The sequence below is a fragment of the Anser brachyrhynchus genome (genome assembly GCF_964034855.1).
Source record: "Anser brachyrhynchus genome assembly, chromosome: 1".
NCBI lineage: Eukaryota > Metazoa > Chordata > Aves > Anseriformes > Anatidae > Anser > Anser brachyrhynchus.
The window spans coordinates 178,673,012-178,745,100 of NC_137694.1; the positions used below are offsets into that span (position 1 = coordinate 178,673,012).

The 72,089-nt window shown below is 39.2% G+C and overlaps 1 protein-coding gene and 1 long non-coding RNA gene across 2 annotated transcripts in view; one reads left to right on the forward strand and one right to left on the reverse strand.

Annotated features, from left to right (window-relative positions):
• Window positions 1-24,917: 24,917 nt before the first annotated feature.
• On the reverse strand, window positions 24,918-26,946 carry LOC308188596. Its single transcript, XR_013945626.1, has 3 exons — window positions 26,790-26,946; window positions 25,121-25,250; window positions 24,918-25,023 (listed from the first exon to the last, which is right to left on the reverse strand). It is a non-coding gene; the product is annotated as an uncharacterized lncRNA (long non-coding RNA).
• Window positions 26,947-55,621: 28,675 nt separating this feature from the next.
• LOC308184517 (uncharacterized protein) overlaps window positions 55,622-72,089 on the forward strand; it is a 276,936-nt gene continuing 260,468 nt past the window's right edge. Inside the window, exon 1 of the mRNA XM_080571648.1 lies at window positions 55,622-56,472. Within this exon, the coding sequence (XP_080427774.1) occupies window positions 55,757-56,472 (716 nt within the window). The 5' untranslated portion in view covers window positions 55,622-55,756. The remainder of the gene's footprint in view (window positions 56,473-72,089) is intronic.

The following is a 72,089-nucleotide window of genomic DNA, read 5'->3' on the forward strand; positions in this document are numbered from 1 at the left end:
AGTAAGCTGTGCCTTTTCTCTCTCTCTTTCTGGTCCCCAAACTCTGTGCCCCTCTATGCACAGTGGCATAGAACTGGGTAGAATAGGCAACAATGATGATGAAGACAATAACCTGATGCTTAAGACATTTGCATGGACTATGAGTATATAGCGCTTCAGAGTCCTATGGCTAAATGGAATGGCACAACGGTGACAATGTATTCCCTAATTTCGTATGTCAGAATATTAGCAATGGTCTCCTCAATATATGACATGCCTTTTAAAAAAGATCAAAAGCCATTTAAAACAGTTAAGAAACAAGTTTCTAAACCTGGTAACTTTCAAAATAATTAATTGTTTCTGTAACTGATCTTCTTAGAGATCTGTTCTTTATAAAAATGGATTAAAAAGCTAGCACATATTTGCCCCTATTTAAATCAGTGGGCATTCTCTGTGTTTAGATGACAAACCAAATTCATTTGTACTAAACAGACAGCACTTACATGGGAGCTAATGTGTTAACTGTGAAAGCATCTGCTCAAAAGCACATCTGTAATGATGACTGTAAGCTTCTAATAAGTGAAAGAACTGTAAAAGTAAATGATCCATACATGTTCTTGAAGGAACCCTGCTGTCATTAAGATCGGCCTCTGCATGGATACATCAATAGTATAGTTAAAAATTCTGTTGCAGATCACTTCATCTTCTAGGTTATGTGATAGAGAAAGACAGAACTTATCCTGGAGTGTATTATAAAATGACTTCACAGAGGAAGTCATCACCCATCTAGATTTCTAAGGGAGAAAAAAAGAAAAAACATCCCTGTAGTTTTGTAATCCACCATTATAATAGCCATAATTATGTACATACAGAGATTGTATTAATGAGCTATTTCTGTACACAATCATAAGATTCTAGCTTAGAACAGTACTAAACAGTAGTCACTATATACAAATGGTATATTTTTGTCACATGATCAGTTTTTGAGGGGAAAAATATTTTGACAACTCTAGAGGTTTTTCATCACTGAAAAGTTCTGTAGGAAAAATGAAGACAGCCAATTTTTCTATTAATTCTGGAAATCTTTTGTCTTAGGACTTTTCAAAAATTTTGGAATTTTGCAGTTTGGGATTTTTTTTATTTTACTTGGATTTTTTTTTTCCTAAGTGGATGTTATTATTTATTTTATTTTGTAGTAGATTGCTAAAGCAATATGTTACTGGCCCTACCAGATGCATTGCAATGGTTAAGACACTGATTTTATTTTTTAAAACATTAAGAATCATCCTCTTGCTGAATTTTTATACTTTTTTTTTTCTGTTTCTGTTTTAATAGAAGGGTTGGCATTTATGATATTTATGAAATTTTAAACAGATGCTGTTAAATGTGTCAATATCTTATTATGACCATAAACTGCTATAGGCAAGTAAAATTATGACAAACTGACAAGAAATGCAGATAGAGACATATTGTCAAAGCAAAGGTTTTGCAGGCTTCATATGGGGCATCTAATTGTAAGTACTCTCAAATATATTATAGAGTGCTGTATCATAAAACGAGGTCTCATTCTGCATCTGGTGGAAGAATTAGCAAGCAAGTGCTGATGTGAGCATTCTTGTTGAATTGGTCTACAGTATTCACTTTGGATGGGATTCAAGTCACTTATCTGCAACCATTTAAAAGTTAAACTACTAGTCTAAGCAAGTTATCTAAGCACCCACAAATAGCAGTAAAGGGATGAATACCAACATATGGGGATTCATCACAGCCTAAAATAATTGTCTACAATAGGTCAGCTGAATACTTGGGATGTTCTTCTGTCTCCATTCACTGTTGAGGGAGTCTGACAAATACCATTGTCTGCACAGTCCACACTCAAAACAGTCATTGGGTCTCAGGACTTCTACCTACTGTAAATAAAACTACATAAACAGACATATTCTGGGAGGGCTTGGAGTGTTACTTTTGATATTTCTTCTCAGTCTCCCTAGAGGTAGAAAATGTGTTGTACACAATCCCTTTTGACATTTACTAATATCTCCACTGATCTTGCTAATTTTACATCTTGAATCATTACTTCAATGAAACTAACAAAGGAAATAGAATAGTTACCTAAGTCAGATCCTAAATGCCATGTATCTTTCTCCGGTGGAGTGAGAGCCACAGGGATCTACAGTCTGATTCCTGCATATCTGCATCTTCAGGATGGATCATTCTTTGTGACTATGAAACATTAATATCACAGTTGTATTTTGTATTGTACATAGATATATGCTGGGAACCAACAGTTTGCCGTAAGATCTTTGACAAAGAGACAATAACTCCAAAATATACAAATAAGTGTGCATGTCACATTTTACAATGCAACACCCTACACAGAACTGGACTAGGAACTTTCCTAGGACTTTCCTTCTTAGGAAAATTACTGAGGTTTCAAAGATTTCTGCTTGATTTTGAAGAAAAAAAATGGACTCGATGATCTTGAGGTCTCTTCCAACCTAGAAAAATCTGTGAAATCTGTGAAAAGAGAGATCCTGTCCCATGGAAGCAAACTGCAAAAATGCAAATTGCTACAGTTACTGAAGAACACTTGCTGTAAACTGGTATCTTGAACATGTGTTGCCCCTTTGGTGAATTAATCATTCCTTAATCATTCCAATGTCTCCTTCTAACCATTCCAATGTCTCTTTCACTTTCACTTTTTTCTGATTTTACCCAGACTCCTGTTCCAAAGACAGTCCATGCATGTAGCACCCCCCTCAACTTTCTGCTTTCAGTGGCTTGTATGCTGCAACAGACTTGCTTTCAGTCAGAAAGAGACTCTGGAAAAGGTGTCTCAGCCTCCAGTCTACCATCACTGGTCATCACATTAAATGTGTGTGCAAGTGTTGAGAGATTTCCATTTATGAAGCTCCTAGCCTGTTTTCAAACATGTAGTTCTGAGAGATGTTTAATGCTGACAAAGTCTATGAAGTGCAGTGTGGCATGCAAGTGGAATTGCCTATTTATTTACTAAAATACCTTTCCTCCTATGTCACATACAAATAGAAAGGGACAAGCCTAGCAAAGCTGCCTTACAGATTTAAATAGCCAGTGACCAAGTAGTTGTTGCTTGTCTATTCACTACTGAAAGGAAGCATGCCTCTTGAGAGGCAAACACAATCTCAATTCCAGCTCTATTTTTTAGCTTGAAAATAGGCCCATTTACTACCCTCCAAGGACCATGAGGTAAGTACTAACCCAGGAGCAAAGTACTTTTAAAACATTTAATTTCTACCTCTGGATCAGAAGGCACTATAAATGTTTACATTTGGTCTAATGTGGAATAGTTGAGTACCACCAAAGTTTTACAATCTTCGCTAGCCTTTTTCACTTTACTGGAAGTCTACTTGTATCAAACTAATACTTATAAGGGAGAAATATTTGTTTTCCACTCTAACAGTATGTAGATATAACTGCAAATGACAAACATGCTATGAGACTGTACAATAGAAAACAACAAATATGTGTATTTGTTTGATAACTTTAAAATATTTTAAATACAATAAATTCCCTTTCTTTTATTTTGACATTTAAAATACATTTATTTTTCCTTTTCTAGAAAGAATTTCATTTGAGGTCACTTCATTTAAGGGTCTGTTGCCTTTTTCCAGCTTTTAAAAAACAATTTCCCTAAAGGTTGACATTTAAATCTCTAACACTTAAATCACAATTATTTTTTTTTTCATATCCACATTACATGTTATGTCAGAAGAGGTTCTGTTGTAATACAATGCAATATGCAAATATTAAGAGGCCATTATTATCATTTATGTTATGAAGAGATGGTGAACCCTCTGCTACAATCATTTATTTTTTTTTTGTACATCACTAAAAAGAATAGCCAAAAGCAATATTCCCTTAGTATTCAAAATGATGTGGAGTTTATTACAGAGATACTTCTAAAATGATTTGTGGGTAACATTTGTATTTCCTCCTTATCACTAGATGACAGCAACAAGAATTTCACATATCAGAAAATGTGCATAAGGGAATACCAAGACATTTTGCTCTGACCAGACGGAAACCCTCCTACATCCAGTCAAGAGGAAAAGAATAGAAAATGGGGCAGTTGCAGCCCACGTCATCACCCCCTAACAAAAGAAGTACAAAATTCAGTGCAAATGAACACTAAGGTGAGAACATCTCTTTTCTGTGAGCAGAAAGACCAATATCCCTACACGAAAGGAATATATGAATTCCCCTTTACTGATCCAGGGAAAGATGCAGGAGGTCCACAGGAAGGTAGAAGAGGAAGAATGTAGAAGAACAACATAGAAGAGTGAGAACATAAAAGGAATCATCTTGTTACAGTCTGGTCTTTTGACAGCCACTGAAAAATGTTTTTTGTTCATTTGCTTGTTGTCCCCTGCTTCTCCAGAAGCTTCCTTTTCTCAGATGGCTTCTGGGACAAGGTAAAACCTTGAAGAATCACCTCCCTTAATTGCAACTAGCTGAAAGCTCAGTTTTTAGTTTGAGCCAGTCACCTCAGCTTTCTTGATACATACCTCCTATGTCAGTTCATCTCCTCCTGAGATAACCAGCTAAAATAAATAAATTACTCTGCAGTGGTGCCTGTTAGCAGGAGCCTGACTGTCTAGACAAGACAGCTGGCTGTGAGAAGGAAACAGGAGAGGAAAGTGATCCCAACCATACTGTTAAAGAGGAGATTGGTGCGTCACAAATGGCCCTGGAAGTGGCCCTGGAAATGGTCTGTGATCTCAGACCAATACATGGACCAGCTGAATGTAACAATGAGACAAACTCCAGGCAAATGAAGGAACTTCACAAACATTTGCCCCTAGATCCTCTTTTGGGAAGCTGCACTGCAGGACAGAACTATCTGGTGAGCATCCACTACCTCAAAGCAGTTCATGAATCATGCAGAGAACATACTTAGGACTGAGTTTCAAATTCCCTGTAAGGTATTTTGGAGCAGGGCTCTTATACTCTAAACATTAAGAAGCAGAAAGCAGTTCAGAGAGATCTCTGTCAGCCTTGTTTTCCTGAGGGTCTAAGATGTGGAAACTGAGAATGAGATACAGTAGGGAAAAGAAGTTAATTCTGCCTAATACAAACAAACAAACAAAATTTCTCTGGCACATATATACATATGTTGACAAGTTGCCATGGACCTTATTGCTGAAAGAAGTATATTTTGCTTTAGAGGCTGCCCTCAGTTTTGGTGATATCCCTTCATTTGCCTTGCAGGCTACAGCAGAAAGTGATTTCGATGTAATAATATAGAGCTAAACACACACAAAAAAATGCAAGTAATTTCATTTTTGGATGCCTACATTTACTAAGCAAGTACAGGATGTTTAGCATCTTCCCCTTTGGCTTTATTTATAAGACATTCATTCTCTCTCCACAGGTGAATGAAAACCAAGAGGCTCACACAACCTGTTTACAAATATGTCCTGTTTTTTATCTATGATTGCTTCACAGCGCTGCTGTGCTTCTCTGATGTGCTGGACTTCAGTCACAGCCCTGATATAAGCAATGCGTTACTTTCCCAACCAAAGAAAATGGAATTTAAGCAAGCTTGTCAACAGTAGGGCCCAGCAGGCAGGCGAAGCAAGGAATCCAAGAGGGTCAGATTTCTTGGTATTTCTCTGCTAGCACAAAAGATTAGAAGATAACGTTTCTTGTTTGGCAGAAATGAATCAAATCTGGTAAGTGCAATGCATCCTCAAAAGCTTATAGTGAAAAGAACGAGGACGTCGCACGGATCGGCTGCAGCGAGGGCTCCCGGCAGGGAGACGAACGGAGCCAACCCGTAAACCCCCCCAACAACGCGCCACAGAGCCGCTTGGTCAGAGCCGGAACCCCGGCCCCCTGCCCCCGAGCGGGCAGGAGCTGCGCTTGTGCCGCCGCGGGCGTTGAGGTGCTGCGGGCGGAGCCAGGGGTGAATGCAGCCCGCCCACCCCCTGGCGCTATGAGGGCAGTCCCCAGGGAGCGCCGCGGTCCAGGAGCGCCGCAAACAGGACGCGGGAGCTGGGTGGGCTTGGCAGTTAGCGCAGGCAGTTCAGGCGGGGCAGGGAGGAGTGCGAGGAGGATCCTCTCCCCCCTTTCCCACCTTCTTTTCTCTTCCCCTCCTCTCCTCGGCGACGTCCACCTCGTTGCACCTACAATTCACCATGGTGGGCACCCGTCGCAGTGGCCGGTCCGAGGCGGCAACCCGAACAGAGGAGATGCTGTCTCGCTGGGCTCATGTGGGCACTCAGGTGGATCCCCTGAGGGGGGAAGTGGCAGTCCAGACAGGTGACTGCGGGGAGCTCTGGAGTCTGGAGACCCACCTGGGTCCTGAGGGAAGAGAGGGCTGTCATGGGAGCAGGTGTGCCATGCTTAAGGGACTCCTTGAGCAGGTGGCTGGGCTGCAGCAAGGAATCTGCAGCCTGAAGGGCTCCTGGGAGTCTCTGAGGGTGACAGATAGGAGGTGTCAACCTGCCCCTGCTGATGCCCAGCAGCACCCTCCTAAGTCCCTGCAAGGGGTAGTAGCTGACCCAGCTGATCACATGCAGGACAGAGGGCTTGACCGCCCACAAGAGAAAAGGGGCTGGACCCTGGTCTCCACTCAAAGCAGAAAGAGAGGTTTGCCCCCGACACCCACAGTGCTACCAACCCCCATGGTGTCCCTGGGTAATAGATTTGAGGCTCTCAGGCAGGAAAAGGAAGAGGTTGAGAGTCTAGACAGCAGTCCAAACCCGGAAAGCAACCCCGAGAAGCATGTCAAGATTGGAGGAAGTACTGAGCATAGGGATCGGGGCCGGATGGGGCACTGCATCACAACCAGTGCCACAAAAAAAAGAATGGAGAGTCTTAGTGGTCAGAGACTCCTTGCTGAGGGGCACTGAGGCTCCCATTTGTCGCCTAGATAACCTATCCGGAGAAGTGTGCTGTCTTCCTGGGGCATGTGTCAGAGATGTTAGGAAGGCTCTGCCACAGATCATTAAACCAGAGGACTACTATCCTCTTGTTGTCATTCAGGTTGGATCCAGGGAAGCTGCAACTAGAAAAATGAGGAATATTAAAAAGGACTTTGCATCCCTGGGAAGATTGTTGAAGGGATCAGGGGTGCAGGTAGTGTTGTCCGCTGTGCTCCCGCTGGGTGACCAGGACTCAGAAAGAAGGAGGAAAACAGGACAGGTAAATGACTGGCTGAGGGGGTGGTGTCTGGACCAAGGATTTGGGTATTTTGACCTTGGGCAGTCCTTTGAGAAGCCAGGTATATGGGCTGATGACGGACTCCAACTCAGCAAGTGGGGCACAAGTGTGTTGGGGAGCAAGCTCTCTGGGCTGGTTACCAGGGCTTTAAACTAGGTTTGACAGGGGAAGGGAGGGGAGCTACAAGTGACAGAGAAGGGCTGGGGGAAGTTGTCACTGTTGTCACTGTTGAAGATAGTAGGGAAAAACCTCTGAGTTGTCCCATAGGATTGTCTGAGGGCTCCTCAGAGAAGGTAATGATCCCAATACCCCATCCGGAATCTTCTTCTTGCATCCTTCCAGGGGTAACTGCACCTGCTGCTTCCCTAAAGTGCCTGTATACCAATGCGCTGAGCATGGGAAATAAACAGGATGAGCTCGAGTTCTGTGTTCGGTCGCAGGGCCACGATCTCATTGCGATCACAGAGACGTGGTGGGACAGCTCGCATGACTGGAATGCTGTCATGAAGGGCTATGTCCTTTTCAGGAAAGACAGGCTGGGGAAGGGAGGGGGTGGGGTTGCCCTTTATGTGAGGGAGCAATTAGAGTGTACCCAGCTCCACCTGGGGGAGGGTGAAGGACAAGTGGAGAGCTTGTGAGTGAGAATTAAGGGGTGGGCTGGTATGGCAGACGGTGTTGTGGGGGTGTACTACAGGTCACCAGATCAGGAGGAGGAGGTCGATGAGGCCGTCTACAAGCAGCTGGTAGTAGCCTCAAGATCACGGATGCTGGTTCTCATGGGAGACTTCAATTATCTAGACATCTGTTGGGTAAGCAACTCGGCCAGGCACACGCAGTCCAAATGGTTCCTACAATGCATTGAAGACAATTTTCTGATGCAGGTGGTGGAAGAGCTGACAAGGCAGGGGGTGCTTCTGGACCTTGTCCTTACCAACAAGGATGGGCTTGTTAGGGATGTGAAGGTTGGGGGCAGCTTGGGATGCAGCGACCATGAGATGGTGGAGTTCAAGATGGAACTTGGTGGAAGAAGTAAGGCTAAAAGCAGGATTGCTACCCTGGACTTTCGAAGAGCCAACTTCGACCTCTTCTGGGACCTGCTTGGGAGTATCTAGCTAGGTTGCTAGAAGGCAAGAGTGTTTGTGAGAGCTGGGCTACAATTAAACAGCACTTCTTCCAAGCTCAGGATCAGTGCATCCCTAAGAGTAGGAAATCGGGGAAGGGGGGGCAGGAAACCTGCATGGATGAGCAAGGATCTCATCAATAAGATCAAAAGGAAGAGGAAGGTCTCTGAAATGTGGAAAAAGGGCCTGTCCTCTTGGGAGGAGTATAGAGGTGTTGTCAGGGCCTGCAGGGACGCGACGAGGAAGGCTAAAGCCCGCCTAGAGATGAGGCTTGCAAAAGAGATAAAAGATAATAAGGGTTTTTTAAAGTATGTAAACAGTAAAAGGAAGACTAGGGATAATGTGGGTCCCTTACTGAACGAGGGGGGTGTCCTGGTAACGGAAGACACCGAGAAGGCGGAGATACTGAATACTTTCTTTGCTTCAGTCTTTGCTTCAAGGACTCCCCCCCGTGACTCCTTGACCCTGGTGGGAGGAGAAAGGGGCTGGGAAATGGAGGGCTCCCCCCTGTTTGACAAGAGAGTGGTTCGGGAGCATCTGAGTGGGCTCAATGCACACAAATCCATGGGTCCTGATGGGATGCACCCACGTGTGCTAAGGGAGTTGGCAGAGGTGATTGCCGAACGGCTCTCTATCATCTTTGAAAGGTCCTGGAGAACAGGAGAGGTGCCTGAAGACTGGAGGATAGCCAATGTCACTCCGGTCTTCAAGAAGGGCAAGAAGGAGGATCCAGGAAACTACACGCCAGTCAGTCTTACCTCTGTCCCTGGAAAGGTGTTGGAACAGCTTGTTCTGGATGCCATCTCCAAGCAATTGGAAGAGAAGAATGTTATGAGGAGTAGTCAGCATGGATTCACCAAGGGGAAGTCATGCTCGACCAAGCTTGTAGCATTCTATGATGGCATCACCAGCTGGGTAGATGGGGGGAGAGCAGTGGATGTCATCTACCTTGACTTTAGCAAGGCTTTCGATACTGTCTCCCATGACATCCTGATAGCAAAGCTAAGAAAGTGTGGGGTAGAGGAGTGGACAGTAAGGTGGGCTGAGAACTGACTGACTGGCCGAGCTCAGAGGGTGGTGATCAGCAGCACAGAGTCTGGCTGGAGACCTGTGACTAGCAGCGTTCCCCAGGGGTCGATGCTGGGTCTGGTCTTGTTCAACATCTTCATCAACGACCTTGATGAGGGAATAGTGTCTGCCCTCTGCAAGTACGCTGATGACACAAAGCTGGGAGGAGTGGCTGACACGCCAGAAGGCTGTGCTGCCATTCAGCGAGACCTGGACCGGCTGGAGAGATGGGCAGGAAGAAAACAAATGAGGTTTAATAAGTGCAAGTGTAGAGTCCTGCACCTGGGAAGGAGCAACCGGATGTATCAGTACAGGCTGGGGGACGACCTGCTGGAGAGGAGCTCTGCGGAGAAGGACCTGGGGGTCCTGGTGGACGACAGGTTGACCATGAGCCAGCAGTGTGCCCTCGTGGCCAAGAGGGCCAATGGGATCCTGGCATGCATTAAAAGGAGCAGCAGGTCAAGGGAGGCAATCCTCCCCCTCTACTCTGCCCTGGTCAGGCCTCACCTGGAGTACTGTGTCCAGTTCTGGGCTCCCCGGTACAAAAAAGACAGGGATCTCCTGGAAAGAGTCCAGCGGAGGGCCACAAAGATGATACGGGGCCTGGAGCATCTTCCCTATGAAGAAAGGCTGAGAGACCTGGGTCTGTTCGGCCTGGAGAAAAGAAGACTGAGAGGGGATCTCATCAATGTGTATAAATACCTGAGGTGTGAGAGACAGAAGGATTTGGCCAACCTCTTTTCAGTAGTTTGTGGGGACAGGACAAGGGGTAATGGCCACAAGATAGAGCACAGGAAGTTCCGCACCAACATGAGGAAGAACTTCTTCACGGTGAGGGTGACGGAGCACTGGGACAGGCTGCCCAGGGAGGTTGTGGAGTCTCCTTCTCTGGAGATATTCAAGGCCCGTCTGGATGCCTACCTGGGCAGCCTGCTCTAAGGAACCTGCTTTGGCAGGGGGGTTGGACCCAACGATCTTTCGAGGTCCCTTCCAACCCCTTCAATTCTGTGATTCTGTGTGATTCTGATTCTGTGATTCTGTGTGAAGAAGGTGTTTGCTCAACATAAAACTAGTGCCGCTAATAAAAGCTGTATGTAAGTGACATGCTTCACAGCACAGTATACATAGTGCTGTTCCATGACCTGGAAGCCTCAGGTCTTTTGTACAAAAGTGTTTTAAAATTCTTACAGCTCTGATTCAGCAAAGCCTGCTCTCTCACCCGCCTCTTTTCCCCATCTACTTGTTTCATTTTCTGGATTGGGTGATGATACTTGTTTTTCTGCTCTTTGCTGGGACCAAATTATCAATCTACCTGCCACCCACTTGGTAAAGAAGGCAATGAACACCAGGCAGAAGCCACTACATATTAATTCATCATTGCCTCCAGATATAGAAATAACCTAGCTTTTTTATTATTAGTGTTCCTCCCTTCCCCTCTCAGGAATAATTTGCCTTGTCAGCCTAAGAAACAGTAACAGCAGCTCCCTAAACTTTAACAGAAACAGTAACTTCATGTTCTAGAAATTTATGGTTAAGGGCTTCATCAGAAAACCTCCATGAGGTGGTTCAGTTGCTACTCAAGTACTGGGAATTGCTTATTGAATGCAAAGTTCATCTGAGGTCTGCTTTTGCTGTTACCCCGTGTGAGTGTCTGAAATCTTTAAATCAACATTCATCTCGTGCCTTAATGCTCTGTTACTGTAACAGGTGTAACAGGGTGCACGTAGTAGTCTCAGTTGAATCAGGAGAATTAATTTGTTTTGCATTCTGAGACAGTGAATGACCTTACAAGCAGGAAAAAATAAAAAAATAAAAATAAGGCTGTCTCGAACTGTTTACCTTCCCTTGCTTATAACTTCACTTAATTTTAAATGTTTGATTTGGATTATGTCATTCTGGGTTTCTGACGAAAACTAAATATTATTAAACTTTTTTTGTTTTGTTTTGTTTTCCTTTTATAAAGCTTTTTTTTAAGGATGCTACTGGAGCTGTCAGACCTGACAGACTCCTACATTCCCCCTTCCTGGCTGATGCAGCCCAGCTGGGTGCACTCTGGGGCACTGGGGGCCCTTAGCAGCACCCACGTACAAGATCATCAAAACCCACATAAAATGTAACTGCTAATAGCCCAGTCCTGCACTTCCACTCCAGCAAGCCAGAATTGAAAATCGTTTAGTGAAACACATATCTTCACTCTCTAGATTACCATGCACACCCACAATCACAGACTCCTCAAGTATTTGGATAGCCTCTAAGTCCATCTAATACCCATACTTAGGTCCAATTGCTAGCCACTGTCTCACACCCTGAATATTTGCAGATGCACATTTCCTCCTACCCACCAGCTAATCTTATTACTAGCAATTAGCCATCTCATGCATATGCATACACTTTTGCCTCTCCAGTTGTTGTAACATGGGTATATGAGTCCTACGGCCTGTGTCCCCCTTTCCAGCTGCTGGCGTGTAGACCTTGCAGCATTCACACATGCTGCAGGGACAGGGAGAGAGACTGACAAAAAAAAAGAAAAGAAAAAAAAAATTGTAGAAAGATTTAGTGAGAGGGTAGGCAGCTGGCCCCTTTTCCCCTCTCCCCTCTATTTTCCTGTGCTTGTTTTTTTTCCAGTCCACCCTGACACTACCCTTTCCCCACCCTTGACACTTTCCCTGAACATCCTACAAAAACGTTTACAAAATACCACAAGCCCATTTTAATATCCAATAATACTGGTGCTAGTCTTGTTTCTCCCTTTTCATCAATTACAAAGTTCAGGTTGACCTTCTTCAAAGCTATCTGTGAGTGGTGTCTTTAATGGCTCGTGAACTGGTGACTGAGGAGTGCTGGTCTTTGTTATTGTCTTTGTTGCTGCTTTTCTAGTTATGTGTCATTTCATTTATACTTACAAGTCCTTAAATAGGTAATTCAATGTGATGTTCTTTCACTCCAGAAACCCATGCAGCTTTTTTTATGTCCATGTTTTAGAGTAGGCCTTGGCCATCCAGAATAGGCAAAGACAATAGTACAGGATTGAGGAACATGCCATTAACTGTGGGCATATTTCCCCCTCATGCAGCCCACCTTTAAGCTTTGGATGACAGCCAGTTTGGCTGTGCACAGCAGAGGTCAGACTGGCAGCTTTCCACCTGATCCACGCAGGCTGGGCCCTGCTTCAGCTGCAGCACCCGACTGCGCTGCAGATGTTGGATCCCTCCAGCCCCGGAGCGTGATCCCTCCACACGCAGGGTTGCTCTCCCCCTGCAGCCCTCCCAGCCCACACAGCAGCTGCGAGCAAAAAAAACTGTCTCTGTGGTCTCACTGCTCCCTCTTTTGGAGTCTGGTGAGAAAGATATACTGTGGCAGGGGAGAAGAAATCGGGTGGAAGCAGAGGAAGGGGAGAGTGAGTATATGAGTTGAGCAGTGGTACATGGCAGCATCCAGGAAAAGAGCACACTGAAAGGATGGAGTTGGAAAGGGTGATAAAAATAAAATAGGGCTTGCAGGGGTTGACAACAGGGAGAGAAAAAGGAGAAGGTGTGTCTGGGGAGGGAAGCAGGCAGTGGCAAATGTAAAGGACAAAAGCAGAAGAAAAGGCTGAAGCCGGATTAAAAGCTGGGGAAGGAGAGAGTGATTTAAACTGATAGCAATGTAAAATGAGCAGAAAGGGGCTAGAAAGGAGACTGAGGGAATTTGATCTGGAGAGTGTGAAATCAATAGGACAAATTCCCCACTTCAGTGTGGAATTATATTCCTTATTTTTCAGTCTCAGCAGTACTATCTGGGAAGCAGCTGTATAATTCAATTCACTGGTGAAATCCTTTTCTCATTCTGTTCTCATGGTCAATCCACATGTAAAGTAACAGTTTTTCACTATTACTAGTCACCACTAGTCATATGCAAAACTTTCCTAATAATCTTTTAATTTAATACAGAGAAATATGCAAAGACTCCCACAGCCCATATCAGTAGTTGTGTGTGGTGTGTGTTGCAGTTCTAGCTTTAACCATCCAAGAGTTTTTTCTCTTTTTTCTCTGGCTAGAAATATTTTTCTTGGACATATTTCTTTTTGCTTGTTTTTAAGTAAGTGTCTGACAGTTCTGGGCTCACTTGCAGTAGCTATTTTTTGTTTTGTTTGTTTTGTTTTTCTCTCTTACAAATACTTCCCCTGATGCCATTCTGACCTTTTGAATTCTCTCCATGTCAGCAGCTTCATCTTAGGAAGGCAATCCTCCCAGACATCCTCCTGCTCCCCCTTTCCCCTTCAAACCAAGTATTGGGTAAATAGATCCATATTACCAACAGCAACGCACTGCAGTTCAGTCACTTTTACCATGAGCTACCTATTAAGTATTTTTTCTGAAGACTTTCCAAGGTGCCACAAGTAAATACTTGAAGTAAATGTCAAGCTGCCTTCCATCTTCCAAGAAAGGACCAGGGATGATTTCAAGGACATTAAAAGGACTATTACCTAATTATATTTCATATTGCATTCTACATAATGTCTGAGTTATGCAAGTGTGGGGGTATTTATCAAGAAGTATGAATTTAGGTATAACTTCACATAGGTTTTCTTCTCACTTTTTTTTTTTTTTTTTCCTTCCTGGGATTGTTCTGCAGCATAATTATATTTGTATGTGGCATGATTGTTATTATTTTTAAAACACATAATCAATGCTGAGAAAAAAAAAAAAGAGCCAATATAACTGTAACAGAAAGCATATGCATCAAGGTAACATAGTGTAGCCATCTACCTCTGTGGAATTTTAGCTCCATGCTACTGATTTAGAGGTAGGAGCACAAATATTTTATTGCTTCTTTACAAGTGAGATGGTAACCTCTTTTTGGATAAATACAGCCTTTGTTGCATCTCAGTGAAAGGTACAGTGCTGACGACACATCTTGAAGTTTCATTTCATTAATAAAGGGGGGGAAAAAAAAGACAAGTGCTATTAAAAGAAAAGCCTATTCTTTTCACATTGGTAAGTATATCAAATTTATAGGCTTTACTTGGCATTCATACCCAAACTTTGGCTTTTCCTGTATTAATCCTGGTAGATTCTTGTTTTGGAAAGTGAAGTGCCTCATTCTAATTCTTAAAATACAACTGTCTTTCACATAAACTAAGATTTATTCCACTTAACTGTCCCAAATGGAGTATAGGGATTCTCTTAGTAGTCAATCCAAAGATAAGCAACTCTAGCAAATTTAGATTAATCCCACAAGATAAGCAACTCTAATAATTTAGATTAATCCTACTTATCCTAGGAAGGGGTAAAGATGCCCCTCTCTTTCCATTAATAAGAGTGAAGACCTAAATAATTCACTCTGATGAGACAACTGACTTGTAGATGGTTAAAGTTAGATGAGATGAATCCTAACTTTAAACTTCCTGCATCTGTTGTTTCAACTAAATCTCTTGCCAAGGTACATACTAAGGACTAAGCTAGATTAGAAAACACTTAAAAAAGGAAAAGCTACCATTACATCACATTGTATAAGGTGATTTTTCAGCCAAATCCTCTCACAGAAAAACTTGTTTTGCATTAAATTCTTCTCTGTCATTATCTTTTTTGTATAACAAGGAGAAGGATACAATCTGACCTGAAACACTGTTACATTTACCTTTCTCTGTCATTTCACCTTAAGAGCATGATGAAAATCACAACAGAATTCTCTTATCTTCTACAAACCATTATACATTTAGACATTAAGATTGGGATTTGGACATTAGGATTTTGTAACAGCAAATACTGTTTATTGTAAATAAAATATTGCAACGTGTTAATAGAAACCAGTTTTGTCATTTCACTTAAATTTCATATCTCAATTACACATACAATTGGGTAAATAACACTAAACATTTTAAATCATAATAAGAATAGTATTGATATATTAAAAATAATAAATAAATAAAGCCACTACTCAGTAAATCCTTTGTTTCCACAGAAATTTCACCCTCTGTTTTTACTAGATATTTACATTTGAATGTGGTGCTTTGGCTTAATTTCTACAGTATTTCACATTAATGTATTTTTGTGAACAAATTTGTCTAGAATATGTGAAACTTCTGAAAACGACAATGCTCTTTCAATTATCAGTGTTTGGAGGGAAGGAAGGAGGTTGATATTTCATTATGTCGCCACTTCCACTAAAATATTTCATCAATGATTTAGTTGATAGATGACAGACCGAAGCTGTGAGGATCTGGAATATTGTTGAAGGGCAGGATTCAAGGATCTTGGCAAATGGGATAAATACTGGGGGGGAGGGGGCAGACGGGGGGGGGGCGGGGAATTAAATAGAGGCAAAGATAGATTGAAGGCTAATACAGAATGAACAACATAACACCTCTGGAAAAGGATTTGGGAGTTACATTTAATCATGAGCTGAAGATAGAATAAGGTCAGCACCCTGGTAGCAGACAAGGGGTTGGCATCTGTGTCCAGTGAAACGCTCAAGTCAGCTGAGCTTGACCCACACAGCAGCACCAGGACATCTCTGACCCGGCCTGTTCTTGGGGGAAGTTTGCTGCTTGCCAGGAGTTCAGATCCAGGACATTGTGGAGAGGCTCTTGAGGCTTGACTAGTCCAGGGACTACCACTCCTTGTGTTTCTTCCTTATGAGAACAAAGGATGCTGACAAGGGGGACCTGAATTACATCAAGAGTGATTTCATTGCTCTGGGCATGATGGTGAAGGACATGGAGGTCCTCCTTGATCCTGCCAATGAAGGGGAATGACTTGAGGGGGAGTGAGCAGATCTCGTGAGTCAGCAGCTGTTTGCACAGATGATATCAACAATAGGTATTTGTTTTTTACCACTGTGGTACCCTCTTTGAGGATCAAGGACTGTCAGGAAGAGGTGGAATCCACCTGAACAAGTAGGGTAAAAGCATCTTTGCAAAAATTCTGGCTAACCTGTTGAGGAAATCTCTAAACAAAGAATGATGCAGGGGGGACATGATGACCCACAATCAGGTGAGAAGGTGAGGGACTGTACTGGCAAGCAAATGGTACAGTGTGATATGGGACAGCAAGAACCTGGAAAATAGCAAAACATGACAGCAGTGGTCCATCCCCATGTCTGTATGCATAGATAACGAAGTGTTTACAGAACATCATTATGGGGGAAAATCTCATACATTTCTTTGGTATACATGTAGAGATGCCTCTCTAAAGTGCCTGTACACTAATGCACACAATATAAGGAACAACAGGACAAATTAGAGGTCCACATGCAGTCACTGGTCTGCTATCTTCTTGGGTCACAGAGATGTTGTAGAATAGTTCACATAACTGGGGTGCTGCTGTGGTTGGATACAGGCTCATTAGGAAGGACAGCAAGGAGTGAAAGTTTCCTGTTATGTGGGAAAGCAGTGGGAATGCAAAAGGCTCTGTCTGAGGTTGCATGAGCCTGCAAGGACCTTATGTGATAAGGTTAGAGGCAAGACCAATATGGGTGTTTTTGTGACAGGTGTCAGTACAGACGGCCTGAACAGGAAGGTCAGGCCTTCTTCCAGCTAATGAAAGAAGCCTCATGGTTACAGGCTGTGGTTGTTGTAGGGGACTTCAACCACCCCAGTATCTGCTGTAGGGGCAAATGAGCAATATACAAGCAACCCAGGAGGTTTCTGGAGTACATTTATGGTAATATCTTGACACAGGTGATTGAGGAGCTGGCAGAGACATGAGGATGGGATGTCCTGCTGTATCTCATACCTGCAAACAAAGAAGAACAAGGACATGAAGGCTATTACAGCCTTGGCTGAAGGAATCATGAGACGGATGGTGGAGTCCAGTATCCCAAGAAGAAGGGGCAAGACAAATAACAGTATCACAACCCTGGGCATCAAGACAGCAGACTTGGGCCTCTTTAGGGGCCAATGACTTTGAAGAATTCCACAGGAAACTATGACGGAGAGAATAGAGGTCCAGGAGAGCTGGATCACATCATTCAAGCTCAATTACCTCCTCCAAATGACTGAACCCAACAAAAAGGGAGCAAAGATGGCGGGAGATCCTCGGAGGTGAATAAGAAACTCCAGACAAATGTCAAATATAGAAAGTAAGTATACTAAAGGAAGAAGCAGGAACGGATGACCAAGAAGGAATATAGAGACACTGCTAAGATTACAGGAATTAGAATTGGATTAGGACAGCCAAAACCTACCTGGAGCTGAATCTGAGGTGAGCTGCGAATGGCAAAATCAGAGGCTTTTACAGGCACGTTACCAGCAAAAGAAAGACTAGGGAATATGTGGACCAGCTGTTGAAGGTGACAGAGGGCCTGGTGATAAATGATGTGGAAAACACTCAAAAAAAAAAAAAAAAGTTACCCCTCTCTTCAAGAATGGCAACAAAGAAGACTAGGGAAACTACCAGCTGGTCAGCTTCACCTTAATCCCTGGAAAGGTGATGAAGCATATCTTCCTAAAAAGCATTTCAAAATATGTGCAGGACAAGAAGGTACTTGGGAGTAGTCAACACAGATTAACAAATGGCAAATCATGCCTAGCCAACCTGGCAGCTCTCAGTGACAAAATTACTATCTGAGTGGATAACGTAAGAACTGATGATATTGTTTATCTTGACTTTAGCAAAGCTTTTGACAATGTCTTCCATATAAACCTTACAGTAACACTGATGAAGAATGGACTAGAGAAGTGGACAGTCAGGTGGACTGAAAGGAAGGTGAACCACCAGGCTCAAAAGGATGTGATCAGCAGCAAAAAATCCAATCTAATCATTAGTGATGTAACCTAGGGGTCAATACTGTTTCATTTCTTCATTAATGACCTGGATGATGGGACCAACTGCACCCTCAGCAAATTTGCAGACAATACAAAGCTAGAAGGATTGTTTAATGTATCTGATGGTTGTAATGCCATTCAGAAGGATCTTGATGAGCTGCAGAAATTAGCAGAAATGAATTTCATGAAGTTCAACATTGTGCATTGCAGGCAGGTCAAGGGAGATGATCTCTGCCCTCTACTCAGCCCTGGTGAGACACATCTGGTGTTCTGGGTTCAGTTCTGGGCTCCCCAGTACAAGAGAGACATAGATATGATGGAACTAGTGCAGCAAAGGGCAGCAGATATGATTAAGGGACTAAAGAATCTGACACGTAAGGAGAGGCTGAAAGAGTTAGGACTATTCAGCCTGAGGAAAAGGAGACTGAAGTGGGACCTTATCCACGTATACGGATACCTGCTGAGTGGGAGAAAAGAAGATGGTGGAAGACTCTTCTCAGTGGTGCTTACTGGCAAGATGAAAATGAATAAGTACAAACTAAAGAACAGGAAATTCTACTTGCACATATGAAAATATATATATATATATATTTTTTTTTTTTTACTGTGAGGGTGGCTAAGACCAGAACAGCTTGCACAGAGATGTTATGGAATCTCCATCCTTGAAGATATACAAAAACCAACTGGATATGTCCTTGCTTGAGCAGGGAGGTGAGAGGATGGGGTGAGGCAGGGGGGTGAGGGAGACACACACAACTCCAGAGATCCCTGCTAACTTCAATCATTTCAACCGTCTTGTGATTTGTGACTCTGAAAAAATTTAGATGCTACAGTACAATCTGTGTGGGTTATGTTACATTTTACACACCATTTTGACCTTCTCCTTATTGTTTAATTCTGTTTTGAAAATAATACTCACATGAATCACTCTTCTACTTCATTTGAAGTAGAATATTCCATATCTTTTCACAGACATGCAAGATATCTTCTTATTAATTTTTTATTATTTAGATAGCTGCTTTATTTTATCATTGTTACCTAATTTGAAGGAAAGCTTATATGTTGATTTATTCTCTTTTGGTTTTAGTTCTGGTACTTTTTTGCATTTTGAATTTCTAATTCCTTGAAGGACTTAGGAGGCCATGGAAAATGAATTGCCAAATTATAACACGGTCCTTTTCTTATCAATGCAATTTTTTCTCATTTAACATTTTTTTTTAATTTTAATTTGATCCTTAGTCCTTAATTATGTATGTCACAGATATGTTACGTTGCCTATGTACAAGTACTGAAGGGGTGTAATTACCAAAACATGTGGAATTAAGTCATCAGAAAGGACAAAAATGTGGAACTAGGGGCACTAAATTAAAGAAAATGTAGGGTATTAGAAAGAAACATTCTCAAATGTATGATTTTTTAAATTGTATTGACTCAAAGAATTAAGTGGAAGCTGAATAACTTGAGTGATTTCAAATTATGCTATGTAATACAACATATCAAAAAATAGGGTTTGAGAAGGTGTCTAGACTATGTTAGATAATTTTTGTCAAACTATAAAATGGACATTAATGGAAATTTTTGCTACCATTTATGAACTATAGAATCATTAATGTTGGAAAAGACCTCCAAGATCATCTGGTCCAACCGTCCCCCTACCACCATTACCCACTAAACCATGCCCCTAAGCACCAAATCCAACCTTTTCTTAAATACCCTAGGGATGGTGGCTCCACAACCTCCCTGGGCAACCTGTTCCAATGCCTAACGACTCTTTCTGAGAATAAATTTCTACTAATTTCTAATCGGACTCTGCCTATAATGCCACAATTTTAAAATATAGTTGAGTTCTGCACATTTTGTTTATCAAAAGGTAGAGCCAGTGTTAGGAAACAATTTCCATCTCAACAATTTATAACTTCTACAAGTCTATAGACATATAAATTACAGGTTCACAGGACACTTCTGTTGTTTCGGAGGGCATTATGCTATGTCAGGATCAAAAGGATCTGCAATTTTTAAAGGCTTTATTTAAACTGTGAAATATTACTTTCCTTCCTATGTATTTGTCTGTATTTAATAATAGAGCTATAAATACTGGTCCAATTGTTAAGTAGTTGCAGAGATTACAGATACCTGTTAAATAAATAATAACTGAAGGTTTCCTTCTAAATGGTACTACGTGTTAACGGTAGTGATAGTGTAGAGATTATATAACTTTTTTTTGAAGTATTTTATATAAGTGCTATCTCTATGAAAAAAATATCATAACTTTTGGAATACTTTGAGAGATCCAGAAAACATATACTTTGATTTTAAATATTCAGAGAAAAAGTGAGTTCTTAAATTCATGCTGTTTTACATCCTGCAGATTCAGCTGTCTACACTGAAATGGCTCTATGACTCTTATGCACAGGCGTCTTTTACATGCAGTCATTTGGTTCAGATGTTAGCTGCATTGTAATGTTTCATTTGCCTTGGCAGAACTGTGACACATAACTAGGAAATTGTATTGTTTGCAGATGTTGTTCAAAGGATTCAGTGCCATTTTTTGAGGGGCCACATCTTTCCATCCTGTATGGAAATATGTATATCTGTAATTAAATCTGAAACATGCTTTGGGGCAATAGTGCCCCATTGGTCCTCTTTTTCTTTGTTTTGAATTTTGAATGGCTGTGAAAACACTGTTATTGTTACCTCCTCTAGCTTTTACAGGACAAGATATTTTATTTATTTATTTATTTATTTTTAATGGAGGAGAAAAAAAGCAGTGACTTGATACCAAATTTCAATTTAACAGAACAAGCTGTTGGCTAGTACTGATAACATCAGAGAAGGTTAATCGTAAAACATAGCACAGTAATCCACCTATAAAAGATTTTAAAACAATACCAAGGGAACATTCTCAATATTCACCCAAGCCTTTTTGTGATTTTTCTTTAGGTCAAAAAAGCCTACAACAATATTGAAGCAGTTAGTAGCAGGAAGTACAACACAACAAAGACATCTATAGCAAGAAAGGGAATGCCACAGCATATGGCTCATACATCACAGGACACTTTGGCAGTATGTTTGTACACCCTCTCATCTAGCCTAAGAACACTGTTACATGCTAATGCCACTCCTGCATTTTGATTCCCTATGACACAGCTCTTGACTGTGTTTGATTATCAGAAGTCCCACAAAAGTGTGGCTATTCTTTTATATATTTTTTGTTTGTAACAGAACACTGTTGATCTCAGACAGGTCAGACACCCTGTCAGGGTCCAATCTTGACGCATCAATGACAACATGTATCAGAGCAGTCAAAAGTTTACAGCATATAATAAAAATTGAACTGAAGTCAAGCATGCTATCCTCTTGTGGCCTGAGTGGGACTGTAGGCAACCAGTGATTTGTAGGCACCATTACTTCCCAGATGTTCACTGTATCTAGCCCTTGGCAGGGTGTCAAGGACAAAGAATAATCAGTCTTTAGATATCACTTTTGAAATGTTATGCCCTACGCTTCCTTCAGGTGACTCATTCTTTCCATGTTGTCAAGAACCACTGATGAAAGCTGACTACTTTCAAAGGCCTCTGACAAGTGAAGCATCCCTGCTACATGGAGAAAATGATATTGTGTAGTCAGTACTCACAGAACATACTATGAGTGATGGATGAGTTACTGCTTTGGCAACATTATGATCAACTTCTCTTCCAAACTCAGGACAGAGCCACAGAACAGCTAAAGTGATCTTGGGCCCAGGAGGAAAATGATCACACTGGGAAGAGACTTGAGGAGTTTTTAAACTGATTTCAAAGTTCCCATAAATCTAGGTGCTGTCTTACGGATGGCAACAATATCCTATCCTTACAGCAAATCTGTGCATTTAAAATAAGGAAGACACACTGCAGGAGCATGAAAATGATGTGAAGATCGATTGCACTAATGCAGGGCAGTGCTCACAGGGTAATAGCTATTAAGAAGGCATTTCTGGTTTAATATGTTTTTTAATTCTTTATATAAATAATATATACAGTGTGATAAAATATTACTAACAAATAGGGATTTAAGATGTTTCTTTTTTTTTTTTTTAATAACAATGGCTACCTTACTCTTTGCAGAAATTGAGTCAAAAATCTAATTATATTGTTCAGAATACATAAACCCAAATGCAAATTCAGAAGAAGCTAAATTTTCTGAAGTTGGAAGGTTTAAATTTCACACTTCTTCATTCTTTCCTTTTTTTTTTTTTTTCTTTTTTCCCCTTAATAATGTGTATTTGTTCTTCAACATTTCTAAGCTGAGAATGGCCTTCTAGCATATGGTATGTTTTTGCTATCCAGTGTGAAACTTATTCCGCTATTTATTTATTTATTAATTTGTTTCCTGATGGAACATAGCTTGTAAATGTCTCTCTTGATAATTCTATGTTATGCTCTTCCTGGTGTTCGGAACTAAAATATGAACAGAGTTAAGTATGATCAGATGTGAACAAGGGATGGAGATGCTTAAGGTGGGCTTTAGGGATCCTAAAATCCTGCACATAAACCCTCTATGGGTACCTCAATTTTCAAATAAATATTCTTTAGGAGCTTAAAAAATACATGCCCAATAGTGCTTACTTAAAAAGAAAGGGTTTAGGAGCATGCTGCTTGTTTGTGAGCAGCCACCTTGGGAGTCAATCCTACAGGCATCCTCAAGGTTTTGTCTAACACATAGTAGTATCATTGAATTTATTCAAAAACATGTACAGAGAAAACAATAGTACTGCTTATGTTAGCCTAATGGTCAGATAATTCAGCCCAGAAATATAGGGTTTAAAATATCTTTTGCCTCCAAGGGTTTGAACCACTTCTTACCAAGTTCACTAAGCTGTAGGCTTTCCCTTTGGAAAAGAGGATACTGTTCTGGCAGGAATGCAAGTCATGAGGCCAGAGAAAAAGCAGGCGAAAGGCAGCACTGTTCTGCTGCTCAGAGGTGAATGCATTCACCTGGAATGAGACAGAATAGAATTGCATGTGCTTTCCTGCTCTTTTTGCTATGTTCATTTAAAAATGAATACAAATTTGTTTTCAATATACAATGTGAGACATTCAGGCCAGAACATATAAGGAGTGATGTGGATAAAGTCATACACAACATTTGCTAATCCAACTGGACAGAGGACCTCAGGTCAAACCTCCTTTGCAGACACGCCCTTTGGCAGCTTGGACTGCTACCCTGGCAATCCAGTGACTGTTCCTAGGCATCACTGTGCCAGGATGCATGACAAAACATACAGTTCTGGATACTGCATATTTCTGAAGAACTGTGTTTACTTACTCCCCATTTGCAAAATGTTCTTTCCCCCACCCCCCACTATGCCTATGCTGTCTGTTTAGATTAATACTCAACTACATACTTCATATATACCTCCTAGCAACAGTGGCCTGAGGAGGTGGTGGGGTTTGATTCTTCTGTCATGCAAATAAGCAAAGACCTTTTATTTCCCTTTTTCTCTATATGCATATAATTTATAGATAGGTTTTCTTCTTTTCCAAAAGTCACATTTTTTTTCCACGTGCAGGGAGAACAACAAGCTGTGGGAAGTCCTGGAGAAAACAAAGATATCTGTGAATGCATCTGAGCATCCCTTAAACTAGGTGAGGTAACATCCAAGAAACAAACTGTTTTCTCCTGAAACACCTGATCAGTAAATAAACATATGTGAGCTGTTGTTGTTTTAATGTAGTTGCACAGTATATGTTTGCAAATGCAGGTCTAAACTATATGTCAACATTTGCCTTAATGTACTCCTGGAGGCTACCTACGCAGGAATAAGTCAAATAACTTCAAAACATCTATAAATATATGCACCTCCCATTACATTACACACAGTTATATGCACCGTAGTTGCCTGTTGCACCGAGCTTAATTTACATATCTTGCCTTTTGTAAGCTAAACATAATTTGGTACACTGTTTAAAGTTTATTATTCCAATATTTTTTGATGTTCTAAATTACTTTGTGTACCACCATTTAATTTAATATTAATATTTTAAAGAGTTGAGTAAGGGTCATGGTAGCCTTGTTTCTGAAAGACTTCTGTAACGAACTTCAATGATAGCTCAGTTTAACAGGAAGTTGGAGTTGCAGTTCATTACAGAAGAGTGATCTGCAGCTATATTGAATTACTGCCAGGAAATATTTACAGGCTACAGTCATAGACTTTACCCTTCAATCAATGGTAGTCTAAGGGAACACTTCCTGAAGTTTGTTAATGCGTTCTGCCAGCCTGACAAGTGGGTGTAAGATAATTCTGCCAACTTCAGTATCTTCCTGAGTGCTGCTTTGAGGCCAACAAAACATCGAAGTATTTTTTGTGAATAAACGACTCATCAAAACATATGAGAACAGAAGGTTTCAAACATATTAAAGCAACTGGCATAGTAATGTTAGAGTTAATAAGAAGCACAATGATACTTTATTCAAACCTCCTAGACCAAGGGTCATCTGCATAATAATATAACATCTCTTACAGCCTCCTTATAACTCTACAGAAATATGTATTAATAACTCTCCTTTTCCTGTATCTTGAAACAAAATGGGAATATTTCAATAAATGCAAATAAAATGGAGGGGAAAAAAGGTGGTTAATAGAATATGCTTTTACATTCTGTTCTAACTGTCGCTGCTGCCCTCCACATTTTTTTTTATCCTAACCTCTTTTTATCATTTCGCATGTCACCATTATTGACTCTGCTGAAGAATCCTACTTACAAAATAGGGGACCAGAGTTCTAGTGAAGTAGTACTGTTGTAAAAAAAGAACAAAAGTGCATACTTAGCTATTTCTTATTTTATTTACACATCATGGCTTTTTCTTAGACGTAAAGTGTCTTGGACTTCAGTGATTAAGTGTTTCCTGCATTATTCTCTGTATCTTGCAAATAAAAAAGAAAAATAAAATTATTTAATTAATTAATTAAAAAAACGAACAAACGAACAAACAAACTTTATGTGACTGTTTGTTTCTTTACCTGTGCTGGCTAGTAGGTGGAGCTCCAACAGTACAGAGTGGCAGAGGAGGATGTACAAGTGGTCAAAAGCTGCTGCTCACATCTGCCAGTAGTAAATTACTATTCCGCCAATCTCCAGTCACTACACTGACTGGACAAAAGAAAAACAATGAGCCACAGTTCTTTCCTGGAGATGTCCATGGAGTTATAGATGCTATGCAAGCTTCTTTATGGGTTGTCTGTATGAGACAAACTCCAGCTCATATTACCACAGGAAGTTTTAGGCAAAGGCAGGTTATGGTGAAGGTACAATGTGCACCATAACACAGAATCCATTGGTTCCATGCATCATTACAGACACCTGAGAGTAAGATGGCTGGGAAAGTTGAGTAAAATTTAGTATAAATGTTGCAGCAATACTTGCTCAGAGCCTCACAGAATATGTCACTATTCTTACTCTTACTGCAGCAAACAATTTGTTAAGTGGGAAATGTAGCAATGTACACTTGGGAAGTTTCTTACTATCCAGAGTAAGGCACCCTGATATTATAAGGTAAACCATTGGATTACTTAATCAATAATAAATCATATAGAAGATTTTTGCCTTTTAAAAATGGCACATTAAATCCTGCTAGATAACTAAAATACACATCACAGACGGTTAAGTATAGAAAAAAAATATGGGCATATTTCAACTAGGATTTATCTAAACACAGTAATTTAGAGATCCTTGGCAATGAAGAAGAAAAAAAAAAAAAAAAAAACAGCTTTAATAGCAAAGGCCTAAGACTAAGACGTTAGGAGAAATCATACTAGTTTAGGCAGAAAAAAAAATCACAAATTACTTTTAATATTTGCATACAGAATTCATTTTAAAAAATTAATCATTTCTTCTTCTTAATCCAATATATTAAAAAGCACTTCTTTAGTGTAAAAAATAAAGTCTTTATTGTTTCCTTCTATTTGGCATAACAATTTTTTTACCATAAGCATTAAATGAGACAAGCAATTGGACTATTTCAAGTACACATAGCATCACTGATCAACATATTGCCCCAAGCCAATACCCTGGGGTTTGAGCTAGCTTGTGCTTTCTGCTCTGAAAGCCCTGCTATCATGTCTGTTGTTACCTAGGCAAGTAAAACTACAGTTTAAGAACATAGTGGTTTTTTTTTGGTTTTGTTTTTTAATACAGTTACTTTTGAAGACCAGGCAGAAGACTGCTCCAATGCATTTCAATGTCAAATAGTGTCATTGGCACCATATTGACAACTCCTGGTCCTGGGAAAGCAGGCTCTTCATAAGATGGCAATCTAGATTTTGAGTAAAGAGAGTGGAGAATTGTAATTGCTCCTAAGGACCTGAAAAAGGGAAATTCTCTTTACATATATTACATATTCACCTCTCCCCTGAAAACACAGGGAACTGGTAGGATGTATTCAGTACTAGTACATTTTTGACTCTCACCATCTAGTCCTTTACATTTACCATAATAGTTTAATGATAATGAAAGATGCACAGCAAAAAAAGACTTAACTGGTTTGAGTCTGTTTCTAGGGAACATTTTACATTTTCTCTAAAATTAAATAAATGAATGTTCCAGGGGCAAGATCCTGACTCCTAATTTTGCCTGTGGCTTCCCTGCCATACCAGTTACCACATCAGTAGACAAGAAACAGGCACTACCTACCTGTCAGATACATCATTGGATCTGAAAAGATTTGTAGTCCTAACCAAATTAAACTTCTCTAGATTCTGTGGTGGGCTTGGGTTGAATTTAAGTGATTCTCCACCTAAATCTAGTTTAAGTGATTCTCCACCTAATTTGGATGTTAATGAGCTGTAGATGGAAGTGGGTGACTCTCAATTTGTACTGACTGCTACAGTTGAGCACAAAAGGAGATGCAGGCTATATAGGGAGTTGTATCATGATAGAAATCTATAGAGATGTGCAAGGCTACAAGGAGGCAAATGTGCTCGTTCTCTCCATGACCTATAAGGATTTGTAAACCAAGTCTTTTTTATTATTATTTTGTTTGTTTGTTTGTTTGGGGCCCATGCTTGGGGGATGGTGGGGGGTTATTAAGCCATTTCTCACCCTACTTTATTGAATTTGTAAATTCATTTCATATGTTAACAACACAGTGGCAAAACACTAAGAAATGTCTCTGAGAAAACTGTCTTTGTTAGAAATGTTGAAACAAAATATTTTCTCTGTTAGACAAGTTTTCCTTTATATTGTACTTCATGGAAGGAATGTAATCATGTTTATGTAATCATGAATCAGAACTGGTTGGGAAAAGGAACAAAATTATTTCATCTACTCATGTAGTCCCTGGAGACTATAAAAATAAGATCATACATACATAGTCAAATGACAGCATAGTCTTTCTTTTTTTGGACTCTTGTAGACTCTGAGGACAGTAATTCCTAGTTGCTTTGCTGTGACAGTGGTGAATAGGCAGTGGGTGGAGTTCCTACTCCTTCCCGGGGTCCTCTGGGTACTAGAGGGTTTGAACCTCACGAAATCAATCCTCAGTTATTTCACAGCAGTAAGTAAACACATTTTTCCCTTTTCTCTTTTAAGTATTTTATGGTGTTAATTCCTCAGTACCTAACAGTAATAACACTGAGCAGTTTCTCAGCACCACTGAGGATTTCATATTGTATGAGGCTCTCAGGAAAAAAAAAAAAAAGGAAAGGGAGAAAGAGAAGAGGGAAGGGAAGAGGAAGGGAGGAGAGATCAAAGGAAAAAAAAATGTTTATTGGAAGTGTTGCTGATATTTTCATATTTCTTGTATTTAGCCAGGATTAAAACCAAACACAATTTTAATTTTTGTCTTACATACTTACCACAGTGAGTATGTCTTGTTTCATTACCATCCTATTGTAAACCACATACCTGCATATTTTATTTGTTCATTTCCATGGAATGAAGGAAGAAAATGTCACAGAAGAGTATGAAATAACAAATTCGTTCCCATGTTCAAGCATTTCTTAAAGTACCTAGTTGTCTAGGTCATGGGTAATTCAGAGTTCAAATTCTCCTGCCCTTTATTGCGATTCTAAGGACTGCTAAGTACAAAAGGGTCAGATTTATAAAGGTAATTAAGGACTTTAAATTTTGTGTAGATGCTTGGTAGGGGTTTCTGAAAGTGACTTGCTAGCCTACTCTCATTGAAATTAATGTCATCAAAACCAATAAAAGTTAAGTGCAGTGACATTTCTGAGAGGAAAAAGAAAAGAAGATACCCAGATACCTGCATATTTAAGCACTGAAATACTTCACCTTTCTTAGACACATCTGAAAATCTTATAAAGAAGCCAGGTCATCTACATATTTTTGAAAATGTTAATATAGGTCAGCCTACCAGTGAGCAAATGGTGATTTGAGTGTGTAGTGGCCTTACTGGTACCATTTTCATGATCTCAGAGAACATTACCAAAAGCGTTATTTATTGTTTCAATAATTCTGAAAGTTAATCATAAGAGATTACAGAATATTTGGTAAATAGGGGGTCTCCCCTGGCAGGTGTTAATATCACTTATTCCTCAGAGAAAGAGCACTTTTTGAAAATTTCAGAGGCTTAAATTTAAATCACTGTACATATCTACCCTTCCAGTCTTCTTCTTGCCCAGTATTATCTACTTTCTATGCACTACTGTTCTCTCAATACCGTTTTCTGCCTGCACGTTCCAATAACACCAATAAAATATTGTCATTGCTTTTCAGTCCAGGTGTCTTATGCAAACATTGAAGCCATGGAAGTAAGGCTGCACCATGCAACGTACAGAATCTTTGGACTATCAGGGACTATCATACATTTCTTAATGTATGGTGCAGTAGAATGGTAAAGTTACTGCACTGTGAAAGCATAGCTAAAATCATGTGAAAAAATTAGTTCCAGAGGAACCTGTAAAGGCCTTCAGGATCTTAACTTTCCCTCGGAACTGTTCATCTGTTCATCAAACCTTGTCTGTAACAATGGATATTCACCCACTGGTATACAGATGAGCAGAAGAAACTGGAATTGCTGGCCACCTCTCAGTACCAAACTCTTTCGTCACCAACAGAGCTTTTCATTCACCATTTTCTGTTAGTCAGCAGTCTTGTTTTTGTTCCCAAGAATACAGTGTGCAGTTAGAAAATCATATGATAGAATCATAAACCTCCAGGATGAAAAGGCAGTTCATCTTGTGTGATGAAGGATTGTTCTCTCTCCACACAAGGGAACAATCCCTCATTTCACAAGTGTGCAGGAGAGTTCTATGTAATCTTGTCTGAAGCGATTCAAACATACTTCTTTCTGTTTAGAGCTTGAATTGAAAGAAGATGGGGAGAAGTATTTAGTATTTTTATTTTGTTCTTTGTGCTTAATTGGAGATGATTTAATAGGAGAGACTTTCATATACACAGTGAAAAATAAGAATCTCTAATCCCACCACCACCACCCTGCTGACACCTATTTATTTACCTGTTTTTATTTGTTTCTTTCTTTCCTTTTTTTTAAGATTTTGGGACTTATTTTGGTTACTCCAGTGCACAGCAAATACATGATTCTAATGTTAACAGAATCAAATATGTTTACATTATATTTTTTCTTGTGTATACTGGTAAAATCTATTGACATCTTTGGTCATCAAACAAAAAAATCACAATTGTTGCCAGTTGTCTCTGACAACTGTATTATACATCACCAAAGTCATCTTGCTCCATCTACCTTTTTCTTGCATTCTTTTGGCAATTTTCTACACTCATTTTGTCCTTTGGTGTCAGTGTATCTGACTCTGAACGGAGCTGCAGAAGCGACACAGGACTCACTTTAATTATTTGTACCCTGAGTTTAGTTTGACTTTCTATGCAAAATATAGGCCTTGATGATCTTCTTTTTTTTACTAAAGTTATGGAGATAGAAAGTTTGGAAATTTTTTTCCCCATTGCTTTCATCTCTGAGTAATGTCGGGGATGTATCATACTGATTTATGCATCAATATGCTGCATCATATTTATGTCCTTGGGTAGCTGCATCAACAATGGACATGAACAGTCAAACAGGAGGAACTAAGTGACAAAGCTAGCAAAATTTACAGTCTGATAGCAGTGATTGTATAGGAGCTGGTGGTACCTTTCATTCCAGCAGCATATCATTTCTGGAATTCACATGTACAGTACAATTAACCAACAACATCAAAAATTAGGAAGTTGTTAAAGATAAACACTCTGCAAGGCAACAGGCCTTAGAGTGAATAAAATTATTAGCATAGGAAACAACACAAAATCTTCACCAGATAAAACAAATACAAAATTCTGAACAGGAAAATATCTTTTTTATTATTGTAAACTTAGAGATGATCTATAAATCATCTCTAGTCTTTTGAATATGGCAATTAGAGCTTTGACCCCAAATTATCAACCCATTTGCTTCAAAGTATGACTTTTTTTTTTTTTTTACTTTTGTTGGCTGACTCCCTAATGTACACCAGAGTAACTAAAGTGAAAATCTCCAAACAGCATTCCAGTGTTCCTTCCCCATTATGCTAATATAGCTTTATTGCTGAATCTGCTAGTTGGTTGCTGTTATTTTTACTGTGGTTGCATGTCCTGTTTACTGCTCATGAAATCAAATGGCTCTGTCACTTCTGACTAAACAGGAATATCACCTACAATCATTTCTTCATGCTGAACTGCTTAGGAAAACATCATTTTAAAATGGCAGAGTCATGCAGGTGTTAATTTATTTTTTTCTGCTATATTTCCCTGCTCAGTCAGATTTTTCTATCCTGTTTTTACCTTCAAAAATAAATGATCTTTTACAAAATTAGAGAAACATTTGTCCTTCCACAAGTCTATTTCAATTAATTGCTATTCTTTCCTGACCAGTTGGAGAAAAGTTCAGTAGTCAGAATTTGAGCTCTTTTGTATATCATCATTATTCATTTGTGGGAATATATCATCATGCTTAAAGTACACAGTGTGTGGGGCTTAATTTTCTGAGAATAATTGGATAGAGTAGAACCAAACACTTTATCATTAACATTCACTACCAGAGCTCTGGGAAGATACACAGCAAAGAAAACAAAAACATGAGGGTGATAGACAAAGACAGAGTTGTGAAGGGAGGAAAGATTGTTTATTTTCTTTGGTTATTATATATCAGATGCTTTTTTCAGTGCAGCCTAATTCAAGCAAGTGGTCTTACTTTATACCTGAAAAGACTGTCACATAACCATCTATATTTATATTTGAAAAGGTTTTGTCATTTTTCAGCATATGACAATAATGACCTTTCACATATGTGTATATATATGTTTTGAGGACTGGCATGAGAAAATAAAATTTCTAAAGACAAACCAGTCTCAGCAACTAAGACTAGCTCCTCAGCTCATTTATGATAGCAGAACTCCATTGTCTTCTGTCCCGTATGCATTGAGAAGGGGAATTGTAAATATGAATGAGGGATTAGCTGTAGTGCCAAGATAGCTTGAAGGATAAGATAAAAAAGAAAAACAAAATCAGAAAAGGGAGATTCATTTGTGAAAAAGGACAGAAATCTAGGGTAAGAGAGACTCATGTTGTTCCCTCATTTTTAATAGCTTTTTCTGCAGCAGGGAATAATATGGCCAACACATAGACATGTTAGAGAATAATAGAGAAATATAACATTAAAATATCTGGAACTTTATGTATATAAATAGGAACACACATCCTACAGTGAAGTATCCAACTTGATTAGACATATGAAAGCTACCCATTAAATATTTAAATCATAGTAATATGTCCTGTACAGAGCTGTCGCACTGGCTGTCAAGAATTGAACCCTTAACTTGGTCCAGTGAAGTTGGAGGCTCCCGTGGACCTTTGCAGTAAGCCTGGATGGAAAGTTCTTGTATGGAATGTTTTGCCTTCAGAATCAGAACGTTTTGCCTTCTCTCTCTAATCAACTTCAGTCTGCAGCTTTCAGGGCGCACTGAGGGCCAGTTGCTCCTCCAGGAAAGTGAAATGAGAACAGTGGAGATAAGAAGGCAGGCAGAAACAGTGACCTGACCATAAGGAGCCAAGATGTCAAGTGGCAAGTCACAGAATCACAGAGTGGTTGAGGTTAGAAGGGACCTCTAGAGGTCATCTGGTCCAACTCCCCTGCTCAGGCAGAACCACCTAGGGCAGGTTGCCTAGGTCCATTTCCAGACAGCTTTTGAACATCTCCAAGGATGGAGACTCCACTAACTCCATGGGTAAACTGGGCCAGTGCTTTTAAGGTAAGAATTGCTCCAGTCAAGGCAAGGATCAGGGCCAGAAACAGTGGTCAGTGTGATCAAACAGCATGGCCACCACAACACCGTAATTCTGAGCTCGCCACAGAAAGCCATGCTGGTGGGTCTATATCTGGGTCTGGATCAAGGAGTTACAAGCCTGAGTGCAGACCTAGATGCAACTCAGCTGCAGGGTAGCACAGGTGGGATGCTGGTGTTATGGCCAGGGCTTAAAAGCAGCTCCATGGGACAGGGGATGCAAGACCTTATTTTTAGCTTTTTTTTTTTTTTTGTGACAGCTCTTATCAGCAACAAAGCTCACATTGGACTCAGCCAACTAAACTCTTTGACTCAGTCAACTAATCTGATAAAAGGTGGATGCAGTCCAGGCCCTGACAATACCCATAAAGCACTGCTTATTACCACCCGCTACTAATCTACGTAGTCTGTGAAGAAATTTATTAATCTTCTCATGGAGTTTGTGAATCACAGCTGTGGGTGCCATGGGTTTTGTGTATCCTGCCCTGACCACACATGTCCACAACCCAACTTGGAAGAAAGACCAAGAACAACTATCAACAAAGCGTATTTTACAATTAAGCAATTGGCTACTGCGTGGCCACACGACATGGCAGCACCACGCTAAGCTACTCTAAATAGGTTATTTGCAAGTGGAAATCAGCAGTTCTAGATGTTAAATTTTACAGCTGTAGAGGAGAGATCCATCACACATGGTCACAAACAACTGGTGTGTTATCACCACTGTTTTCATCAAGAAATCAAAAGACAGCATTGTGTGAGTCTCCATGAAGAAAATTAGCTCTATCCTAGCCAAAAATGTGACAGTCATGCAGTCTGCCTGCACAATTCAGCAAAATGTCAATGCTGTATCATTTTATGACCTGGACATGCACCACCTTCCTTGCAGTGCCTTTTTTTTTTTTTTCCCACTAAATATGAACACTCCCACATGAGCATGTTACAACATATCCTAATACGTAAACCTGCATACATGCTTAGGAATCCAGCTTTCCATATGGAGATAAGACACACAAAGCATCTGAAAGTTGTATCCTGACTCTGGAAGAAATTACTCCCATCCTCAGTTTCAGTCACTGGTTGTCCTACAGAGCTCAGCTCTGCCACGTTTCACTTGAAATATTTATATTATAATTAATAAAAAAAAATATTATCTTTGCATAGCTTGTGATGAACTAGAAACTAGAGGTTTTCTTTGGCTTCACAAGAGTTACTCTTGCGCGTAGCCACTGCTGGCACAAGGGACCACAGTTCCTTCAACTTGAATCGACTTTTGTCTGCTGCAAGTGTATCTCTGGAGTGTTTATCAACTTACAGGACCTATGTTACTGTGTTTTATGAAGAATAAAACCCTTTACTCCCAATACAAAGAAATAAACTACTACCTGATATCTGTATAGTTTCTCATGGTGGTTGACAGATGGTAAAAGCTCATATACTTCAAAATCTTTCCATACCAGTAAATTCTTTGTGTTGTCAAATACTGACAATTAAAAACAAACAAAAAAGAAAGGCTTTGAAAAAGAAAAGAAAATAGTACTATTATTTTTGTAGATGTTTTCATCTTGGAATGACTGAAAAACAAAAGACACCTGAAAAATCAGATAACAAAGTTTCTATTGCGCATGAGAGAAGAAGTGTTAATAACAAGGCTCAGAGTCTTGGTCATTTGGTCAAATGTCCAGGAGAAAAGTGAAAGGGCAGAACACTGCCAAGATAAAAGACTATACCTGAGGTCAGAAAATACTGTGTGTTTGGGTTGGCTTTTTTTTGAGCTACATTACAAAAACATGCAATGTTCCAGAGAGTGTATGAGTGGGTTGAGGTCTCCATTCGTTTTGTTTGTTTATTTGTTTCTTGCCTCCAGGCAGGGACTTGCTGTGACTCCTGAGATGTGCGTGTGCATTTTGAACCCGCACATACCTGTAAAATATACATTCAACAATGTGAAACCTTGCTGAATAAGACAAGGATACTGAATGAGACAATTTTACACTCTGAGGTGATTTGCTCATTATGACACATCCCAAGATCATTTCAACATTTTTTTCTTGCTTGCATCAAAACTCTGTATTCAAACACTTCGAACTTCTGACTCAGAATGATGAACAGAAACTCTTACATGTAGTTCTCATTGACTTAGGGTAAAGAGAAAGAGCAGAAGAAAAGTTACGCTAATTTGAATTAGATTGAGAAAAGCAAAACGGAACCAGTTTTCAAAGCTTTTCTGAGATTAAAAAAAAAAAAAAAAAAAAAAACAAACATAAAATTACACAATAATGAAAGCTGAGAAAGAGGAAAAAACTACCTAGCTAAAATGCCTTTTGCATAGTATTTGAGGCTTTTGTCTTTTTTCCTAAAGAAGCAAGATTTATTTTCTGTTATTTTTATGTGGAGAATCATATCTTTCTCTCCATTTTCTAACTTATTAGCTAATATTCAGCAAAATTCAACATAGGGTTTTAAGTCTCAAGGGTGATCTTTAGTTTTCTACAGTTCATATGAAAATAGGCAGTTGGAAAGAGGAATAAAGTCCTCTCATTGAGGCACAGGTTGTTAGACAAGCACAGTACTAATCAGATGTGAATGGCTTCAAATAGATGAAAGACAGCAAGAAGGCCCCAGATATTGGTAAAGCTTCAGGTGGAGACCTGAAGGTAGGTGCTTTCAAAACAAGGAGAAACAAAGAAACTGATCCCTAACTTGTGTGTTGGGACCTGGTCATTGTGCCAACCTCCTGCTTCCATTCCGTCTCTGGGCACTCAGCAAATCCCAACACTAACAAAATCATAAATCAAGAAATAGAAACCTTTGGCAGCATTAAGAATTTCAAATTCAGTTAGATTAGAAAGCTGTGCAATATTTTCCACTGTTGTGGAAAATACTACTCTACTCTGCTGTAGAGGAAGACTCACTTTGTTATACCTGGACATCTCAGCTAAGAACCTAACAATAAGGTGTAAAAACTTCTTTATGACAGTTCATGACACTCTTGCTTTTAATAAAATCTTTATTTTGAAGGATAATATTTACATGGGCATTAGCAGTTTTGTTTTGTTTTGTTTTTGTCTGGATTTTTATAATTGAATTACTGCCACATTGTCAGCTTTTCCAATTTTAATACAGCTCTCATAATTTTTGTTGCAACATCTATTAAACACAAGCAATTGCACAACAAAATTAACTCAGTTGTAATTTAAAATAATAAAGTAAGTGCTTAACTCTTGCAGCTTGGATAAAAGCTTGAAAATGGTACTTGAGATAAAAAAATAAAATTAAAAAGTATATGTGGATACACAGACAGAAACAAGAATAATTAAAATTGCATGAAATTGCTCTACAGGTACACAGTTATACCAATTACAATACACAGATGTCATTTAAAATCACATTATATGAACACAGTATCGTTATATTCTGGGGGCTGCCTGATGATTTAGTATTGACAATATTTTTTATCAATACAAACAGCATTTCCTTTGCTAAAATGCTCATCCAAAACTGCAGCTAGTTTTGACCGACCTCCTTTTATTGATTTGTGTCTAACAAGGATCCAGCCCTATATTTTAAAATGTTTACTTCTAACTTAAGGCACTCACAGTAATATAAATTGATTACTCATAACTATACAACCAATTGACTCATTCAGTAGATTATATTAATCCACTATTTGTAGCCTGCCAATGAAGTTCTTAAAGATCCTTCTCATAGTCCATTAATATTGACTCTCAGATTTAATGAGTTCATTACAATAACCATTACTGTATTATTAAAATGCAGAAGGAAATGCGAGTCTGTTTCATGCAAATAAAGAATGGTATAATTAATCAAATGATACTTTTATTATTAACATTATCATCATCATCCAGTATTTAATAGTCCTAGTTTATGCTTCAGGATAGCTTTTTGCTAGGCACAGCACAAGGCCAAGGAGTATATAAGCAAGATCAAATGAGACAGAAGAGTTTAAGAATACCCTGAGAACTTAAAAGTTAGTGAGATAGGCATTTGGTTCAGCCCATCACAATGTAACTAATCACAGAATCACAGAATGGTTTGGGTTGGAAGGGAACTTAAAGACCACATAGTTCCAACCCCCTCCCAGCCATGGGCAGGGACACTTTCCACTATACCAGGTTGCTCAAAGCCCCATCCAACCTGGCCTTGAACACTTCCAGACATGGGGCATTCACAATTTCTCTATGCAACCTGTTCCAGTGCCTCACCACCCTCTGAGTAAAGAATTTCTTCCTTATATATAATCTAAATCTACCCTGTTTTAGTTTAAAACCCTTATCCATTGACCCATCAATACTCTTCCTGACAAAGAATCCTGCTCCAGAGTTCCTTTGAAGTACTGGAAGGCTTCTCCCCAGAGCCTTCTCTTCTGCAGGCTGAACAACCCCAACTCTCTCAGCCTGTTTTCAAAGTAGACATGCTCCAGCCCTTTGATCATCCTTGTGGCGCTCCTCCAGACTCACTCCAACAGGTCCATGTCCTTCTTGTGCTGGATGCCCCAGGGCTCTAGGTGGGGTCTCATGAGAATGGAGCAGAGAGGGAGAATCACCTCCCTCAACCTGCTGGCCATGCTTCTTTTCATGCAGCTCAGGATACAGTTGGTTTTCTGGGCTGCAAGTGCACATTGCCAGCTCGTATTCAGTTTTTCGTCAACCATAACCCCAAGTCCTTCTCCTCAGGGCTGCTCCAAATTCATTCTCTGTACAGCCTGTATTTGTGCTTGGGATTGCCCTAACCCAGGTGCAGGACCTTGCACTTGGCCTTGTTGAACCTTGTTGAACTTTGCTTGTGACGTTTAGTCACAAACCTTATAATTTTTCTTTTTGGTCCCATTAGTTCTGCAGTGGTTGTTTTAAAAGAAAACTGCACTTTTCTCAGTTCCTTGAAAGAACAAAAAATTAAAATGTTTAAGTAGAAAGTTTAGTTCTGTATGTTCTGAAGTTCAAGTGGTGATTTTAGGCTCTGGCACCAAAACAAATCAGTATCCATGACACTTAGGAGTCATAGAACATCAAAATTATAAAGGGGAGGGATTTCAGATCTCTGCCCCCTCAGCTTTCCACCTTGGATATCTCTGTGAAACTGAAGCTGTATACATGCCTGTTTGCAAGGCTGGTTTGTGTCCTGTTCTCTCCCAGTACCTGAACAACTCATCCAGGTTTCTGGAGTCTACTGCAGCTATGTCCATATTCCAGCATTAAATATGTGTGAGAGATCTTCTCTGACTCTGAGGCTAACTGGCAAGGGATAGCCTGCAACCATATCAAATCATCCAGATCATAGTGACCGTGGTGAGAATAGGGAATGGTCCTACCTCTATTTGAAGTCATGAAATATTTGTAGAAATGTTTTGGGAGAATGTTATATGGCACAGACAATGACCATGTCAGGGACAGATGGTGGATAGCATGGCGGATGATGAGCTTCTAACACTCAGGAAATTCCCAGGCAGCATTTACTTCCCCACTACAGTTACAGTCTGTAAGGCTCAGGCACTCAAACCACAGCTGTCAAGTCCCTTACCAGTAAGTACTTACATCTATGGCTGGATCAAACCCTCATGTTGTTGTAATTACTAAAAACTATCTTTCCTTATTCTTCATGTGTCGTTTAAAATAATAAATTTATTAATAAATAAATAAATTTCATTTTGGGCAGTCAAACTGTTCTTAATTACTAACCTAATGTATAAGCTATTTACATGGCTTATAAAGAAAGTGTCTGATCCTGTAGATCCAATTGTAAGGGGATATCCTGTACAAAAGTTCCTTTGCTGCCGGCTAAATTGAGTACAACTTGATGGAATTCAATCTCCCTGTGCCAAAACTATGTTTAGCAAATAGTCTGTGAAGAAAACTCTGTTCTCTGAACCAGAAGGCTCACCAGGGGCTGGGGTAAGCCTTTCTTGCCTGGAAATCACTAATTGCCTCCTTCCAGGAACAGTGTTTTAGAGAGGCACTCATAAATACACAAGACAATTTTTTTACTGTGAGAGCCCAAAACACAAAATGGGTACCACTGCCTAGTTTCTCTACTTGTACAGGTAAAAATAAGCAGCTAAGAACAGATTGAGGCTGAAAGCTGATTAACTTTGTGACTTGGAAATAATGACTACAGGCACCATTTTGACAAGACTTGGGGAAGGAATCTGTCATAGGACCCTCTGCAAGAGATGAACGGAAATTAAATGAATTGTCGTATTTCTGCTGATATCATAGGACAATGATGATTTCTCTGAAGATCTGCCTCATGGCATATTAAAGACATCGAAAGCTTTTTGCAGCATTTAAATATTTGCTCAGTAGCCAAATAATTTCTTGGATTGTAAACTTCAAAGGCAAACACATACGACAACAGTAACATGTATTTCTAATCTAATGCTGTTGGATCACAGTCCCAGTTGTGCTTGGCAGCTTAAAACTGAGGAAAAGGAATCAGCCCTAATCTATTTTCTTTTCTCTGCTTCAAGTGAAACCCAATGCTGTAAGATCTATGCAGTTTCCCACTGACAGCTACGTAGATGAACTCCTGTACCTCTGCATGAAGCAGAACCGCTACCTGCCAATTCACCTTCTGTGTCAGAATATTTCCTGCTATGTTCTTTTTTTGTTATTGTTGGTTGGTTGGTTGGTTTGATCTGTTTTGTTGTTGTTGTTGTTGTTGTTTTTTGTTCATTTTGGCATGTTTGTTTAGAAGCAATCCCCATACTGTGAAAACTGAAACTTTGTGCCTTCTGAGCCTGACCTGTAGTTACTACCCAAAATCATGCATTGGGGGTAAGATCCAAAATTATAGCAGCTTCTTTCCCCATTCCATGATTTCTTCAATAAAGCAACCTCAGCTTACATCACCTCTGGAGGTCCCAGTTTTACTTTGACTGCATAGTGGTATAGATGGCCCCTGGGTGCACTTCAGCACTCTTAATTACAATCATGGGAAGTCAATTGGCCAAACAGCTCCTGCTTTTCCAGCATTGTGTCAGCCACAAAGAAGGGTTTGGTGGGCCACCAAGATCTTTGTCATTCTTGTAACAAAGTAAATGGAGACATGACCCATTTTTTTCTACTTCAGCATGTAGCTGATCTAAACATCCTTTAGAATATGGACCTAGGAATGTCGTATGCTATGTCTGTTACATATCTCTCATACCATCATGTATATCCCTACCAAATTTAGACTCTACTCTTCCCTGTTAAAAAAAAAAAAAAAGTTATGCAATACTCTGCATTATTGAACCTGTCTGAGCAAGCTAATTAATTTGTTCTGAACACTGATGACACAAAGCACAAACTTTCTGCAACCGCCAGAAAACATACCATAGAAAAAGAATATTTCTGAGGTCACTCAAGATAAAAGTTATTGGCAAGGACAGAAACTGCTAACATTGGTCAAATGTCTTCCATATCTCATCTAGCTGTATGATACTTTATTCATTTATTTATTTATCTATCTATCTATTTATTTATCAAGCAGAATGTGGGAGAAAATTATGCCCTTGAGACTCATTCCTTTGTTCTGTAGAGCCTGTTGGTAACGAGGGATGAAATGTATAAATTTATTTGAGTATTTCATATGCACTTTGAGGCTGAGACCTCTTTCTATCAGAGACCAAAAAAGAGAGTGTCCAGTTTTAACACACCCAGCCAGTTCCAACCACTTGCCACGTGCTCTGGTCATTGCAAAGCATAAGATCACATATTACTCAGCCAGTGGAGTTTCTGACCCAGGAAGTCATATGCCTTCTCATTCCCTATATGTCAGCCAGAGATGGGAAAAAAAAAAAAAAAAGAAAAAAAAAACACACTTCAACAGTAGTTATAACGAGATAATTCAGTCTGGGTGTCAAAAATTCCATTATGCCTTTTGGTGATGCCTAATTACCACAAGCTAAACTACTAAACCAATTTGAAATGTTCTAGTTGATCTGCCTTTGTGAATTTTATCTGTCTCTTCACATAATGGTTGTAAAACTTGTAACTAATAAAATGTAAAACTGGATATTGTTAAAAGTTGTTCAGCAATACATGATGGATCTGACACAAGAACAAGGAAATTTTTCACAGAACATACCAAATCCTCTGACCCAAACCACCATTCTCACAGGGATAGCTACAACTTCTTCAAAGAGAATACGAAATCAAACTAGGGATGGACATATTGGAATTGAGCAGCAAATATAAAATATGTGGGTAATCTTGGCATTATTTACTGCCCAGCATATGAGTAAAGATAGGAACTTTTTCTCTGTCTCAGTATATTCTAAATGACTATTTAGAATTTTCTGCCTCTAAATTATGTCAGATTTAATATTACTAGGATTCAAGAAGGAAAAATAACTTTTAAAATACTACTCTCAATTCCATATTATATCAAAGTCACATATTCTTTTAATTACATTTCTTGGTGTATATCTGGAAAAAAAAAACAGATAGTACTGATGTTTGCACAGGATAATACTTTCACAGTAAAGTGGGGGAAAAAGCAAGAATTATTCTATATTATAATAAAATGATTGCAGGTTGTGATTAGATGGCTCCTTTCATCCAAGAAGCTCAAAATACACTACAAACATTCACTGATCTGGAACTGATGCATAACCTATTAAAGTCTATAAGAATACTTCAAATGAATCGGTGAGCTTTGAATCAGGATCTTAACAGAGAAGTCTGAATTAAGGTTGTTTATTTCAGAGTCAAAGCCATTTATAAACAAATTATTTTGGTTTAATGCATTTAGATAGGTGTACGTAAGCAGGTCTATTGCTTGCCTAAATAAGTTTCGTTTGTTTCTATAAGTGACAAAATTGTGTTAAACTATGGTAATAAAGTGTTAGACTACTACATCAACATGTTTAAATGTATTTCCAGAGGAGAATCTGCCTGACTTGAATAAATTGTTTGTAAATTGATATTGTTACTCATTGTAACTCTTCTTGTATGGACTAATCACACGGCAAAAAAATAAAATAAAATAAAATTACAAAGGTATAATAAATACTTTGCTATAACTATTATCACAAGTGCATTTCAGTATACATAATAATGTTAGATTGACATATTCATTATTATTATTTCCCATTTAAGCTGTTTTTACTGACAGAATATTCTTTTTAACTTAAGGGCTTTTATTTACTTCACACACACTTTAAGAAATTATTTACTAAGTGAGATGAGCTGCATTCATCTGTTAAAGAAAAATAATTTAATAATATATTTTCTGATTAAAGAATGCAATTCATGAGATTCAGCAGAATCAGGCTACCTTTTTTGATGATGTTGTCCAAAGGACCCATTTCCAGGTTTGATACTCAGTTTTGAGAAATTTCAAAGCCTTTTTTTTTTTTTTTTTTGTACTAACAATGAACTGTTACAGTGACATGTGCTGGCCTTTTGTGCTTTTCCACATTTTCACCAAATTGAAAGGCCTGAAAAATGGAATTGAATTCTTTATTTACAGATAAGAAGGTACTCACTGCTTGTGATCAATAGTATTATATCTAGAGATTCAAGCAGCTCAGTTAGAACCGTAACAGGCAGAGTTTATTACTAGTAAATCAATACGATGTCTCTTAGCCATGCATCTCTTTCAAGAATCTGTATAGTATAATGATTATCATTATATAATAAAGTCCAGTCTCTCTTTTGCTATCTTCTGGTTTTGATCTTGTAAAACTGGGAATTGATTTTCCTAAAAATCAATATTATGTTTCCACCATGTGGCAGATACACCACTTAGCAACAGCTCCAGGTGCCAGCCCTTGAGTGGGATTGGGAATGAATACATGCTGAGGGAGAAATTGCTCAAAAATTTTAAGATCAACATCTCCAGGCTAAAGAGCTATTTATTTTCTTTGCCATGGGTGCAACACTGCAGTCTTCCCTAAGCAAACCTGATGTGCATTTCCCATTGATTTTTCTGTTTTCTTCAGCAGAATTAACTATCAGCAAGAAATACCTCTCGTTCATATGCTGGATTTCCACAGATGTGAATAAACCCAGCTTATCTCTCATGAGAGAAAGTCAAGGAAAGCAGAAAGCCAGCTGCTGCCCTAAAGAAAAGTGGAAGGTTCATCTACTTTGATGACAATCATACAAAATATCAGACATTTATGCTTTCAGCAATCCTTGTCACAACTTGATTCATTTAGACAGACTTGATACAAGAAGAGATGTAAAGAATCGCTAACTTTCATAAAGGTATTAAAGGGCTATAAGCCTTCGTTAGATAGATGAAGACTGATAGCAAGTCTGATTGTCTTTAGGCTATGCTGTGCCTCTGAGATCTCATCAGTATCTAAATCTGCCATAAAGCATGTCTAACAAAAAGAAGTATTGTCTATTTGGACAAGTTGCTTTCTTCATTAAGATACTGTTATTGACTTCTTGTAGTGATAGGAGATTTTATCATTGTTATCTTAATTTTTCCTCTTTAGAGCCAAGATACCAGCTCCTTCATGACACCACCTTTATGAAGATAATTTTAAACAAACCACGCACCAACTGTTTATGTCTCCTAGAGAGAGCCCTTCCAACTGTTCATGTCTTCAGGCAAATCCCAACAGGGAAGCATAATTGTATTCCCAGTAGTTATTCTCTGAGCATGATCGGTGAAATTTATTTTCAGAGTCTAAGGAAAAGATCAAGACTATTCCCATTATCTGAATTACTCAGGGATTCCTCAGCACATCTGGAAAATGTATTTATTTTTCCATTCTTTCCCTCTTTTTTTTTCTTTTTTTTTTTTGGTAATTTTTTGCTGTTCAAGAAAAGCCTGACATTTCTGAAGAAACAGCAGTATAAAATAATAAATGTTATTTTTTATAGGATTTAAGTATCAAGGTATTGTCATATAGAAAATGAAATCAAAACACTGCAGTGTCTTCCTTGCTTTGCCACTAACAGTTTGCTGTGGTAATGGATTTTCCTGTGGTCCCCAGCTGGCTTCCAAATAGCCAGCATGCATTGCTTCAACTGCATACTTATTTAGCAGATATAAAAAGCTGTCCTGTCACACTGAAACATTTGAATTGTTTCAACATCAGTCTTCAAGCAGCATTACCTTGTATATCACTTTATGATACTACAAGTTTGGGTTGCTATGGAAAGGATGAACTATCCCAATAAATCTCTCTTTATGGGCAGTAAATTCAAACATGATCAATTTTCTGACGATGCAAAAGCTTCGTTGGTAAAGATCTCATTCTCCATGCTTTTGGCCATTATATCATGCCCCATTACCATCTTCACTGCACAGCTTTATAGTTAGCAGTAAGCTTAATTCAGGATTGCAGTAGTTTGCTAAGACTTGGTGTCAGGATGCAATATTTAAACCTAGGTGTCTGTCTTAGGTTACTGTACTCCATGTTTTAAAATTTCCGTTAGATAGGGTATTTTCTTCTAGTGTCCTGTGAATTTAAGACTTTTGAAATATTATTACCATCCGTGTTTTTCAGTATCTTCTTTTACAGAAGTTATTATTTGAAATGTTTTTATATAATGTAATAAATCATATATAAAGGTGATTTGTCGTATACTCAGATATTTTTCATATCTATTGCTCAGTATAAGTGCTCTTGCCCAGCTTCTAAAACATGTATTTTAAATTAATGTTCCCAATTTAACATATCATAGAATAAATCTATCTGGGACTCACAACTTCATCATTGCCATAAACAGCACAAAAATTATTCCAGATACATGCATGCTGTTTGTTTTTCAAACAGAAAAAAAAAAAAAAAGGAAAAGAAAAAGAAAATCTTCTAATACCTCGCATCATCTTTATTTATAGGAAACTTGCATGTGACAATCACAACACAAGAGATTAACTGTTCTTCCCTACCCAAACATTTTTCATCAGAATTTTAAACCTCTGCATGAGGCTAGTAATATTCTCACTTGAGAGGATCAATATAAGGTTGCTGGGAAGACCACAGAGATCCTGCACCTAGAAAATATTTGATATTGTTTTTCTGTGTTTTTTATTTGTTTGCTTGTTTGCTTTTTTTTTCTCTTGTCTGTTTTATTAATCAGAGTTTGAATAGCACAATTCTTTGTGCATAAGGTTACATCATTCTAAGTCATTATGAAATGTTTATGTTTCATAAGTCTGTCTATATTTGTGCAAAGTATTTTTCTATAAATAAATAAATAAATAATCTATTCTTTTGTCCATTGAATACCAAGCATTTGAAGTAAAAATAATGCCCTTTGATATTTACCAAATTCAATCACATGACAGACCCAGGTAAATTTCTTTAAGGTAGAAGAAGATAGAATAGGATTTACATCTTCGTTTGCTTGTTTGTTTCATTTCTATTTACGAGGTGTTTTCTTTTCTTTCCCCTTCCTTTCCACTTACTAAATCATATTATCTCTCAGTTAAATGAAACATGCAGAACTTTATAGAATTCAGCACAGAATATTTTCTCTGTAGAATACTACAGGAAGGATCTAATAACCTAAGAAAATGTGTCATTATCAATTCAATTTGGTATTTCTTTATAAGTCATTTCTACCAAGACCTCTCAAATACATTTAGTATTCTATAATGACTTTACCCTTATCAGTTGCTGTGTAGGTCTTCTGATAAGAGAAGAGAAAATTTTATAATAATTTTCTTAACATAAATCCAGGTACATCATAAAATAGAAGAAAACATAGTCCAGGTACATCATAAAATGGAAGAAAACAAAGCAGTGGTACTGACTGTTTAACAAATAGGATAGTGCAAATGTCTACAAGATCCATCTACTGACCTGCACTTGTTTGGAATGAATGAACAGAGATATGTAAGAGTACATAGACAGAAAAGACTTGGGCATCACAGCACTGACTGCTGCAACATCTGCGATGATTCATAAAAGCCTGGTAGGATGCCAGCAAATGCAATGGACAGAAGTAAGGAATAAGAATGTGACTCATGACAGCTAACATACTGAAAGGGAAACTTTCTAAGTTAATTAATAAAAACTCTAAAAACAAAAACATAAATTCCAACCTCCTCCAGATTACAACTGTTTTTCATCTGTTACTGTAGAGAAATGCTTATTTTCTTGCATGATCTTGCAAGATCGTCCTCTTTGAGGTATGGCTCCTTAGTCCTTTTCTTATAGAGGAAATAAATAGGCCATGCTCCCCTTCAAAATGAAAATGAATTGAGGTGCTGCTTCCATTTTTCTGTGCATCATCTCAGTAACTAAAGCAATTCACTCATCCTGGGCATGGGAACTACAAATGTTCTCATGTCGCAAGAGGATTTGACTACATAGTTCTCATGTTCCAGAGGATGATGTTCTGCAGTCCTCTGGATGTGAAGTATTCAGGGATGGGCAGATGTAAGTTACATAATCCTCCTTTTTTTTTTTTTTTTTTTTTAAGGTCATTCTACCTAAGAGAGATGTCATTAAATATTACTTGACACAGAAATAAAAGAACTGATGCATGTGATTCTGTGAGCCCAGAAAGTTATGGCAAAGTTTTTTGGTATTGTTGACTGCCAGTTATATTTTAAAGAGAATCTTGTTGATGTTAGATAAAATGTCTGCTGAAATTAAATTTTGCAGTCTGAATTGAATGTAAAGCATCCTCTTCAAAGAAGTCTGAAACTGAGACCCTTTCCTTTCAGTGAATCTCATGTTGTTTGAACAAAGGCTTATTATTTCTCTTCATAAACAGAAGTACATGGCAATATACTACAGTTTATTGCAATTGCTGATCAGCTGAGGATTGTGCTACACATTTTACTTTTTTTTTTTCATCCTACTGTTCTCTTTTTTTCTTAGTTAAGAAACAAATTCTCAAGATGTATGTTCTATATTACGTCCATTTTCCTTGTTAGCATTCAATTTTGACATGAAAGTGTTAATAAGGGTTGTTTTTTTTTTTTTTTCTGTCATGTATATGTAGATATATACAGTGTGGTTTTATTGCCACAAGACATTCTTATGATTATTTAGTTTGAATGTATGCGTGTCCGTCTACTTAAGCCAGTGGATGTCACTCAACAAAAAGGTGTAAAAAAAAAAAAAAAGTAAACCTGAAATCAAGGCTGCATCCCATAACTTTTGACTCATTACAGTTAAGATTTCATATTCCTTTTGAAGAGAACCATGGAGTTCCCAATGCACAGATATATGACAATATTGTAATGACACTATTTAAAAGAAGAATGTAAGAAATTCTCAAGACTCACAGATGTAAATTATTCAAGAATAAGGTGAAACAAGAAAAGATGAGAAGAGTTCACTTCCTTTAAAATTCTAAGAGTTTCAGTACATAGGCCCTTAGCAATTTTTTCAAAGCTAAAAAAGGCAGGAGATTGGTTTTGCTAAAGAAGACACAATTAAGCATGATTCTGTCAGAGAGAGACTAGAAGGTGGTGTTCAAGTCATTGGTTGAAGATTTCTGAAACTAAACCATCAAATCACATCATTAAATGCATTAGTGGACCAAGGTCTATCCTAAACAAGCTAGAATTTCTTCCCTCACAATACCTACTGGAAAGACAGTAATGATAATTCCCAGATTACATGTAATTAAGATCTGTATATGTCCATTAGACACTGGGCAGGTGTAGTACCTGAAATTCAACTGTTCTTTCTCTCCTAGATGTATTTACAAACATTTCCATTTTCCTATTGATTTTCCATGTCTTTCCTAACCACGTGACAATCTTTACCATAGTTGTCACAGAATTCTTCTCCTAAACTCATGACCTTAAACTTCGTACTATTGTATGTTATCCTGTATGGCTGCTGACGTCCCAGAGTTTCCTGAATCTCCCCAAAAGGTATTTGCATTGACACCACCTTCCAACCGTGTGTTTTTAACCCATAACAATATTTAACTTTACTTCAAGACAGGTTTATTTAAAAATATTAAGATTTATCAGTCATGAAACATCATAAGGAATCCAGTAGCATGCTCCCTCCATCTAAATAGTTCAATTTTCATAATGTCTTTGTCATCCCCATTTAAGGTTACCTATCCACCTTACAATTTTTCTCCAAACCTTTATCATATTCAGCTTAAATATGTTCACACAAAACAATATAAAATATTTCACTAAATTAAGGAATTGCTGATCCAGACAATAAATTACCTTTAAAAAATAATTCAGATCAGTCCTGTGTGTTCTGTAATATATAAATTATTTTATTCTAATTTCTGTTTACCTCTGCATTTTCCTTAAAATTCTCTCTAAACCAATGTCAGTCTAGCAGTCATTAACTGTTCAGATAATTTTTTACAGATTATATATTAAAACAAACATAGTGATTTTTTATTTTTCTGTCATACATCTTCCCCCATTTATTTTGAGATTTTTTTAAATTAAATTTACAATTCCAATTATTCCATTAGGATGTTGGGATGACCTCCAGTTTGAACACAACAGTCTTTGAGCTTGGTTTCCACCTTATGCGTTACAGTTCTCATTTTCATATCTTCTAACATAAGATTCCTTTGCCCCATACTCAACTTCAGCAGCTTTACTGAAAAGCAAAATGAAACATTTGTTGAGGTTTTGAGTCATTAGCTTTAATCTTGATCTAATCCTTGTTCCACAGCAACTGCACTGTACTCTTTAATCAATTGTATGCCCTAAATATCTTTTTTTTACAAAATTTGCCAGCTCATGTTTTCAAAATCATTGAAAAGACTTGGGCACCTATTTTCTTTTTTTTTGTTTTTTAAAGGAGGTTATATACCACAATTCCCTTGATAATTTTGAGAATCTCATATACCCTGCTTGCTGAGTTGCCTATTACTTGCTAGGCATTTATTTAGAATGTCAAGGTTCTTTTAAATTGAAGATTTTGGTAAATAGACAATTTTTTTCTTTTTTTTTTTTTTTTATTTCTCTTTTTCCTTTTCTTTGTCTTTTTTTATTTTCTTTTTTCTTTTTAATCTTTTCCTTTTTCTCTCTGTTAATTAATTTTATTTATTAATGTTTTAAAATTTACAGGATACGTTTGTTTTTAATCTCAGCCTTTCTCCTAATCTGTTTATATGTTTTACATTTAATTTTAATTCTTTCTACCCATTTGAATCTTTAGACTTCTCATCCCATGTCTTTTACATCTCTGATTTTACCTGATAGATGTAAAAGATATTAACACTGAGAAATGAAAAAGACAAGTTCCTAAGTTCATCTTCTGACATCCAAATTTATTATTGAGTTTTTTATTTATTATTAAAAACGTATTACAGAATTGAACAAGCAGAGCACATAAGCAAAAGTTACCTGGGGGAAGGCATAAGTCATTCTGTGACAGGTTACATGTACTTAATGTAGCTATTCACTTTTTTATTCATGAAAAAATTGATAGATTCTACATTAATTGTTGAATACCTTGATGGCCTCAGCTATTTTTGCAATTCAAGGCATCTTCAGACATATTTACCAATATGTCATGTGGCTCTGTGCCCATTTTAGAAAGGATTAAAATGAATTGTGGATGTGAAACCTCATTACAAACTGTTGTCATATTTCATTTTAAAAAGGAACCTGAACGGTTCTTACTAATTTTATTTATTAATTGGGAAACATAGTCTTAGAGAATGGATGTTGGGAGAGGTTGGCCCTGCCCTCCACAACAAGAATGCTAACATAAAATAACAGCAAGTACATAGAATATTATTTTCAATTACATTTTATAACATTCTACCCCTTCACTAAAGCTGTTGTAAATTTATCAATATTATTAACTTACCTTTAGAAATGTAGTTTGCTGCTACCTGAAACTGTGTTAACCAGTAAGTTCAGCATTGAGGTTAAGGCTGAAACACACTTCTGTGCAGAAATTTGGAATTAAGTTATTTCTTTCAGAAAAACAAAAAGTCACAAATACACCCAGGCTAGCTTTTGTAACTGAATTGTCCCATCTGAACTACAAGTAGTGTTGCACAAGATTACCTAGCTGCTCAAAGGACAGCAAGGTAAGGACCTCTAGATGTAACTTGCATTTGAAGGAAGCTCTTTTGAGGTGGCTATTTCAATGCACTAGCTCTAGAATGTCCTTAAGGTAAATCTTCTCCATAGTCTAGAATTTGAGTTAACTACCTAAAGCTTGATAGGATTAATTCATTTAAGACATCTTCTCAGAACATTTATTATTAATTATTAATATTATCTTTTTATTAACATATGCATGTATTTATTCACTACCCTTGAATTTATTTCTATACTAAGAATCAAGATTTCTACTGATTAATATTCAATTACCAAAAAAGAAATTGAAAGAAGCATCCTGAAATTTTCTTTTTCTTGTGTCTACCTAGTATGCCTGTATACACTTTTCTCAAGGTACAAAAGTATAGATTTGTTTAAAGAATCACTCTCTGATTTGTGCATACTGTGGCTCTGCAACCATTTCAGTAACTTACTTGCACTATCTTTTTTTTTTTTTTTTTTCTTAATCAAATTGTCCCTTATGTTGCTGAGACTCTCTCTTTACCATATCTCTTTACCTCTCTATGAGAAGATGCAGTCTCAGTCTGAACTGAAGCAAGGTCTGTGCAACCATATCTTCATATCAGATGTTGCAAGAACAAATTTCATTGACTAATGCTAATGACTGCACCCATAACTTTTTGTGGCTAACTTCAGTTATCACAATAGCTGACAATCAGAACTTCCAATCTGTGGCAGTGGAAGTGTTTTTGTTGTTGTTATTGGTGGTGGTGGTGTTTGTTTGTTTGTTTGCTTGTTTGCTTGTTTATTTTTTTGTTTGTTTGTTTGTTTGTTTTTAATAAAAGAAAATATCCTTGAGCTTCCACTTCAGTCTTTTAGGAACTTCATGGCTGGAAAAAGTGTAACACAGGCAAAATACAGTATAATCCCATTTTGTAGGGTTTCATAAAGAACATAGGTCTACAACTTTCAAAAATTGCTTATACCTTACAGATCTTAATCTTCAAATTTTAAATAATATATTGATGTACATAACTACAAAATTAGCAATAACTCTCAAATGTTTGGTGGCAAATGTATTGTGACCCTTGCAGAAAATAGTGAGAAAACATAAACATTTTCATGTGCATGTTAGTGAGAATATCATTTTCTGTGAGCTTGTAAATGATTTCATCATCAAACACCATTAGAGCACAATTAATGACTCCTTTCTTCTTCCAATCTTCAGAAAGAGAGAAATGCATGAGCCCTCAATGTGCCCATATAAAAACATTTTGCTTAATTTTCTCCTGACCCTGCTGTACCTGATTAGCCAAAATAAAATCTACTTACTTCATTCTTTTCAAACTCATCTTTAATGAAGCCCCCTACAAGTCTCACTTTACCAGCCGTTTGATGTGTTTATCATTCTCCTGATCTTTGCAACACATATCGTGTTCCATGGTGTAACCTATTACAGCATTTTAGAAATATACAATTTATCATTTTGTTAATAGCTCTATAAAATTTCATGGTAAATATCTTTGTTTTCAGCTTTATTAGTGATACGTTTTTCATCTAACAGTGAACGGGAGACAGTGGAATCAACTATGTGCTATGCCAAAGAATCCTACTCACTGTTCAGTGCTCCTAAATTTAAAATTAGAAGTGTTTCACTGCACCTGAATTGCTTTGGCTCAGATAAGTAATTCCAATAGATCGACTTTAGTGATAATCTTCTAACTTTAAATTTAGACTCACTGAAACGTCTGGTTCCTTCAGAACATAATTTTCCAGGCTGAAGAAGTTGTTCTATGGAACTACAGCTAGCATTAAGGGGAGAGACAGATTAGCAGTATTATATAGTATATTCAGTTACTCAAACGTTAAGTCATCTTTCAAGATTTTGAAATGTTTATATACAAAATTTCATTTTAGGGAATGTGTCATATCACAGTTATTAATGGGAAGAGGGACTGAATGTTCAAAAAACTTTACACAAGCAAAGAGATAATGGAGGCAAGCAAATACAAAATTGCAAGTGAATATAGGTTAGTAAGGAACTCATGATCAAGGCACAATGTGAGCCACAAAGCAGAAAAACTCATATAAAATAATTTTTAAAAGATACTTGCAGATCCAGCTTTCTGGGATAAAAATTAGGAGTGTGATTTGAAATGCTGGAAAGGTATCACATTTTATGCTTTGTGGGCACATCATAAATTTTGGAGTTATAGATAAAAGATGCCTAGTTCTGCCAAAGATTGGATCCCATTTAACTTTTTAAAATGTGATTAATTCTAAGATTTTCAAAAAGAATTAAGGGACCGAAAGGCCTAAAGGTGGATTTGCTTCACCTAATTTTGACTTAAATCTCATTATAGGCAGACTTTAGGGTTGGTAATCACCTTAACTAAATTACCAATCTGAAAGCTGCAACCTGGTCTACAGGTCATTTAATTTTCTTCCATAGCCAACATGGAGAGGTTATTCCAGAACTGTTATCTTGGATGGTTCTTATTTTATGATAATGTGAAGCATACTCTTTCTTTGTGACTCATCCATGCCTTTCTAAATGGTCATAGTTTATACACTTTCTTCACAAGTACAAGTATTTACATAAGGTATGACGTAGAAGAAAAGAAATCCAAGGATCTATAAGGATCTAGCACAGTACATCCCCTTGTCAGTCTTGTCATCAGTAGAAAAAGTTTAGCTATTTGTGTTATATAAATTTCTGTCCTTGTTTGCAAAGCATTCTTTTGAACCCCAAGATTGCCTCCTATCTAGATAAAAGCAAAATTTCATACTGCAAGGCTCCTCCTGTTGTTGGAAACACCCCACTTCATAGAGATGGCAATTGAAATGTCAGTTTATTAGTTAAGGTGTCTAGTTGTATGTCACTTACATATCACTTCCACTCCATTTGGCTGTCAGTTTTGCATAAACTGAAGACCTAGTTAATGTAAAACCAGAATGTATTTTCACATTTTTCCTCAGGGGTCATGGAATGTCAAAAAGTATTAGCAGGCTTAGTTGATGTCTTAAGACACCCTAGGATACTACAGTACCCTTGGGTGGAAAATTAGAGTACTTCTTCTTATAAACAAATCCATAGAGATATGAAACAAGCAAAACAAAACAACAAAAAGAAAAAGAAAGAGAAAATTAAAAAGGTGGGGGAAGACAAGAAGAAAAATGATGGAAGGAGAAGCAAGACAGAAAAATGCAAGACAAATGCACTAAGTTCTGTAGAAGGAGCTGTACTTTGACCAATTCCAAAAATGTCAGTTTCATTCCTTTTCAGACAGTGAATATAGGCCATTGTGCTGTAACACTTAACAGGAGTGCTAGATGAGATATCTTCTAAGGTAAATGAAAGGTCTGTAATGATCTCAGTCTGATAACACATTCATATGCAAGACGGGTTTAAGTGAAACAAGTTACAGTTTACCAAACCGTTGGGTAAGTTCTCCTTACTGGGCATGCGATACTCAAGGCTGGAAGAAAGTGCTGAAGAGGCAACTAGAGCAGGGAAGTCAGTGTAACTCTTCTGGTAGGCAATTATAGAAGTGGGGCATGAACAGCTGAATGTGTTTGGGAGGGCGATTAGAGACAAACAGCACAATATTCAGTGAGACACACTAAAAGTAAGAATCCTTTAAGAAACAGTAGGTCAAGCTTCTAATGTCTAAATAAAACACAAATTAATAGATGATTGTAAAAATTATACCTTAGTTATCTTAGGTTTGTTTTTGTGGTTTCTTAATTTTTATTTATATATTTATTAGGCTTGACAATGACCTTAACCAAATTATCCATCTGAAAGATGCATGTAAGTTTTTTCATATAGTGAACTGAGACAAGCACAGTCTGCAAGAGCAGAAAAAGAAGAAGGAACCACATTAAAATATTCAGGTAATTATGTGTAAAAAACTTGAAAGAAGGTGTTCACAGGAGGAAAATCACAGTATATTACTCTGAGAGGAAATCTGTTTACTGCAAAATAATCCTGCTTCACAGCAAACATCTAGCTGAAGTACCTATGTTAGAACTATAGATGTTTGTGGCTCCATACGTAGTCAACAAGAGACAGGAATAGAAAAAAATATATATATCTAGAGCACAATGCAGCCAACCGCAGAGATATTGTGCCTTTTGGAGACCAGGTTTACCCCACCCTACTGTACATAAGATCAAGTGGGAAAATGATTTTTTTTTCTTATCAATGTCATACAAGCATCAAGTGAATCACCTTCAGGGAGCTGAATGTGACTGGTGTTGACTTCAGCAATTAACTTTTAAACACATGGATTGGCACTCCTAATGTAGAAACATTTCAGCAATGAGATTTAGATTGGATGAACCTCGGCTCTATAGTTCTGACCTTGTGTTGCTGAAATCAGTAGGAGTTGTTCCACTGATTTAGCTAAGTCTGTGAATGAGACAGATGTTCAGTCAGTGTTAATCTAATTGTATTTCAAAAAGAACATGATCTAAAAAAAGAGAGAGAGAGACTATCAAAAATATCAATTCAAACTTATTAACAACAATGTGATACGAAAGAAGAAACAATGCTGCCTTACCACTTTAGCATCTGGTCTACCAGATCAAAACCAAAATGTATGTTAATGAAACGCAGAAGGTAAAAATCAAGTAAAGTTACACAAAAATCTTACTACTGGTGTATCTTCTCAGATTCGATGTTTCAGGTGAATCTGAAAGGGTTCTGCAATATTTGTGGGTTTCTGTAGTCTTTAACAATCCAGCTCTAGGTCCCAGACAAAATCTAGAAGTGCAAAGGTGCATTTAAATGAAAATTAACATCCGTCTTTTAGGTGAAGAGGATGAAATCAAAGAAATGGAACCTAACTGGTTTAAGTTTGCTTTGAGGATTTAGTCTGCTACATATTTTCTTGAAAGCTATTGCATTTTACTGAAATTATTGCATATTTATTGAAATGGGAGAGTAGGACTAGATAACCTCCAGACGTCTTTTCAAGACACAACCACTGTATAACTCTATGATTCTGTGAAACTAATTTGATCATCACTAGACAATTTATGATCCTAGGATTTTTCAAGTTATTTTGATATAATACTTTACTCAACTGCAAATTACTTCTCTATTGTTCATGTGTTTACAGAATGAGAATTACTAAACCAGGTGTTATTAAATTATGATTGCTCATCACTCAAAATATGAAAATAAATGAGAAAATATTAATATTTTATATTTGTAGCTAAAAGGTAACGTAATTGCTTGAACTATAAAGTTTATTACTTAAGTCACAGATTAGAGTATTACCTTTAGAAGTGAATATTCTGCGTTTGCTGTGACCACTTGTGTTACCAGAAGTCAATGACTCTGCTTTAGGATGACTGTCAAAGAAACATTTTCCAGGAAAATAACTGATTATATGTCATACCTCTGTCACTGATTAAAACTTGTCTCCAACATATAGTTTACTTCTGTTACCTACACGTTAATGTCTATGGAACAAATGTTATAAAATGTTATAGAAGATATATAAAATACTAAAAGTTATATGTCTTATGGGACTGTTTCTAAGCTACTAATGAGAAATGAGAAACACAAACAATTAAGTTGCAGATCTTTTCTTCAGATATCTCTGAAGACTTCATGAAGCCTAGAGTGTACAGGCATAAACAAAGAACATTTCAGACAGTTTTCAGATAACCTTTTGGACGAATCTGGATTCCCCATTTCTATTGGCAATCGTATTCCTCTTTTAGTTCTACTTTCATGCCATTTTTAGTTTACCATGTGTACTATCAAAACAACACACCATACCTTAACAGATAAAAGCACTCTTTCTCTCCAAGCAGTTCTATAAAACTAAATGACCCTGCTGAGCTGTGTCTATTCATCTGTGTAATATTTACATGTAAATGGGAAACAGATTTGAATAACAATTTTGAATAACTCTGGAGCAACAGTTATAGAAGTTATGAAAATTTATAATAAATAACATTACCTGTTGATGACTTCATCCTGAAGATATTAGCTGGTAAATTACCAATAATAGTAACAGTTTTGTTAGAACACATACTTAATTATACTCATAAACCCCAGTTCAGTTCTCTTAAATTCAAATACAAGTTACTCTAACTAGGAATACATGATGTTCCAGACATGCCGGTGATGAGCTAAGGGATGGTGCACTAGAATCAGAGGGACTGTGTGCCAGTGAGGTCCTTCGGTCGGCTCCACAAGGTGCTGTGTGTAGGGAAGCGCATTTGAAGTGCTTCTACACAAACACACCCAGTATGAGGAATAAAATGGACGAGCTAGAAGTCTTGGCCCAGTCCCGCAGCTATGACATCATCAGCATAAGTGAAACCTGGTGGGATGAGTCCTGTGGCTGGTGTGCTGCAATAGATGGTTACAGGCTCTTCAGGAGGGACAGGCAGGGTAGGCGAGGTGGTGGGTTGGCGATGTATGTGAAGCATGGGCTGGACTGCGTGGAACTTCAAGTTGGGGATGGCAAAGTTGAGAGCCTCTGGGTAAGGATTAAGGGACGAACAAATAAAGGGGATGTTGTTGTAGGAGTCTATTACAGACCACCTGGCCAGGACGACAACGCCGATGAATTATTCTTTGCAGAACAAAGAGATGCCTCAAGATCAACTGCCCTTGTCCTTATGGGAGATTTCAACTTGCCAGACATCAACTGGGATCACCACACGGCTGAAACGAGCAAGTCCAGGAGGTTCATTAAGCACCTAGATGATAACTTCTTGGTGCAGGTGCTAAGAGAGCCAACTAGGAAAGGTGCCCTCCTTGATCGGTTGCTCGAAAACAGATTGGGTCTTGTGGGAGACGTGGCAATTGGCGGCTGTCTCAGTCATAGTGACCATGAAGTGGTTGAGTTTAGAATTTACGGTGACAGAAGGAAAACTGCCACTAAAACTTCAGCCCTGGATATGGGGAAAGCAGACTTAAGGCTGCTCAGGGAACTAGTCAGCAAGGTCCCCTGGGAAGCTGCTTTTGAAGGCACAGGTGTCCATCAGTGCTGGTCAGTCTTTAAGCACTGCCTCCTAAAAGCACAAGATCAGGCGATTCCAAAATATCGGAAGGCAGGCAGGCGGGGCAGAAGGCCAGCCTGGCTGACCAGGGATCTTCTACTGGAGCTTAGGCGGAAAAAGAAAGTGTGCGGCTGCTGGAAGGAGGGTCAGGCGACGAGGAAGGAATACAGGGATGCTGTTCGTGTTTGTAGGGAGAAAATTTGCGGGGCCAAAGCCCAACTAGAGTTGAAGCTGGCCATGTCTGTGAGAGATAATAAAAAAGGTTTTTTTAGATATGTGAACAGAAAAAGGAGAACCAAAGAAAACATACGTCCGTTACTTGACAGGGGAAGGTCTCCTCACAGACAATGACAATTGACAATTGACAAGGTCTCCTCACAGACAATGGCAAAGCAGAGACATTTAATGCCTTCTTCACTTGTCTTCAATGCTGATGATGGGCTTTGGGACCCTGGGTGCCCTGAGTGGGAGAACCATGACGGTGGGAATGACAAACTCCCAATCGACCCTGAACGTGTGCAGGATTTGCTGCTCCACTTGGATCCATACAAGGTCCGGATGGGATCCATCCCAGGGTGCTTAAAGAGCTGGCTGATGTCATCGTGGGACCTCTCTCAATTATTTTTCAACGATCTTGGGAATCTGGAGAGGTCCCATTGGACTGGAAGCTGGCAAATGTTGTGCCAATTTTCAAGAAGGGTAAGAAAGAAGACCCTAGCAATTACAGGCCTGTCAGTCTCACATCAGTGCCTGGTAAAATTGTGGAGAGGATGATCCTTGAAGTTATTGAAGCACACCTGGGGGACAGTGCAGTCATTGGTCCCAGCCAACATGGGTTTATGAGGGGTAGGTCCTGCCTAACAAATTTGATTTCCTTTTATGATAAGATCACCCATCTAGTTGACCAAGGGAAACCAGCTGATGTGATCTTTTTGGACTTCAACAAAGCTTTTGACACGGTTTCCCATAGGATCCTATTGGACAAAATGTCCAGCATACAGCTAAACAAAAACATCATACAATGGGTGAGCAATTGGCTGACGGGCAGGGCTCAAAGGGTTGTGGTTAATGGGGTCACATCTGGCTGGCAAATGGTCACTAGTGGGGTCCCTCAAGGCTCCATTTTAGTCCTCTTCAGTGTCTTTATAAATGATTTGGATGTAGGACTAGAAGGTGTTTTGAGCAAATTTGCCAACGACACCAAACTTGGAGGAGTTGTGGGCTCTGATGAGGGTGGAAAGGCCTTGCAAAGAGATCTGGACAGATTGGAGAGCTGGGCGATCACCAACCACATGAAGTTTAACAAAGACAAGTGCCGGGTCCTGCACCTGGGACAGGGCAACCCTGGCTATACGTACAGACTGGGCGATGAGATGCTGGGGAGCAGCCCCGCAGAGAGGGATCTGGGGGTTGTGGTTGACAGCCAGTTGAATATGTTGTGATAGCAAGTTGAATAAAACAAAACTGGCATTTCTTCATTAATCAAATAATGATTAATGGAAATATACCGAATGATCATTATTTCATCAAGAGCAAAGGCATGTCCTAATGTGAAATTCCTGCGGTGGTCAGTGACTGATTTTAATGTCATTGCAGTCTTATAATTAAAGCATCAAATTAAGAACTAAGACGTCTCCAAGCTCTTTATTAACTGGAATCGGTAATGATTTGAGGTTGTATCTATGCATAACTTCGGTATTATTCTTAATAGTGACAATTCCCTTTTTCTACCTGTATCAGGCAACACAGTCTATTTTGAAAGCACTGCTTGTCTATTTTTCTGTTGTCTTTTTCTCTTTTTTTTTTTTTTTTTTTTTTACTTTCACACTACATTCAAATTCTTTGTGTGGCCTTGATGAATTTCCATCCTTACTGAAAAATCACCAGACAAAGGTGTAACTTCTCTTAATGAGCAAACAGATTTTAGAGGTCTACACTAAGGAAGATCAGCTAGGTGAGATCTTGATCACATGATTGGGCAGATGTCTCCTTGTTCTTATGCAGTCTCCATGACCTGTGGCACCATGCCATTGCTTTCTTCCTGAATGCATAATGTTTCATCAGAAAGAGGTAAGAACTACTACTCTCAAAATTTCCCATACAGAAAATGTGGATTCCATGACCCTCGGTCTGAATCAGATCTAGAACAATGGTCTCTCATTTATGGGGAAAAAGCACTAGCCTCTAAGCTATTCTGGAAAATGTAGGACCTGGAATACTATCTTCTTGTTTTTTAAAAAAAAAAAAATTGACCCTGTTCTGTTTGACACTATGACAGATTAGAACCCAGGTGGGTATATACTCCCATCATTGCTCATTGTTCTTTAAGTAACCTAAATTTGATGGACCTGACTGATCTGAAGGTCTTCAGAAATCTTAACAGGAAACAAGCATTTGCTTTGGGAGGATTCCATGGGAGGAGATGTCTAATAAATATATAGATACATTGTTAAATTAGTGCCTTAGACACTGCATTTCGAACAGTTTCCCTTAGATTTCACAATACAGATGCGGAAAAGGAACACATTGTTACTCATTGTTACTGAGCTTACTATGCCTTGCAATGCTTTCTGTATGTGTAGAAGTGGAGAGCAAGTCAGCTAAAATCCAAAACTTTCTTTTTTTTTTGTCCTGCCTATGACCTTAACCAAGAAAATCAAATGCTACTATATAAAATAGGTAGCTTATATTTGACAAACCCATAGTAGGAAAATGAAACGACAGAAGTGGTGTTTAATTCCACAAATGTAACCTAATGATAAGGTAAAAAACTCATTTACTGAGTTTGAAATAGGCTTCTGAATGATGTTGAAAATGAAACTCAAGCTCAAGTCTGGAGCTCAGCTCTGTACAGAGCTATCTAGTTCTTCTGTGGTGAAGAAATTAGTTTCCAAATAACCTCTAGAAACAAGATTATATAAATACAAAGAAGGAAATACTTTTTTTAGGTGTTTGGGATGCTGAAACATAGTAACAGTTAGTTAAAAGAACGGTGAGGTCAACAACAGAAGTACCATGGCGGGGGGGGGGGGGGGGGGGGGCAGGGCAGAAGGGGGAGTAGATTTATTATGATGGAATCAAAGTCAATTACAATCTGAAGGTTAAAGACAAGAAGCACTAATGATGAGAAGTGAAGGGGTAAGACAACATGATAAGGGCCATCTGAAAATCTGAGACTCTTTCTGAGACTCAGAAAAGTCAGTCCTCTGAAGGGAAGGGAAGGGAAGGGAAGGGAAGGGAAGGGAAGGGAAGGGAAGGGAAGGGAAGGGAAGGGAAGGGAAGGGAAGGGAAGGGAAGGGAAGGGAAGGGAAGGGAAGGGAAGGGAAGGGAAGGGAAGGGAAGGGAAGGGAAGGGAAGGGAAGGGAAGGGAAGGGAAGGGAAGGGAAGGGAAGGGAAGGGAAGGGAAGGGAAGGGAAGGGAAGGGAAGGGAAGGGAAGGGAAGGGAAGGGAAGGGAAGGGAAGGGAAGGGAAGGGAAGGGAAGGGAAGGGAAGGGAAGGGAAGGGAAGGGAAGGGAAGGGAAGGGAAGGGAAGGGAAGGGGAAGTAGTTTAACTGCATCCAAGTATTATGGTTAGTTAAATAGCTCTATGGTAACTACCAGGTCATGCTTTCCAAAATAAATAATCATGCATGTTCCACAGGTATTGGCAAACACTGATAACTTATTTCAGTTTAAAGTTTTCTAGTGTTATTACTGGATTGTACAAAAGAAACAGTGGGTCTAACTCTGTGCTAAAGTTAAAAACGAAGATTGCATCACCCATTTGCAGTACGTGAATTAGAATACAACAGCCAAGAAGAAGCCAATTATCACTTTCTTCTGTAATATTCAAACCAAATACATTGATAAACAAAATAATATCTTATTTTAATATATTTTAATGTCTTCCTCTAGTACACGCTAGAGACCTCAGTATTTACAATATTGGTTGTACATTTTATCTCCACTACCAAAATATATAGACAGTGATCACTAACCATTTTGCTCCAGAAAAAAAGTATTGCAATTTACTATATATTTGCACTGAGAGTTTGTCCAGCTTTCTTCCACCTTGTCATAGTCTGTAGATAACAAACATTAGACTAATGATGACTGTACATTGAATGCAGTTAAGCCATGTTTGCTGTATATAAAGAGTTAACTGGAAGAGAGGAGGCATAAGAAATTTGTGTTTCCGAAGAAAATATTTTCAACATTGATGCAGCTGTGGGATGACGGATAGACATAAGAAAGTGCAGCAGCTGATGTTTGCTGGGAATGATTGCATCCAAGGTGATCAAAATAGACTGCCAGAGAACCTGGTGTTGTTTTCTGTTGAAGAGTTCTTAGGCAGATGATGGTAAGCACTGCTGTCAAGTAAAGGATATTTTTAAGTTGTGTACAGAAGCAGAAGAGCCATTGAGACTCTTGTCAAAGCAATTGGATTAAAAGTAGTTATTAAAATCAAAACAGGTAGGAAAGAGTATCCAGACAAGGCAAAAGAGTCTCTCCCCTTGAGTTTCCTCCAAGGGTATCTCTCCATGTTCCCCCAAGAGCCTTTGCCTCACTGTGCCTTCTTCAGAGCCTACATGTCTCCAAACATCTTTCCCTACCTGTCTCTTTCAACGAGCATCTCACCTACATTTCTTGCCCCTGGCAGCTGTGCTCTTGGTTAAACATCTGGGGGTAAAGAGAGGGGGATTCTGTTGTTGTCTGACATGCGGTGTATACTGTTACTCTGCATTGATCGATGTATCTTTTAGAAGCAAAAACAACTTATACCTCTTCTCTACTGCCTGACTCTTCATCTACACCAAAACTGGTTTGAACTGCATTCACGGCATAGTAATCATTAGCTCTCTAACACAGTTTAGTGTCTATTCTGAAACAAATCCATATAATCAATTTAGTCTGTTCTCTGCATGTGATTTCTGTAAGCAAGCGGACAACATTTAAATGGAATTTGATTTCTGTTGTTATGATTATTATTTTTAAATAGATACTTTTACTGCATGGATCAGTGTTCAGTGTTTTAAATTCATTCCCTAGCACAGGTCAGATAAAATTGCACATCATTGTTCATGTTTGGATGAGCGTGGAAGCAATTCTGTAAAAAATCCCCCTGTGTGCCAATCAGTTTGTGAAAATACTTGTGACTGAAATTTGCTTACGTGTGTGATCCTGCCAGCTAAATTTGATTGCCTGAAGATATTCAAGTTAGTTAAGAGAAATGAGCATGGGTAAAGAAAAATCATCTACAAATGTGAATATTCATGCCATTTGAGTATTCTCCCCCCTGTAATTATAATTTCCCCCCAAAATGTGCATTGCATTTAAAATGGATGGATAAGTATCATTTCTTTTTCTGCATACGTCTATTCACCAATCAGATTAGTTTTTTCAAATACATCTGACTTCCATGGGAGATGTTGGTTTCTCAGTAACTTTTGCCAATCAATTTACTTAATTAAATTCCTAACCTAGGCTATTTGGGTAGGATTCAATCTGAGATTAAGACATCTATGTTTAGGGGGCTGTTTCTACTGCTTAAATACAGATGTCTATACTATTTCAAACAGCAGTCATATCCTGTCTAGTTGCTAACAGATACTTCAGAAGGTCACGAGTTTCCCTTAGGTCCTGTGTCATATCCATCAGCCTGTGCAGATGTCGTGGATACTCTAGGGCCTTCTGAAATTGCACTAGAAACCTGCTTTTAGGCAACTGAAATGAGTCATTTTCTAGCAGAAAGCTAGACTCCTCTGAGTATTTTGAGTAGCTCACCAAGTGAGACTCAGTTATCTAAACATAGGCACCCAATGCCATTTGAAATGCCTTAGGACATTCAAAACATCTGCAAAAAGCTGGCAGATTTGACACGGGGCCTACAGAAGATCTCAATATTTCAGACTGGCATCTAGAGATTAAACAAGACATACCACAATGCAACTGAACCTTATTCCATTGGCTCTAATGAAATTTTAGAAACCTGCCTCCCATGTAGAGACCTGTGCAGAGGCACCTAAATTAGGTGAATTCAAACTGAATCCTCCCACTTTTTCTCTACTTGTATTAAACACTTCAAACATTCAATTCCTCACTTGGTTTTGTAAATCATAGAATATCCAGAAACAAAAGGAACCCAGAATGATCACTGAGTCTAACTCCTAGCTCCACACAGGACCACCCCAAAATCAGACCATGTGTCTGAGAGCATTGTCCAAGCACCTCTTGAACTCCAGCAGGCTTGGTGCTATGACCACTGTCCTGGGGAGCCTGTTCAGTGCCCAACTGCCCTCTCGGTGTAGAACCTGATGTCTACCCTGGATATTTTGAAATGTTTACACCATCTCAAATTCACAAAAAAGAAATAATACCCTAAAACACTGCATATGTTCATGTTGAATCTAATTGACGTTTGTGTATGGAGTAAAGAGTTTATAAAAGTTAGTTAGTTTAACATATGTTAGTATGTATCCATGTTCATGTTCAGATAATCTCTTATCACCATTCTCAATTTTTGGAACCTATTTCCTTCGACCTCCTTTCCTGTATTACCTTACCTTTAGCAGAAGTTCTTTGGCAGACTGCTAACACCTGTCTGGTGTTTGTACCATTGCTTACCATGGGATCTATTCCAGTTTCTGCAGTACTAGACTTAGGGTGCCAAACGGCACTGAAAGACAGCTAATGCTCAGCTATTATTAGTTAGCTGGAGGGAACACTCAAGATTTCTGCCAGAGGAATGACTTTTTTATTGAAATACCCAATATCTGCATTTATATGAGGACAATTTGAAGAGCAGAAAGGACTTTAATTAAACTGACATACAATGCAGGCAGTGATGGACAATGCTGTTCTCAGAATCGGTTCAAGCTTTGGCTTGCTATTCACTAAATTTTGGGAGCATACATGCTACATATATTTGTTCACACCCCAGTTCCAATCTGCAATAAGCCAAATGAGTTTCTAAGAAGTCAGAACCTTAGCACAAGGTAGATGTTTGCTCATTTTGCCTTCTCCAAGAAGTATGGGCACTAGTTAAAGTTTCTTGGCACTATTCATTTCATCCTGAATCTGAGCAGAGGCACAGCAGAAGACAGCATAATATAAAATTAGGAATGGCAAAAGCAATTCCAGAAACTGCAGCCAGAAAGAGATTAAATAAATGCTGTCTATGTGTTCAAGCAGGAAGCCAACATTCTTATTCGTGAGCAACATAAGCACGTCTTTTATTTCACAGTTCTGTTACATTAGTTGAATATATTGCATTTTTATTAACATTAAAATGTTGGACAAATCACTGCAGACTTTGTCACAATGGCTTGCAGTAGCTGGAAAAGTTTCTCACATATGTCATTTATGGCAGGTAGTCCAGTATGGACACCAAAAAGGAAAGAAAGATAAGTTTGCAGACCTATATATCTTTGTCTAAAACCACTTTATTTTTAATCAAAGCCTCCAGTGTTGGATTTTCTAATTCTTTGTGCAGGAGGATCATAAGATGTTCAAATATGATTTCTGGGCAAGGCACACTTCCAGAATCCATTGATAGCTTTGCAGCCCACTCCATTCCTTGTTAGGCTGTTCAGTGAGTAGGCAATGAAAAATCTCCTCTGCAGAGATAGATGGATTCCACCAGCAGTCTGGAAAATGTGCTCTCTTCCCTCTGGGACTTGCAGAAGATTAATGCCCTCCAAGGCTTGAATAGCCTTAAATAACATTGAAAGAATAAGAATAGCAAGTTCCCCAGTCTGATTTGCCCTAGCCCACAAAATTAAAACCCCTCAAAAAAATGTCTGAATGAATTAAACTTGAAATATTAATCTAATTGTCTCTGCTTATGTATCCAGAAGGAGTATCTGAACAGCCCATAGTCCCAATTTTTCAGAGGTATCCTGTCATCATGAAAACATTATGTTTGCAGAGAAGTGGGAGGAAGGCTTAATTTTCTTTTTGTCCTTCTCTGGATAGAAGATAGATCTATCTTAAAAATGCTGGAATTTTTCTATTGGATCACACCAATAGTAGATCTAGTCAAGTACTTTGTCTCAGACAATGGCAATGAGAGAGGCTATTTAAAGAGAGTGTGTAAGCCTTCTCATCCTCTGCAGTCTCTCTCTGTTGTATTTCTTCTATATCTACAAATATTGTGTTGGAACTACTTTTACTGTCTTATTGCTCTATAGGTGTTTTTTTTTTTTTGGGGGGGGGTTGTTTTGTTTTGTTTTGTTTTCCTTCTCCTCAGTAATGACATCTCTCTCTAAATTGTTTTTGAGAAAATCATGTGTCAAAAGCCTTGTTTTATTTATTTATTTATTTATTTTTTCCCCCAAGGTACTTCCAAGACATATGCTCCAGCACTTTTAGAAGTGCTGGCAGATCTATTGATTACTTTTGTATTTTCCTATAATGGCAAGACTAGTCTCCTTAGCTATCCAGACTGCCTTGACCTCTGGTGAAAGTCCATGACAGGAGTCCCAAGTGAGTGCATGGGCTGGTTGTGAAGGCCACTTCTTTGTTCAACAACTGTAAGATTTTAGCTATTTCTTCCTTTGACTTCTGTCAAGAATAAATTGTGTACCTTGCCTCCTGACTCATTGTCCTGAAGAAGGAGTTTCACTCCAATTTTTCTCCCTCTCCTGCTCTTGATAGATAAACAAAGAATCTAAAAACCAAGATTTAAGACCAGATGCTATAACTGAAAAGAATGAAAGTTTCCTCTAAGTCCAACCAGAGGGGTAGGATACACATTGACAACTGTCTCACGGAGTAGGTGAGCATAAACTTCATGCCAAGTAGTATGAATTCACAGGCTAAATATGATTTCTCACCATACTGTCCTCCCCAACTCACAGCAAATCCATGCTTGAACAGAACTTTCATTCCCCTCTGCCACCCTGAAAGGGGATGACATGAGAGCACAAGGCATACCTTATTTCCTTTACTTCAGCCACAGTGATAAGAATTTCTTCATTGCTTGAACCAAGTTAAAAGACATCAATTCAGCTTGCATCTACTCTTTGCATTCTAGCTCAATGAGCACAGATGATTTATTTTTTTCTTTAACAGTATGCAGAATGTATCACCAGTACAGGCAAAATTTGCCCAGCTGGCACGTATATTTCTGTAGCTTATTCCAATTTACCTCAATTAGCAAAACAAGCACATTATCATCCTGCAGAAAACAAACTCAGCCCAGATTAAAACCTTTTAGAACAGTTGAATTTTTATTTTTATTTTTTTAAATACACAGTATAGAAAAGCTGAAAGGCTCTCTGGTATTGCTGGTAAACTTTTAGCCATGCTCTGACATATATATGTATTCTGAAGGCACGTTCAAAGGTGCTTTTTTTCAAAATGTATTAAGAAAATAATGGAGGTAGGCAGAGTGAGTCAATAGATGGAACAAGTTTTAATGCATGATATTGAATAAGAGTCAATACACAGAGTGAAGAAATGCAAAAAATAATTATGTAATGAGGATGGGGGTGGTGTGGTGGTGGGTGCAAAGTATTTTAACTCAGAAGAGCAGGGAAGCAGCAGCAAAGGCATGCATTGGTCATGGCATAACCAAGAAAAAAATGGGGAAAATTATTATTATAAATGAATATAAGTGGGACAATATTATATTTGTTAAGGCTAGGGAAAAGAATGCTATCCACACTGAAACAAGAGACAGTCTAAATGAGTTTTAGATTTAGTGAGAGGATGGAAAAGCCGTCAAGTTTTGGACCTGGTCAGGATCTCAGCATCTAAATTAGAAGTTGCCAATCTGTCACTCCTCAGCATTTCAGTGAGACTGTCATACCACAGGGGCTGCTTGGGAGACCATACTAAGACTTCTTGCTGTGGCTACAGACAGCTGAATATCCAGAGTGCTTGCAGTGATGAAGACTGTAGAAGAGTGACAAAGGAGCAGAAGGAGACATCAAGGAAAGCTGCTAAGGCAGTTCTTAAAGTGTTCACCAGGGCAGTAGCAAATGTCACTGTGGGTCTTCAGTCACTGCCCTGATTATTTCTCTTGCCTCATGTAAAACCAAGCTGATGGCATGGACTAATAGATCCCATAGACTGAGTCCAAACTGTAACCTTTGAAGAGATCAACACATTTTTACATATAATATTCTATCAGGTTTGCCAGATGGTCACACCATTTATGTTTTGAATTATAACCTGAAAAGCCAGACTTCAGAGGTTGGACTATAGTCTGGTCCCTGTGTTCATTAATTCTCTGTATCTGGGCATAATAGACACAAATCTGCACAATAGATGTATCTATAGATGTAACTGGATGTAACAGTTGTAACTGGAACAGTGTTGTGGTTTAACCCGGCTGGCAGCTAAACACCACACAGCCGTTCGCTCACCCTCCCCCCTCCCTCTCTGGGATGGGGGGAGAGAAACGGGAAAGTGAAGCCTGTGAGTTGAGATAAAGACAGTTTATTAAGACAGGAAAATAATAATAACAATAATAATAATAATAGTGATAATGGTAATAGTATTAACAATAATAATGTGTAAGAAAACAAGTGATGCACAATGCAATTGCTCACCACCCGCTGACCGATGCCCAGCCTATTCCCGAGCAGCCGGCCCCCCCACCCCGGCCAGCCACCCCTATATATTGTTTAGCATGACGTCAGATGGTATGGAATACCCCTTTGGCCAGTTTGGGTCAGCTGTCCTGGGTCTGTCCCCTCCCAGCTCCTGCTGCACCCCCAGCCTGCTCGCTGGCAGGACAGAGCGAGAAGCCGAAAAGTCCTTGGCCTGGTGTAAACACTGCTCTGCAACAATTAAAACATCAGCATGTTATCAGCGCTCTTCTCATCCTAATCCAAAACATAGCACCCTACCAGCTACTATGAGCTACTTAACTCTGTCCTAACTGGAACCAGGACAGATATCCACCCCTTATTCCATACCATTTATGTCATGCTCAGGTTACACTCTGTCCAATACATTCTAATTAATCACCATTTTCATCTATGATATATAGCAATCATGGTAGTGATGACATACATTATTATATAATAATTAACATACTACAATTCAACTCATGGGCTATTCTCACCCAGTATCAAATCCCCTTGAGGTACACACCGGACCTCCCCATTCTTTTGCATTACCCACCAAGTGCATCCAGGTCCCTGAGCAAAAGCAATTCCACGAATGGGTTTGCCTTTTCCTGAGGCAGGAGTAGCCCAGACTGTTTTACCCAGCATGTTTCTTACGTGCACTACAGGAACTTTATCCCCTTCTACAGTGCGTAACAGGTTTGATTGGGCAGGTCCAGCTCGGTTGGCAGATCCCCTGGTATTGACTAACCAGGTGGCCTTTGCCAAATGTGTATCCCAATTTTTGAATGTCCCAGCACCCATTGCTTTCAGTGTAGTCTTCAACAGTCCATTGTATCGTTCAACTTTTCCAGAGGCTGGTGCATGATAGGGGATGTGATACACCCACTCAATACCATGTTCTTTGGCCCAAGTGTCTATAAGGTTGTTTCGGAAATGAGTCCCGTTGTCTGACTCAATTCTCTCTGGGGTGCCATGTCGCCATAAGACTTGCTTTTCAAGGCCCAGGATAGTGTTCCGGGCGGTGGCATGGGGCACAGGATATGTTTCCAGCCATCCGGTGGTTGCTTCCACCATTGTAAGTACGTGGCGCTTGCCGTTGCGGGTTTGAGGGAGTGTGATGTAATCAATCTGCCAGGCCTCTCCATATTTATATTTCAGCCATCGTCCTCCATACCAAAGAGGTTTTGACCGTTTGGCTTGCTTGATTGCAGCACATGTTTCACAGTCATGAATAACCTGTGCTATAGTGTCCATGGTCAGGTCCACCCCTCGATCACGAGCCCATCTGTAGGTTGCATCTCTACCTTGATGGCCTGAGGTGTCATGGGCCCATCGGGCTATAAATAATTCACCTTTATGTTGCCAGTCCAGGTCCACCTGAGCCACTTCAATCTTAGCAGCCTGATCCACCTGCTGGTTGTTTTGGTGTTCTTCAGTAGCCCGATTCTTGGGCACATGAGCATCTACATGGCGTACCTTTACAACCAGGTTCTCTACCCGGGCAGCAATATCTTGCCACAATGCCGCAGCCCAGATGGGCTTGCCCCTGCGCTGCCAGTTGTTCTGCTTCCATTGCTGTAACCACCCCCACAGGGCATTTGCTACCATCCATGAATCAGTATAGAGATAGAGAACTGGCCACTTTTCTCGTTCAGCAATATCTAAAGCCAGCTGAATGGCTTTTACTTCTGCAAACTGACTCGATTCACCTTCTCCCTCAGCAGCTTCTGCAACTCGTCGTGTAGGACTCCATACAGCAGCTTTCCATCTCCGATGCTTTCCCACAATACGACAGGACCCGTCAGTGAACAAGGCATATTTCTTCTCATTTTCCGGTAGCTTGTTGTACAGGGGGGCTTCTTCAGCACGAACCACCTCCTCCTCTGGTGATATCCCAAAGTATTTGCCTTCTGGCCAGTCCATAATCACCTCCAAGATTCCTGGGCGACTGGGGTTTCCTATTCGAGCCCGCTGAGTAATCAGTGCAACCCACTTGCTCCATGTAGCATCAGTTGCATGATGCGTAGAGGGGACCCTTCCTTTGAACATCCAGCCTAGTACCGGCAGTCGGGGTGCCAGGAGGAGCTGCGCTTCAGTACCGACCACTTCCGAAGCAGATCGAACTCCTTCATATGCTGCCAATATCTCCTTTTCAGTTGGAGTATAGCGGGCTTCAGATCCTCTGTATCCCCGACTCCAAAACCCCAGGGGTCGACCTCGAGTTTCCCCAGGTTCTTTCTGCCAGAGGCTCCAGGTGGGACCATTCTCTCCGGCTGCGGTGTAGAGCACATTCTTTACATCTGGTCCTGTTCGGACTGGCCCGAGGGCTACTGCATGAACTATTTCCTGCTTAATTTGTTCAAAGGCTTGTCGTTGCTCAGGGCCCCATTCAAAAGCATTCTTCTTACGGGTTACTTGGTAGAGCGGGTTTACAATCAGACTGTAATTTGGAATATGCATTCTCCAAAACCCCACGACACCTAGGAAAGTTTGTGTTTCTTTTTTGCTAGTTGGTGGAGACATAGCTATTATTTTGTTGATCACATCCATTGGGATTTGACGGCGTCCATCTTGCCATTTTATTCCTAAAAACTGGATCTCTCGTGCAGGTCCTTTAACTTTATTCTGTTTTATGGCAAAACCGGCCTTCAGAAGGATTTGGACTATTTTCTTCCCTTTCTCGAAAACTTCTTCTGCAGTGTCACCCCACACAATGATGTCATCGATGTACTGCAGGTGTTCAGGAGCTTCCCCCTGCTCCAGCGCAGACTGGATCAGTCCATGGCAAATGGTAGGGCTGTGTTTCCACCCCTGGGGCAGCCGATTCCAAGTATATTGGACTCCCCTCCAAGTGAAAGCAAACTGTGGCCTGCACTGTGCTGCTAGAGGGATGGAGAAAAATGCATTAGCGATATCAATTGTGGCATACCACTTGGCTGCCTTTGATTCCAGTTCATACTGGAGTTCTAGCATGTCCGGCACTGCAGCACTCAGTGGTGGCGTGACTTCGTTCAGGCCACGATAGTCCACTGTTAGTCTCCACTCACCATTAGACTTTCGCACTGGCCATATGGGACTATTAAAAGGTGAATGAGTCTTGCTGATCACTCCTTGGCTCTCCAGTTGACGAATTAGCTTATGGATGGGACTCAGGGAGTCTCGGTTGGTGCGATATTGCCGCCGGTGCACAGTTGTGGTAGCGATCGGCACTTGCTGTTCTTCAACCCTCAGCAACCCCACAACAGAAGGGTCCTCTGAGAGACCAGGCAAGGTAGACAACTGTTTAATGTCCTCTGTCTCCAAAGCAGCTATGCCAAAAGCCCAGCGGAACCCTTTTGGGTCCTTGAAATATCCTCTTCTAAGATAGTCTATGCCAAGGATGCACGGAGCATCTGGGCCAGTCACAATACGGTGCTTTTGCCACTCATTACCGGTTAGACTCACTTCAGCCTCCAATACAGTTAACTGCTGGGATCCCCCCGTCACACCATAAATACAGATGGGCTCTGGCCCTTTATAGCTTGATGGCATTAGAGTACATTGTGCACCGGTGTCTACCAAAGCCTTATACTTCTGTGCGTCTGACGTGCCAGGCCATCGAATCCACACAGTCCAATAAACTCGATTGTCCCTTTCCTCCCCCTGGCTGGAGGCAGGGCCCCTCTAGTCCTGGTCAGAATCTTCATTTCTGTGTTTAAAGGACTGCCTGCTGGAAGTTGGAGCAGCAAACCTTTCAGAGAACTCCTTTTTCCCAATTGTTTTCCTTTGCAATTCACGTACCCGTGCCTCTAGGGTCGCAGTAGATTTTCCATCCCATTTTCTCATGTCCTCTCCATGGTCACGTAGGTAAAACCACAGGGTGGCGCGGTGTGTGTGCCCACCATATTGTCTTCCTTGCATAGATGAACGTTTACCCCTAATAGCTGAGACACTGGTTTGTACAGGTGGGGAGGAAAATAAACTCTCTTTAAGTTGGTGGATCTCTTCAGAAAGTTTCTCCAAGGTATTCTCTTTTAGCTGGTGAACACTAGTTCGTTCAGGTGAAGGGGAAGATAATCTTTCTTCAAGTTGGTGGATCTTTTCAGAAAGTTTCTCCAAAGCATTCTCTTTTAGCTGGTGGACACTGGTTCGTTCAGGTGAAGGGGAAGATAATCTTTCTTCAAGTTGGTGGATCTTTTCAGAAAGTTTCTCCAAAGCATTCTCTTTTAGCTGGTGGACACTGGTTCGTTCAGGTGAAGGGGAAGATAATCTTTCTTCAAGTTGGTGGATCTTTTCAGAAAGTTTCTCTAAAGCATTCTCTTTTAGCTGGTGGACACTGGTTCGTTCAGGTGGAGGGGAAGATAAATTCTCTTTAAGTTGGTGGACCTCTTCAGAGAGTTTCTCCACAGCTGAGACACAGGCCTTTAGGGAAGAGGAGAGATTTCCTTCGTACTGCCGGAGTATTTTAGTCACTTCATTCACTGTGGGATTCTCCTCCGTTTTCCAGGTTAGTATTGCCAATGAGTTGGCATATGATGATGGGGCACTCCGTACAAACTTCCGCCACATGGGTGGTGTACACTGGACTGCATCTGGATCTGCGGATGTTTGTGCGTCATCTAGGTCCTTATAAATTACTTCCCGTACGGCCAATTCCCTCAGGTACTGAATTCCCTTCTCCATGGTGGTCCATTTGCTTGGTAAACATACAAGTTCTTCCTTGAAGAGATACCTTTCCTTCACAGCTGACAGGAGACGCCTCCAGAGGCTGCGAGATTGTGCTCCATCTCCAATTGCTTTGTCAATGCATGCGTCCCTAGCAAGGGATCCCAGCCGCCTGGCTTCCTTGCCCTCCAATTCCACATCCCAGCACCGGAGCAGCCAGGTGACAAGCTGCTCGCCTATACAGCGACCAAAATCTTTTCGCACATCTCGTAGCTCACGCTGGTATAGAGTCCGGGTAGTTACTGTTGATTTTCCGACATCCTCATCCTCATCTTCAGTCTCCTGCACCTTTGATGGCTGGTATGGAGTCCGGGTAGTTACTGTTGATTTTTCGCCATCCTCATCCTCATCTTCAGTCTCCTGCACCTTTGATGGCCCAGCCTCGTCTTCACTTCGCCCAGACTTAGCAGAAGACTGTCTGCGTTTTAAACGACCTGAGCCTCTATACCATTTTTTCACCTTGTCTACAGGGGCAACTT